The 60,948-nt window shown below is 37.6% G+C and overlaps 3 protein-coding genes across 20 annotated transcripts in view; 2 read left to right on the top strand and 1 right to left on the bottom strand.

Annotated features, from left to right (window-relative positions):
• Window positions 1-201: 201 nt before the first annotated feature.
• On the top strand, window positions 202-45,082 carry LOC109066892 (SRSF protein kinase 1-like). Of its 6 annotated transcripts, XM_042766026.1 has the most exons (17): window positions 272-331; window positions 872-905; window positions 3,315-3,369; window positions 30,605-30,720; window positions 32,571-32,679; window positions 32,777-32,864; window positions 33,128-33,215; window positions 33,447-33,553; window positions 33,624-33,789; window positions 35,617-35,642; window positions 35,754-35,961; window positions 38,966-39,373; window positions 39,582-39,682; window positions 40,965-41,072; window positions 42,416-42,485; window positions 43,370-43,462; window positions 43,743-45,082. In XM_042766026.1, exons 2-17 carry the CDS (start codon window positions 893-895, stop codon window positions 43,925-43,927), a joined length of 1,941 nt encoding a protein of 646 aa, XP_042621960.1. In that variant the 5' UTR covers window positions 272-331; window positions 872-892; the 3' UTR covers window positions 43,928-45,082. The 6 variants fall into 6 exon arrangements, with proteins under 6 accessions (XP_042621961.1, XP_042621960.1, XP_042621962.1 ...); XM_042766027.1 differs by lacking the exons at window positions 272-331; window positions 872-905 and adding an exon at window positions 202-229; XM_042766028.1 differs by lacking the exons at window positions 272-331; window positions 872-905; window positions 3,315-3,369 and adding an exon at window positions 7,146-7,570.
• A 148-nt stretch (window positions 45,083-45,230) lies between these two features.
• On the bottom strand, window positions 45,231-54,369 carry LOC109053751 (LHFPL tetraspan subfamily member 5 protein-like). Of its 5 annotated transcripts, XR_006161085.1 has the most exons (4): window positions 54,327-54,369; window positions 54,113-54,214; window positions 47,039-47,278; window positions 45,231-45,914 (listed from the first exon to the last, which is right to left on the bottom strand). XR_006161085.1 is itself a non-coding variant. In XM_019071075.2 (3 exons), the coding sequence occupies exons 1-3, from the start codon at window positions 50,866-50,868 to the stop codon at window positions 45,904-45,906; spliced, it is 663 nt and encodes a 220-aa protein (XP_018926620.2). In that variant the 5' UTR covers window positions 50,869-51,020; the 3' UTR covers window positions 45,231-45,903. The 5 variants fall into 5 exon arrangements, 1 of the variants encoding a protein (XP_018926620.2); XR_006161084.1 differs by having other exon boundaries at window positions 54,113-54,347; XR_006161086.1 differs by having other exon boundaries at window positions 47,039-47,260; window positions 54,113-54,347.
• A 6,028-nt stretch (window positions 54,370-60,397) lies between these two features.
• The window catches only part of LOC109053741 (kinesin-like protein KIF21B), a 75,104-nt gene continuing 74,553 nt past the window's right edge, over window positions 60,398-60,948 (top strand). For 4 of the 9 annotated variants that reach the window (XM_042766020.1, XM_042766022.1, XM_042766023.1 and 1 more), the window contains exon 1: window positions 60,807-60,948. This exon is cut by the window's right edge and continues 676 nt beyond it. Coding sequence is in view for 1 of the 9 variants with exons in the window: in XM_042766019.1 (XP_042621953.1) it covers window positions 60,736-60,776 (41 nt within the window). In the remaining 8 variants the exon portion in view is untranslated. Of the gene's footprint in view, window positions 60,777-60,805 lie in introns of those variants that run through there. The other 5 variants (XM_042766017.1, XM_042766015.1, XM_042766016.1 and 2 more) reach the window with 3 other exon arrangements.

Genomic DNA, 60,948 nt, shown 5'->3' with positions numbered 1-60,948 from the left:
CAAGGATGCACCACATCCTGAAATGTTTGTACATATTTAAGTTGGACCCACTGTCATGTGCTCGCTTTAAACACTGCGGAAATAAAAACTGTCTCCGCTCACCCTGCTCTCCCCTATATATACACAAGACTCTTGTCTGGATGGTCCCTTGTTTAGCCAACAGCTATTAAACCGACATCGACTTTTGACTGGAAACCTTGTGACAAAGACAGCTCGATGCGCGACTCGTGTAAGTACACGTGGGTGTGACACACTGTAGCTCTGTTCAGTCGAGTTGTTGTTGGGGAAGTTTCGTGCGCATGCGCAGACCGCTACATGCGAGTGAGTCTGAGCACTTAGCGAGCGGCAACCTCACACCCTCTCTCGTGAAGCCAATAAGGAAGTGACTAAAACTGTAATTCATCGACTGGCCGCTTGAGGCTGGCTGCAAAAGGGAGTCAGTCCCATAGACTCCCCATGTTAAAATGTCCAACTTTACAGCAGAAAAAAACATGTTTGCAGCCTGGTTCAAAAATGATTTTGGTCTATATTGCTAATTTTGCCCTTCATGACAACTGTGAGGGGGGTGAATTTTTTTATAACTCATCCGTTTAAATTATATTAAGCCTTAAAGTTCTGCATAATTAAGGGCGTGGCCACTTGAGTGACAGGTGGATTGCCGCTGCTGACAATGCCGTCGCGCTAGGTGGGCGTGGCTTCAGCAACCAGCTCCCGCCTTTTTGCCCATTTTCGATTATCCGGGAGAGTCGCGCGGTGACGCGCTGCCAAGATGGCAACGGCCCGCTCTGCACACTTTGAGCTTCAAAACCGCTATTGAGGAGTCTATGGGTGACGTCACGGACACTACGTCCATATTTTTTTACAGTCTATGGCACTTAGCCGCCGGTGCAGCATGGAAAGGAAAGGTGAGCATCAAAACGACCGAAGTCCTGTCCTCCTCGACGGTCTGTAGCAGCAGCGCTCGTATAGATAGAGACAAACACGGCATCTCGTGTGAATCACACCGGTGTTGTGACCGTAGGCGCGGTGAGATTCAGCAGTGTGTGCTGAAAGAAACAAAAGCGCATGTGTTTAGCTGCTGCTAATATAACAGAGCCGCTGCTTCACAGGAGCATCTGCTCACATCGCGCTGTAACCCAGAAACGCGGACAGTTGTTGCTTATTTATTCATTTTTATTGATTCTTTTCAGCGTGTTTCTGATTGTAATCGCTGTTTGTCGTAGTCATATTCGTGTGTTTTTCTGCGACTTCGTTCTGGTGAGCTTTTGCTAGCTGAACTTTCTCTTGTTTTTTTTTTTTGTTTCGACTTACGATATCACGACATGTTTCTCGTAGATGTGTTTATTTTAATAAAAGTAAATCACTGCTGGGATGTGGAAACAATTCTGCTTTCACTGTTGTTTGTGTCAACAAAATGCACAAACTGATAAAGCCGCCAAAAACTTATATAATATTAAAAAAATATATATATAATATATAAATATTATATGAATATTATATATGTAAATATAATATTATAAATATATATATATAGCTAACCATGGTTACCGCCTAAATGCCACATTACTGTCTATTGTAAAAGCAGAATCAATTATTAGGTAAAATTTGTCTATATAATGTTTTTTTTTTTTTTTTTTTTTTTTTTTTTTTAAATGAAGTGACCATTGTAGTATTTGTGGTGGTGTGGTATCTTGAAAACTATGATTACCAATTTTTGATTATGGTTTTGTGGTGACATAAAAATAATGTCCTAATACTGGTCTCTTAACATTAGAGAGAATACTTTTTAGGTGCAATATAGAAGACTAAAAGGTGTAGTTGTAGAAGTGTTTACCTTAATCCTGGGACCCAGGCATAGACTTCATTATATTTTAGTGAATTTCTGGGAGACCGTACATGCTTTAAGTCTGGATGTCCTGTACAGAGCACATTCAGGCCTTTTCAGAAATACCAAATGTTGGGCTGTTTAGCCATGACAACACTCTTTTTAAAAAAAATCTGACTAATTTTCAAATTGTGTGTCATAAATGAACATCTCAGGAACTTTAGTGGGGTTTTCGAAGCAGAATGTGACTTTCTGTTTTGTGAAATGCATCAGTTTCGTACATGCCCTCTGTGGTGGACACCAGGACATACTTCATGCTTATCGGACAATTTAGGGAGACATAATAAGTGAATAGGTAATTTTTTTTTAATCAATGTTTCTATGAATAATATGATGTTATATGACAATGTTGCTAAGTTATTACGCTCATTATTATACTTCTTTTGTCATCACATGTTGCCCAAAGAACATTAATATGCAAATTAGAGGCAATGAATAGAGACATTGATTATAATAGGAAAACCCATTTTTTGGCAATATTTACAAACCTATCGTGAAACATAAAATAGTATATCAAATCTTTCTTTAGTATCCTTCAAACCATAGTTGAGAATCTTTGTGCAAAGTTTGGTTCATGTGGAAGTTTCCAATATGACAATTTTTTAATTGTGGACGTTTAAAATGTCTCTACGATCTGCATTTGAAGAAATATCATAGTATCACGCTCCAGCGCACATTCTGTCAGCTGCAGTTCTGGTGCCTCCGTCTTAATATACTGTACAACGTGACAGTTACACTCACGGGACACTGCACTTATTCACAGTCCCAAAAGTACATTATGTGCATGTGCTTTAAAGCCTTGCCAGTTAAACATTTCATTTGCGTGCTTTTTCTTCTTCTACATTACAAAAACCTGTCAAACCGCGCCTGATTACCGGACTTAGTTATCTGATTGTGCTAATACTGTCAAAAACACACAAGGTTTACATATAAACACAGCTGGTTATGTCTAAAGTGAAAGTAAACAGAAAAACAGATGAGTGCCTGTATATTAGATACATGCTGCTGCTGTCAGTAAAGGTTCAGTTCACCCAGAAGTTTAAATTCTAATTCTAATGATAAAGAATCGTGATAAAATCGTGATTTTTTCTGAAAGTAGCGATATGATTTTTTTTGCCTTGTATAAAATTTTTGCCCTATATAAAAGGCTACAAATAACATATTTCAGCAACATTTTATGGCCGAAACTCACATTAGATCGCAATCTGAAGTTATTACAAACACTCAATAGTGGTTTAAAGTGAGTTGATTTAGGCACATCTTTGGTTATAGAGTCTTGTTTTCATTTTCCTATTCACTGAGTCCTAGTGTCTTCTACATAGGAAATGTTTCTTATGATCCAAACAATGTAATGATTTACTAAACCTTTTTCTATGGTTCTATAGTTTATGAGTGCCCAAATAAAACTCTGTTATCTGTTTTCTGACAGTACTTGCACTTCAGGCGAGGAAGAAAAGGACCAAAACCAAGAAACCTGGCAAGAAGTGAGTAGATTTGAGTGTGGATCCCAGTTATTTTGTGAAGCTGTGAAAGGAGGTTTGAAGATGATTCAGAAATATACGTGATTAGGGAGGGCTACAATGGTGGAAACGGTTATAATAGTGTGCTCTATGGAGAGATAATTGCTTATCTCCAAAAAAAAAAAAAAAAAACACTATCTTTATGGAACCTTATTAAGATATCAAATCATGCCTGGAATATCAAAAATGCTCAATTCAAAGCGCTCACTCTTTGCTCAAAAAAACAGAATGTGTAAAGATCACAACAAGGTGACGAGGCTGTTCTGTTTGAATGGCAGTCAATGGAAAAGTTGCTTCTGTATGCTGAATAAGTTGCTTTTGTGTCAAAACTGGCAGACTTCAATATCTTGAATATCTTGAATTCACGGTCTCTCCCCCAGCCTCTGAAACATCAAAAAACTAATTTTCATTTTTGGGCCAAATGTTTGGAGTGCTGTGATTACTGACTGTGACAGTGACGTTCAATGAGTCCTTCTCAGATGGCACATTTTGACAGTCATGCAAACATAAGGTGGATAAGATACAACACATGTCAGCTGTGTGGACACTGGATTGGCAGTGCTGATTGGAAATACTGATTTCTGATGAACCAATATCAATTCTGAAATCCCAACAATCAATCTTTTAGTCTTTGCTGATTCTTAATCAAACTTCATTAAACCATATTTGTAGTGCACATCCCATCCATTCATTGAAATAGGCTTTGTGTTTTGTTGCTTTTTGATATGAAACTCAGCTCAAATTCTGTCAATTTTATTCTGAAATTCTAACAATAAATGTAGTTTTGACATCCTTTAATTTGGTGTGACAGATTGATCCGAATTAAAAACTGGCTAAATAATTCTTCATTTGAGTGTTTCGTTTGTTAAAGGAATAGTTCACTCGAAAATAAAAATGTGTTGAAAATTTACTCATTCTCAGGTCATTCAAGATGTACAGTGGGGAAAATATATGTTAAAATAAACCTACCATAAAAATGACAGACCCTTCATTTTTTGTAAGTGGACAAACTTACAAAATCAGCAGGTGATCAAATAAATATTTTCTCCACTTTAGATGAGTTTTTCTTCATTGGAACAGATTTGGGGAAATTTAGCATTCCATCACTTGCTCACCAGTCTACATCTTGGATTACCTAAGGATGCATAAATTGAATAACAAAGTTTCACTTTTAAATGAACTGTTCCCTTAAATATATTTGATAAAATAAAAATAAAAATATTAGGGCTGGACCAGAATATTCGATTATTTGACTATTCGTTCGGTGGGTTGGCATACAATTTTTAATTTTGAGATTCGAATATTCTTTTTTTTTTTTTTTGAACACCTGGTATCCCCTGCGAAACGGTTATCATTCACGCTTGAATATGAATCGCCCACAAGTGAACGTTATGAACGTCATGATTCAGTTCATCTGGAAGAGAAGACAAAAATGCCGAAGACTCCAGCTGTGTGGGAGCGCTTTAAATCGAGTGAGACAAAGACAAAGGCAGTGTGCCAAAAACTGTGTGATTTGAAACTGGCCTACCACAACAGCACATCACGTTTGAAGAATTCAGGCTTATAGTATATTCTTGGTGTAAAAAAAAAACGAGCTGCTTTTATCCGCTATGTTAATCAGTCATTTTATACATGATAAAAAAGTGCGCTTAATTTGCTTGGAAAATACTTGCGAATACGGCAGTCATGAAAACGTACAGTAGCCCTGCCTAATAATAATTTGTCTATATTAAAAGTATTGCTCTTAACAGACCTGTGTGTTTTGTATCACTAGTGCAGTGTCCGATAAGCCCTACCTGCGTGAGGCGCGTCGCTTCCAGCTCGCACTGTTCTGTTTATGAAAAGTTTATTGATTTTGAACGTGTTGCGTGTCCATATTGCACCAAAATGCGACAGTGCACTCCCTTGGGTCCGCAGCAACACACCCGCCACGCGTGAAGTCGATTGGATGAACGGTTCTTAACATAATAAAAATGCAAACAGACAGACGCACAGATATTCCTGCCTTTATTAGAGAAGAATATGTTCAGCCCCCTCCCTCCGGAGCTTCCAATATTCGGTGTTGATGAATATGCTCAAAAAATGGTATTTGGACCAGTCCTAAAAAATATTATGTGTATGTTTTTGTCGAACGGTGTGGATTTTGTTATAGCTCGCACGCTGATCATGCTTAAATATATAGACTATAAAGTCACCTCCAGTATTGATTGTTTTTAGTTTAAAATTAAATCATCTTAGTTTGTGTAGATGGAGAAGGATGTGAGAGTGTATTAGACAAAAAGAGTTGGGAAACATGATAATATATTATTTAGAGTGTTCTTTTGTATGCAGCTTCACCGTGGATTCAAAGCTAATTTGTCTATCAGTGCTAGATGGATTCAGTGTAAGCAGTATATGTTTGGATCAGAATGTGATAATGCATATCAGAATTTGACTGTTTAGTGTTTTATTTTGATTAGTTAGGTTAGTTCACCCAAAAAATAGAAAATTGTTGTCATGATTTACTCGCCCTCACATTATTCCAAACTTGTATGACTGTTGTTCTTCTGAAAAACTTAAATGAAGATTTGCATTTTTTGTTGTTGTTGTTGTCTTTACATTGAAGGTCAGTGGGAATTAGTGATGTCCGGTGGGTTGTGCAGGTTTGAGTCTGGCCTGCCAAATATGTTAATCTCATTCTCCCCACCTTTGATTTATTTTATTTTTTATTTATTATCTTCAATATGTCTGTCTCTTAAAGGGATCCTATCACTCTCTTTTACAAGGCCTTGGTTTTGTCTTGAGGGGGGACTAGAACAGGCTCTCATACTGGTTGTTCAAAAAACATATATTTTTCACGTTATGAAATAACGTTGTTCGAAAAACATATATTTTACATTATTACAACACCTCTCTCTCCAGTCTGGCATGAACCGCTGGAATAGTTCTTGCATCAAATGAAGGCCCGCCTTCTGAAATACGAAATGCGCTGTGATTGGTTAGCTGTGCCAGTCTGTGTTGTGATTGACAGCACTCGGTGCCTGGTCGGGAAATGTCATGCTCCTTATCAAAGCCAACGTTTACAATGTAAAACTAAGAGAGATATACAGAGCAGGGGGGCGCGAGGACTGGGATTGGGAACCGCTGTGGTAAGGGGCATAACATTTCCGTCACACACTTGAGGTATTCGGCCAATCGCAACGCACTGGATAGCTGGCCAATCAGGGTACACCTCGCTTTTCAGACCGATGAGCTTTGTAAAAATCGACGTGTTTCAGAAAGGCGAGGCATAGAGGAGAAACAATGATGTACGTTGTGGAAAATAATGTGTTTTTTGAACCTTAAACCGCATAAACACATTGCATTACACCAAATACACAAAATAATGTTCTTTTCAGAAACGTCATATGACCCCTTTAAGAATCAGAGAACCAAATGTAATGTAGATCATCAACATCCTAAAATTCACCCAAAAATTCTGGGACTAGCCTAAATGATGGATCTTGTCAATTATGAAGACCTTCACAGTGTATTTGTGTGTGTGTGTTTCTGTTTGTGTGTGTGTGTGTGTGTCTGTTCCCCTCTTAAATACTGGATGGCCACACGTCTGCCCTGAAGAGAGCGGTTACATAACAGTGCTTTGTGACAGCCATCAAGCCAGATGCGTTTTATTCTCTCTTTCCCTCACACACACACACACACTTTCGTCTACTGAATGCTCAGGTGAAGCACAAACAGAAGGGAACATGGCCTCTGGGGTCTGCTTATGTCCTTGAAATAATGTCAGACCGACAGAACCTTGAGCCCAGCCCTTCTGCAGAAGAGAGGTGGGGTATATGACTATTCAAAGGCTGTCATCGTGCCCTCTCCTCCTGCTGTGCGTTTGCGCCACACCGTGTTAGTTTTCACTCACTTATCACCCTCCTCCTTTGCTCTTCTTTCTCTTGCCCTTCCCCTCCCTCCTGCGCTGCCTTGTTTTCCAGCTTAGTAGTGTCGGATCAGTAGTGTTGAGGCGAGCAGAGAGCAAGCAGGCACACTTTGGGAGATAGAAAGAAAATCTCATCTGCGGTTCAACTGTGGCTCGCACCATACCATCCTGCCCTGCGCTGTCCTCCTCTGCCATGTGGCTCCTGGACTGGATCGTTTCACTCAACACTGCCGTGGTGAAACTTGCCAGCGGTCTGAGGTGCAAGTGAGTGTGTGTGAGAGGAAAGAGCGGAGGCTGAGGTGGCACTGCTGACTTATTGATGCTGGATTCAATTTTAATCAGACAGCTGATGCGATCGTGCAAGGTTCGGGTTAGATCAGTCTTTTGGGACTCTTTGGGGAGTGTCAGGCCATTGTGGGATGCATGTTTGCACAGAGTAATTGGGATGGGTTTGCAGGATCCTTTGTTAGATCCTTGTAGACCTCTCCTTGCCGGTGTGACTGATGCATGCATGCATGAAACTTGCTGACCAACCGGTTCTATAAAGCATCCTGCAAAAGTGGGATTGGACTCTTGTATCTGCACTCTGTGTGTTGAGAAATTGTCTCCCCAGGTGTATACACCCTATCTGTCACTGTGGACAAGTTGTGGTGCAGTGCCGGAAAACTTAATGGGCTGGTATCGCAGTTCTGGCTGCAGTCAACTGTGCTGGGATTTGATGCTCATTATGTAAGCTGTATCATCCACAACTGCAGCACAGGGGGTCTGGAGGACTGCAGATGGCAGAGTATGTGGCTCTCTCAGCACGGACTGCATGAAACCAAATCAGGTCACAGTTTTGGGAAGCTGAGCGCCATGTGGATGCTGCACTGGCCTGTTTAGCGTTACTTGACCGATCAACTCTTGATATTGGCAAATCTGTATTCAAAGATGCCAGGGTACTTCCAAATCATCAGTGGCTTTATTGCTCAGGGTCATGGATTTGAAGGAACCACTAACCTTAAGTATTAAACTTGGGTATGTCACACATTTGTGCACCAGACATGAATCATACCTTAAATCATGCGGCTTGTTGAGCAGAGGTGTGCTAGTAGTTTTCTATGCAATCAGACTTACATTTTTGTCCAGGAGATAAGAAAACAGGAAGGGAAATATTGGAGGAATGAGTGGAGCGCCTTTGGAAAGGGCTGTACTGCTTTTGGAGGGCCACCTTCCTGCAGAGTTTTGCTTTAAATGACACCAACACACCTACCTGGAACTTTCGAGTGATCCTGAAGACCTCGATTAACTGATGCAAGTGTGTTTAAATCGGTTTGGAGCTAAACTCTACAGGATGGTGACCCTCCGGGAGCAGCATTGGACCCTGTCATAGTTCACTCAAAAACAAAAATTTATTCAACAACCTCCTACTACACCTGTGCATTGTAGCAGGGACTTTTGCACAGGCAATATGCATGAGGAGCAAATGTTTTCCATTTGGGTGGGGCTACCTAGTGCAACGCTGCTACGTGTAGTGTCGCTGCTGCAGCTGGTTAGGACACGGTGATAGAGTTCTGAAATGCATGTGCTACTGTAAAACATGCACACTGACTGAATCAGACTGATGTGCTGTCATCATGCCCCATGATAAACTTCCTTTCTCTGTGGTTGGCACAGATTGCATAACACAGCAAGTTTAATCTAGCATGCCCAATGATGCTCAGTTAACTGCAGCTCTTAGACCGCAAGCTAATTCCATCAGTTCTAGTATGACACCCTCTCATTGTCCAATGAAGCTTGAGTGGAAAAAAAAAAACAGCTTGGTTACTAGTTCAGCCCACTACAGAGTGGCATAGATGGGGTACAGACAGTATGATTTTGTGGAACATGTGGTTGGGCGTTGTAATAGCAGTTAATGAATATCATATGGAAAGCTGCAACTACATGTTTAAAATTGTTTGTTAGCCTTAAGTGCTGCATACATGTCTCTGACTGCTGTGCTGTGGAACAAAAATGGAAGATTAATTTCAAATCCACGTGTTTGGTTTTTGCACCAATAAATATCCCTGAAACAGAAGAATAATTGAATTCTGCTGTTATGAAGGCCAGCATGCTGTCTGCTAAACATTGACATGAAGTGGTTATATGTTGACTGGAGATGCAAATGCAAAAACGTTGGCATGGAAGGTTCAGAAATAGAAAACTGCCACAATAAAATTAAGAACTGATATATCTGCTACTATCTAAATGCTAAGATCATCAGAAGATATCCAGTTAATTAAATAGATCATGCAATCAGGAGTTTGGTCAAGCAAATCCATGAAGACGAGGGAACATGAAGGGAACACGATCTTCATCTTTTCAGAGCATTCCAATACGTAAATATTTCCATATGACATGACCGTATGTAACCTAATTAATTGAAGTGAAGGCTAACTGATCCTCGTGGTTCATATTCAGAATGGTGAGCAAGCTCTGCTTTGTCTACAGTTTGTATATTCGCATTCCTACTTCATATTCTCTTTTTTCAATGACAAATGAAGACTACTGTCTTCTGCTGTTGTAGAGAGTGTCATGCAGGTGCAGAAAAAATACGCTAGTTGGCTTTCATTGCTGCTAGTTCTTTGATATCGGTTTGGTGTGTACCTTCCAATCTAAAGCCAGGCTTTGAAATGGGACGTATTTCATGTTTAAGAGGTTAAGGTTAACAGTTAATTGATTGTTCATTTAAAAGATGATCAATTCTGGGAATTTGTGTGAATAACACCTCAGGTATTATTATTAAAAATCAGGTCCTTGCTAGAAATCGGGCTTCCATTAAGACCCCATCCCTTTTGCTCAAATTACTTTTAATAGGCACTCTCTTTAGGACCTGATTACAATTCCTACAAAATCATGTTGATAAATGTTATCATGATCATTAATGTTAGTTTTAGTTGACTTATGTAGCATGGCATAGCATACAGATACCCGATTATCCTTGAAGTTTATACATTACGCATTTGCATTTACTCTACTTGTGTTCACAATAAGCTTTAAAGGGATGATTCACCTAAAAATGAAAATTAAATCATAATTTACTCACCCTTGTGTTGTTCTCATGCCGTATACCCTGCTTTCTTTTTCAGAGATTAAAAAATGCAACATGAGAAAATGCCTAGAAATCCCCAGAAAAGTATCAGTGTACTTCCTTTACTGAGTTGAATATCTCGAGTCCAGACTGGAACTCAAGTTGTCATGACAGTCCGAATGACAGATGAATGCGTTAACCTTATTGTGACGAGCTAGGGCTGAGTGCTATGGAGAAATAAAATAATAAAAATCTGAAATTTTTTTTCAGAACGTATGACCGATTCATGATTTCTAACTAGTCAACTTGAAAATGTTACTACAACATGATTCAAGTAACTTCTTACTTTATTAACCCTCTAGTTAAATTTCTATTTCAAGTGCACCACACATGAAGTTGTCAGATATTTTTGGGGAAAATATCTAATTGCGATTTGAATTTTTTTTTTTTTTTTTTTTTTTTTTTGACAGATATTACGATTTGATTTGATTTTGCAATAAGTCAAGCTTCAGCTTAATATTGTCAATAGTGTGCAGCACAGTATGGGTATCGTTATCGTGCTGAAATAAAAAACAATAGAAACCATCACAGAAATTCTTATGGTTTCCATTTAAACAATTACAAAATTATTTTTTGTAGTGTGTTTTGGGCATTATTCCAATTATGCAATTCTGACTTTATAACTCGCAGCTGTAAGTTTATATCACGCTGTTCTGACTTTATAACTTGGAACTGTAAGTTTATATCACGCAATTCTGACTTTATAATTAAAACTGTAAGTTTATATCACGCAATTCTGACTTTATAACTTAAAACTGTAAGTTTATATCACGCAATTCTGACTTTATAACTCGCAACTGTAAGTTTATATCACGCAATTCTGACTTTATAATTAAAACTGTAAGTTTATATCACGCAATTCTGACTTTATAACTCGCAACTGTAAGTTTATATCACGCAATTCTGACTTTATAATTAAAACTGTAAGTTTATATCACGCAATTCTGACTTTATAACTCGCTACTGTAAGTTTATATCACGCAATTCTGACTTTATAACTTAAAACTGTAAGTTTATATCACGCAATTCTGACTTTATAACTCGCAACTGTAAGTTTATATCACGCAATTCTGACTTTATAATTAAAACTGTAAGTTTATATCACGCAATTCTGACTTTATAACTCGCTACTGTAAGTTTATATCACGCAATTCTGACATTATAACTTAAAACTGTAAGTTTATATCACGCTATTCTGACTTTATAACTCGCAACTGTAAGTTTATATCACGCAATTCTGACTTTATAATTAAAACTGTAAGTTAATATCACACAATTCTGACTTTATAACTCGCAACTGTAAGTTTATATCACGCAATTCTGACTTTATAACTCGCAACTATAAGTTTATATCACGCAATTCTGACTTTATAACTTAAAACTGTAAGTTTATATCACGCAATTCTGACTTTATAACTCGCAACTGTAAGTTTATATCACGCTATTCTGACTTTATAACTTAAAACTGTAAGTTTATATCACGCTATTCTGACTTTATAACTTAAAACTGTAAGTTTATATCACGCTATTCTGACTTTATAACTCGCAACTGTAAGTTTATATCACGCAATTCTGACTTTATAACTTAAAACTGTAAGTTTATATCACGCTATTCTGACTTTATAACTTAAAACTGTAAGTTTATATCACGCAATTCTGACTTTATAACTCGCAACTGTAAGTTTATATCACGCAATTCTGACTTTATAACTTAAAACTGTAAGTTTATATCATGCAATTCTGACTTTATAACTCGCTACTGTAAGTTTATATCACGCAATTCTGACTTTATAACTTAAAACTGTAAGTTTATATCACGCTACTGACTTTATAACTCGCAACTGTAAGTTTATATCACGCAATTCTGACTTTATAACTTAAAACTGTAAGTTTATATCACGCAATTCTGACTTTATAACTCGCAACTGTAAGTTTATATCACGCAATTCTGACTTTATAATTAAAACTGTAAGTTTATATCACGCAATTCTGACTTTATAACTCGCAACTGTAAGTTTATATCACGCAATTCTGACTTTATAACTCGCAACTATAAGTTTATATCACGCAATTCTGACTTTATAACTTAAAACTGTAAGTTTATATCACGCAATTCTGACTTTATAACTCGCAACTGTAAATTTATATCACGCTATTCTGACTTTATAACTCACAACTGTAAGTTTATATCACGCAATTCTGACTTTATAACTTAAAACTGTAAGTTTATATCACGCAATTCTGACTTTATAACTCGCAACTGTAAGTTTATATCACGCAATTCTGACTTTATAACTTAAAACTGTAAGTTTATATCACCAAATTCTGACTTTATAACTTAAAACTGTAAGTTTATATCACGCAATTCTGACTTTATAACTCGCAACTGTGAGATTATATCATGCAATTCTGACTTTATAACTTGCAACTGCGAGAATATATCACGCAATTCTGACTTTATAACTCAAAATTGCGAGTTTATATCACGCTATTCTGACTTTATAACTTAAAACTGTAAGTTTATATCACGCTATTCTGACTTTATAACTTAAAACTGTAAGTTTATATCACGCTATTCTGACTTTATAACTCGCAACTGTAAGTTTATATCACGCAATTCTGACTTTATAACTTAAAACTGTAAGTTTATATCACGCAATTCTGACTTTATAACTCGCAACTGTAAGTTAATATCACACAATTCTGACTTTATAACTTAAAACTGTAAGTTTATATCACGCAATTCTGACTTTATAACTCGCAACTGTAAGTTAATATCACCCAATTCTGACTTTATAACTTGCAACTGTAAGTTTATATCACGCTATTCTGACTTTATAACTCGCAACTGTAAGTTTATATCACGCAATTCTGACTTTATAATTAAAACTGTAAGTTTATATCACGCAATTCTGACTTTATAACTCGCAACTGTAAGTTTATATCACGCAATTCTGACTTTATAACTCGCAACTATAAGTTTATATCACGCAATTCTGACTTTATAACTTAAAACTGTAAGTTTATATCACGCAATTCTGACTTTATAACTCGCAACTGTAAGTTTATATCACGCTATTCTGACTTTATAACTTAAAACTGTAAGTTTATATCACGCTATTCTGACTTTATAACTTAAAACTGTAAGTTTATATCACGCTATTCTGACTTTATAACTCGCAACTGTAAGTTTATATCACGCCAATTCTGACTTTATAACTTAAAACTGTAAGTTTATATCACGCTATTCTGACTTTATAACTTAAAACTGTAAGTTTATATCACGCAATTCTGACTTTATAACCTCGCAACTGTAAGTTTATATCACGCAATTCTGACTTTATAACTTAAAACTGTAAGTTTATGTCATGCAATTCTGACTTTATAACTCGCTACTGTAAGTTTATATCACGCAATTCTGACTTTATAACTTAAAACTGTAAGTTTATATCACGCTACTGACTTTATAACTCGCAACTGTAAGTTTATATCACGCAATTCTGACTTTATAACTTAAAACTGTAAGTTTATATCACGCTATTCTGACTTTATAACTCGCAACTGTAAGTTTATATCACGCAATTCTGACTTTATAATTAAAACTGTAAGTTTATATCACGCAATTCTGACTTTATAACTCGCAACTGTAAGTTTATATCACGCAATTCTGACTTTATAACTCGCAACTATAAGTTTATATCACGCAATTCTGACTTTATAACTTAAAACTGTAAGTTTATATCACGCAATTCTGACTTTATAACTCGCAACTGTAAATTTATATCACGCTATTCTGACTTTATAACTCACAACTGTAAGTTTATATCACGCAATTCTGACTTTATAACTTAAAACTGTAAGTTTATATCACGCTATTCTGACTTTATAACTTAAAACTGTAAGTTTATATCACGCAATTCTGACTTTATAACTCGCAACTGTAAGTTTATATCACGCAATTCTGACTTTATAACTTAAAACTGTAAGTTTATATCACCAAATTCTGACTTTATAACTTAAAACTGTAAGTTTATATCACGCAATTCTGACTTTATAACTTGCAACTGTAAGTTTATATCACGCAATTCTGACTTTATAACTTGCAACTGTAAGTTTATATCACGCAATTCTGACTTTATAACTTAAAACTGTAAGTTTATATCACGCTATTCTGACTTTATAACTTAAAACTGTAAGTTTATATCACGCTATTCTGACTTTATAACTTAAAACTGTAAGTTTATATCACGCTATTCTGACTTTATAACTCGCAACTGTAAGTTTATATCACGCAATTCTGACTTTATAACTTAAAACTGTAAGTTTATATCACCGCAATTCTGACTTTATAACTCGCAACTGTAAGTTAATATCACCCAATTCTGACTTTATAACTTGCAACTGTAAGTTTATATCACACAATTCTGACTTTTTAACTTAAAACTGTAAGTTTATATCACGCAGTTCTGACTTTGTAACTCGCAACTAAGTTTATATCACGCAATTCTGACTTTATAACTCACAACTGTAAGTTTATATCACGCAGTTCTGACTTTGTAACTCGCAACTAAGTTTATATCACGCAATTCTGACCTTCTTACTGACAATTCTGACCTGATGTCAAAAACTGAGAGACTTCCCCCAGGCCATCAGGCTCCTAAATTCAAAATCAGCCTCTTAACATCTTCATGTCTCCACTTAATATTCACTTTATCAGTAAGATATTCATCATTCTCTACCTCACATTGACATACTGAAAGTGTCAACCTGTTTGCACATTTGCCTCTTGTACATTCCTGTGTATCTTAATATTTAAGACTACAGTTTACTTTCATGCACATTATTTTCCACTATATATTTAATTCTACAGTATACATCTCTTTATATATTTTATTCTTAGATTTTTATTGTTTACTTTTATTTCATTCTTTCATAGCTATATTTATGTATATTTTCATCTGTGTTGTATTCTTTAATAATTGCACTGTCCATGGAGCGGACCTGACTCACATTTCACTGCTGGTTATATACGCTCTATATAATTGTGTATGTGACAAATAAAAATCTTGAATCTAACTCGCAACTGTAAGTTTATATCACGCAATTCTGACTTTATTACTCGCAATTAAGTTTATATCACGCAGTTCTGACTTTATAACTTTCATTTGCAAATTTCTCTCTTTAACTTCTCAACTTTTTCCAGGGTGATGGTTATTTCATATTAGGTTGCTAAATATTCAGTTGCATTTACATGCATTACTGTTATGTTTGTTTAATTTCCTACCGTCATGCATGTGAAACAGATTCATCCTCTGGGGTTGCATTTTAGAGGGAGAAACTGAAAACTTGTTGCTTTCAAGAGCCAAATGGATGAAGCCCAAATACAGGCAAATCCTTATGGAGAGCCTCTAACCAAAGCTAACCAAAGATCTGCATTTAGGGACAAGATTTGACCCAAGACACTTGACAGAAAGCTACAAAGAACTATACCCACTATGAAGAAAAATAAATGTTTTCCAGTATTTGGTCTATTGCTGTAGGTAAGAAATGAATATTGATGGGAAATGATAGGGGAATGGGTTCGAAAAAGTGTCACACTTGTGTCGCCCACCATGACTCAGTGTGTCAGTACATGCTGCTAGCCCAGCATGCAAATAATTTTTTGATGCGTAAATATGTTGATGTGCAATTGAGAGAGGAAATGATTGCTTTCTCAAATTGTGTAATTTATTCAGGGCTGTAACAGGAACAAAATGTCAAGAATTCAAAGCAGTGAAGTGCATACTTCCTGAAGTACCGACACACGTAAATGCTTATATAAATGTATTAACACTATGAAAGGCTTGTTAATTGCATAATGGTAAATTATGCAATACACGTGGCAAAGCGTTTTATATCCCTGTCAGTCAGAGAGACCTTACCTTTCTTCTATTGCCAAAGGTTTTGTGGTTGCTAAGAAACTAGTAGACCATTAAATGCATTTTATCTAATGACGTGTCCTACTGTAGGACCAGGGGCAGCTTTTAAGAGTCCTGCATGCTGCACATTTTTCAGCTTTTTAAGCCTGGAACCATCAACGCCGTCTATGAGTTTTTAGGTTGATGATGCCTCTTTACACACTCGGTGGAGTTTTCTAAGGCTTGTGTTCATTTTGTAATCACAGAGAAAAGACTCCCAAAAGCATTTCAAGCCTTAGGTTTATTGTGGAAACCCCTGTATTGCAGCACACAGCATCACACAAGGATATAAAGTTAAGGAAACTAAGCAACCGAGAGCATTATTTCTTTTCCTCAGATGTTTGATCTGTACATCAGCATCGGAGAGAATAACATTTATAATCTCCTTTGCAGTAGAGAAAGCCGCGACATGTAAACTACACGGAGAAAAGAGTAACCGTGAAGGAGTTGAACACAGCTTTAGTGTCTTAATCAGCTGCATATATTCTGACCCCGATAATCATAACTTGTACATACCACTGACTCCATTTCAGCAAATCAGATTTTGTGAATGAATGTTACTTCCATATCAAACCATTGAAATGATAGATTGGGGTCTTTCATTTGAGATTTTCTCAGTCAAGTAGCTCTCATGTAGTTGTGTACGTCTCAGAGGGGTGAGAGACAAGAGTAATTGATTGAGTTGAGTGCCCTCTTACATAGACTCTCTCACTGCCATGACTCACTGCTGCTTACCTGCCATCACTAATAAGGTTATAAAGAGGCTTGTTTAGACTGAGACACAGATCTTATGAGCAAGAGCGTGTCTTATTCAATTCAATTCAATTCAAGTTTATTTGTATAGCGCTTTTTACGATACAAATCATTGCAAAGCAACTTTACAGAAAATTAAGTTTGTACAATATTTAGTAGTAGCTTATCAGTGGTGACTGTCAGTTTATGTGCATACGGCAGAAATGTTCAGAAAAATCAATAAAAGACGTAAACAAACAGACGATTAACACTATTAACAGCAATTATGCAATCAAACTTATAGCAAAGTGTGGTAATAATGCGCATTTGATCAGATATAACTGCAGTCCAATATTATGAGATGCATTATTTGAATGCTTGGCCAAAGAGGTGTGTTTTTAATCTAGATTTAAACAGAGGAAGTGTGTCTGAACCCCGAACATTATCAGGAAGGCTATTCCAGAGTTTGGGAGCCAAATGCGAAAAAGCTCTACCTCCTTTAGTGGACTTTGCTATCCTAGGAACTATCAAAAGTCCAGCGTTTTGTGACCTTAGGGAGCGTGATGGGTTGTAGCGTGGTAGAAGACTAGTTAGGTACGCAGGAGCTAAACCATTAAGGGCCTTATAAGTAAGTAATAATATTTTGTAACTGATACGGAACTTAATAGGTAGCCAGTGCAAAGACTGTAGAATTGGGGTAATATGATCATATTTTCGTAGCCGCTGCATTTTGGACTACCTGTAGCTTGTTTATTGAGGATGCAGGACAACCACCTAGCAGTGCATTACAATAATCCAGTCTAGAGGTCATGAACGCATGAACTAGCTTTTCTGCATCAGAAACAGGTAACATGTTTCGTAGCTTGGCGATGTTTCTAAGATGGAAGAATGCTGTTTTTGTAACATGGGAAATATGATTTTCAAAAGACAAGTCACTGTCTAATATAATACCCAGATTTTTGACTGTAGAGGAAGTAACAGTACATCCGTCTAATTGCAAATTGTAATCTACGAGATTCTGTGTAATGTTTTCTGGTCCAATAAGTAATATCTCTGTCTTATCTGAATTTAATAGGAGAAAATTATTGGTCATCCAATCTTTTACATTTTTAACACACTCTGTTAGCTTAGATAATTTTAAAGTTTCACCTGGTCTTGTTGAGATATATAGTTGAGTATCATCAGCATAACAGTGGAAACTAATCCCGTATTTTCTAATGATATTACCAAGGGGCAACATGTATATTGAAAATAGCAGAGGACCTAGGACAGATCCTTGTGGCACTCCATATTTTACTGGTGATAAATGAGATGACTCCTCATTTAAATAAACAAAGTGGTAGCGATCGGACAGGTAGGATCTAAACCATCTTAAAGCCTGCCCTTGGATACCTGTATAGTTTTGTAATCTATCTATGAGTATGTCGTGATCTATGGTGTCAAACGCAGCACTAAGATCAAGTAAAACTAGCAATGAGATGCAGCCTTGATCTGAAGCAAGAAGCAAGTCATTTGTAATTTGAACAAGTGCAGTTTCTGTGCTATGATGGGGCCTGAAACCCGACTGAAATTCTTCATAGAGATCATTTTTTTTGCTGGTATGAGCACAATTGAGCAGACACAACTTTTTCTAAAATTTTAGACATAAATGGAAGATTTGAAATGGGTCTGTAATTTGCCAGTTCACTAGGATCTAGTTGTGGTTTCTTAATAAACAGCTTGTTAAACTCCAGATTGAATGGTTTTGTTGTGTTTGCTTAATATGATGACGAGTTAATAATATTGAGAAGCGTTTTTTCTGCTACAGGTAACAACTCTTTCAGTAATTTAGTGGGTACAGGATCTAATAAACAACATGTTGTTGGTTTAGATGCAGTGATACGTTTATTTAGCTCTTCTTGTCCTATAGTTGTTAAGCACTGCAGTTTATCTTTGGGTGCGATAGATAAAACTAAAGTATTAGACGCTGTAGAATCTACATTTGTTATTGTATTTCTGATGTTATCTATTTTATCAGTGAAGAAATTCATAAAGTCATTACTATTTAACTGTGAGGGAATATTTAGATCGGGTGGCGTCTGGTTATTTGTTAATCTAGCCACTGTGCTAAATAAGAGCCTTGGATTGTTTTGGTTATTTTCTATGAGTTTGTGGATATGCTCGGCCCTGGCAGTTTTTAGAGCCTGTCTATAGCTGGACATACTGTTTTTCTAAAAACTTCTAAGTTAGTTTTTCTCCATTTGCACACAAGACTACGAGTTTCTTTCTTGAGAGAGTGGGTATTACTGTTGTACCATGGCACAGTACGTTTTTCTCTAACCTTTTTCAATTTGATGGGGGCAACAGCTTCTAATGTATTAGAGAAGATAGTGCCCATGTTGCCAGTCATTTTGTCTAGTTCATGTGTATTTATGGGTACACAGAGCAGTTGAGATAAATCAGGCAGTTTATTTGTGAATCTGTCTTTGGTGGCTGGAACAATAGTTCTGCCCGGACGATAACGCGAAGCTATATAGTTATTATCATCAATACGCAAAATGCACGATACAAAGAAATGGTCAGTAACATCATCACTTTGAGGTACGATATCTATGTCGGTAAGATCAATTCCATGCGATGTTATTAAATCTAGCCTGTCTAACCTGTCTTCTTGAGAGCTGGCTGCCTTTGCTGCTGTATTAAGAGAAAGAGCAGATGGGATGAGTGACGGCAGAATGCCACAAGTTATGAAGGAGAAATGAGCAGGCGGCAGTGCTTTTTACCTGCAATGCAGTGCTAGCTTTCCCCTGCCAATCAGAGCGCATGGCACAGAAGGAAGGGCGGGATCTTGTTGCTGACGGAGGCAGAGAGAGCGGGAGAGGGAGGGATCGAGCGAGTGAGCAGACGGCTCCAGCTCCTCAGCATTCAGCCTCACTGTGCATCTGTGTGCACTGGCCCTCCTCTGCCTCTGGTACATGGCTCTGTCTCTGGCCTGCCAGCCCCTGTTGCCTTCATTAGCACTGTCTCTCATGGGCATCCGCGCATCTTGTAGGTAAGAAGCAAAGTTGCACCTCTGTTTGCATCTGCGGTGGCTCTTAAGCGCGTGTCTGGTCCGCCATGTGTTTGAGAGCTTTGATTTAATTTGTGATTTGACAGATTGGTGAATGTAGTTTAAGATAGTTGCTTGTGTCGAGCTTTCTTCCTTCATGCTCTGAGCTTCAGCAGAAAATAATGGAAGGACTCTGGAAACTGGAAACTGTTTATATAACTGAAATGAACTAATAAGGGTTATTACAAATTAGCAAATATTCGGAACTTACAATTTCTGCACATTTTAAAAATGAGGGCTGAATGAGAACAGTAGTTCTGTTGAAGTATTTGGATAATGAAAACATATAGTCATATGTTATTTGTATGACTAAAAGACAGAAATGTATTGTGTAATATTATAGTATCATAATGTTTAATAATAGATATTTAGCAGCAAAACTGCAATTCAAAAATATATTCATGCAATGTTTTATTGATATAATGAAAAGAAAAAGAATATGTATAAAGGCAGTTTCATTATGCATATATTTAGCAGAAAAACTATTAAAAATATATTCATATAATGTATGTAAATATATTTCTGTGTGTTTAATTAAACAATTATTTGCTGCCAAAACTACTGTTGTAACTCTGATTTTCTTTGTACATATAGTATAATACTGGATAATACCAATACTGATATAAATTATAAGTGTGTACTAATAACAAGTATTAACCAAACTGAATAGAAACAGTTTCCCAAAATGTGAGAAATTTGCATAGTACACCCCTAGTGCAGTGATTCATCATCAAAATTCTGCTGTTGTGGCTCTACATGCATCTTTCTGAGTCGATCAGACTCCTCTCAAAAGACATGCACGTGTGTCCTTGAAAGTGCTCCTTAGAAACACACTCTGTGTGAAGTTTTTAGATTAAATCCAGCGTTCCTAAAGAGTCTGACTGAGATGAATCGTGGCAGAGGGGAGATAAAAGCGAGTGAGACATGTTGAATGCATGCTGTGCTGCAGCCGTGCGATAAACAGCATCAACGGCCCCTCGCTGTTTTGCGCACCTTCACCTTTGTGGAGATTTGTATACAGTCAAGCTGGACCCCAAAGTGCATGTTAATGAAAAAGCCACTGCAATGGTGGGTGAAGTCGCCAAGTTCCTCAACTGACGGCAACATCAGTGCAATCAGGAGATTGTTACCCGAGCAAAACCACAGGTGGGAAAGGCCAAACGAGACAGATTTTGCACTAAATGAAATCGATTTAAAAATCTTCCTTTGCTTTGGGCTCTGATGCTGCAATGCAGCTCGCACGTGAGTGAAAACAATGGAAGCACGGTTTTCAGAGCCGGGCGTTTGTGTTACTGGAAGAGCAGATTGTTTTGATGCATGCATGAGCACTCTGACACAAGACCAGAGAATGCCAGACGTGTTGTGCTTTGTTGTGTGGGCTGGAGAAGTTCTGAAGGCTGAGCTCTGTATTAAGAGTGAATTTAACTCTCTGTGCGCCAAACGTTTCTCCCTCCCACTCATGCACAGACACACACAGCCCCCTTGTTTTTCTCTCGCTGAATGTGTTATGAAGGATGCCATGTATCAAGAGGCTTGGGAGGTGAAGTTTTGGTTCAGATGAATAGTCCAGGCTGGTTGCTATGGCTTGAGGCTTTTAATAGAAGCCTCCTTCGCTGAAAAACAACTTAAAGTAATGGAGGGAATTATGGAAATGTGATTCATAGACGGGATCCGGATGAGGCGAGAAGAATATAGACACTTAGATGCAACCTCTCTGACCTTCCATTACCTGTGATGTAGTCACAATTGAGATTGAAGCCTGGTTTTATAGTAAAGCCAATTTCAAAGCCTCACAAACTTACTCTACACAAGCGACTGGCTCTTCTTCTGAAGTACTCCGTGTACTGAGCTGATACTTAGTAAACATCACTTTGTTTCCAGGTGGTCTGGTAAAAACCTGTGCATCCTAATAGCATAAATGGCAGAATGAACTGTTAAAGAAAAAGAGGGTATATATACCCTATATAAACAAAATCATTGTTCAGTGTTCAGTTGAACACAATTGCATACAGACAGACCCTTTAAACTCTTAACACATTTTTGACTGCAGTGGAAATATCAATTTTACAGAAATATATACTTAATAAATACATGTAATTGTAGTTTCCTCCATTTATAAACGGAAATTCAAGAGCATTTTATTAGATTAGATGTTTGGTATTATAAATGTTATAGGGTATATGGAAAATACAAATGGCACTCTTTTTTCTGCTGTGATTTATTTTATGAATTGAACAACTTTTCTGACTTTAAATTTTAAATTATAACATTTTTACTGTGCATTAACTTTATTTACGTTTAATTTAAAGTTAACATTAATGATTGCATGCAACATTTATTGCTGAATTCTAACAAAATATGTGTTTAAGGCATAGAGAGGGGGTTTATCAAGGGTTTTTCAACAGAGTAACATGCTCCGGGGTCGGTCTTGTATGCTGTCTGTTGAATGTTACACGATAAGGTAAATAGATTAAATTATTAACCATAATTAATCGATGAAAAGTGGAAAATGTCATAAAAATGTCAACCAAATGATGTCATATTAAAAAAAATGATGCTTCGTTTTGCTTTAAGCAAAATCTTATATATTTTTTTCTATTATTTTGGGGTGAAATATGACCGAGGCAGATCTTGACAGTTTGCATTGGATTCATTCTTATGATTTTGAAAGCTCTTGTCATTTTTGTGTGCAGCATGTATCAGACGGTCCGTAGGCGTGCCGTCTGAGGCTAAAAACAATACGCTGTAGACTTGAGATTAAGCAGAATTTAAATGGCGTGTTTAACAGTAGATTACATCCCTCTCTATTGCTTCCTGCCAGCTTAAACAACCAGATGAATGCTTCCTCATCTTAATTTTTATCAATGTTCTTGAAAGGATTAATGGGATTAAGTAAAACAGTGGTTTTGGAATCTAAAACGAGCAGTCTAGGTTACTCCAGGACAACGATTCAGAGCTGAATTAGAGGATTCATTGAACAATCGATGTGTCACACATGCAGGTCCTTTCTGTTCCAGACTTTCTGTATACCATCCAAAAAAGGTTTGTCCTGTCCTCTTAGATATCCATGAATCTGTCTTTTGCATTCCAAGTAGGAGCTGCCACAGACCGAACAAACCTCAGTTGACTTTGACGTCAACCTCAGTGATCATCCCTCATTCAGAGCAACTGAGAATTTTAATCGTCATTTAGAGTTTTCAGTGAAGATAGACTTAAAGTCTTTACAATGTACAGTCCTTCAAAACTGCTTTGTAGAGTTTTTGTCCATTGTTTTGTGTTTTGTTTTTTTCAGCAAGACATTTTATCGACTGAATAATCAGCATGTTTTTAAAGAACAATGCAATCCATTGAACACGCTAAACTTTTATCCCTCAGAGCCTCATTTTCATTCCTTTCAAACATTAAATATGGCGCTACCCTGACTAAGGTCTATCATATGAGAACTTGTTCTGGATTGTTGCAAAGATTGTGCTTTATCACTGTGGGAAGGCACTTAACTCCTCATTGCTCCAGGACGAACTCTTGCTCTTATCCACTCTTTTCCTGAAATGTTCATTGTAGGAGCCACTTATCATTTTCTGGTCAGATTATTTTTATATCTGCTTTACATTCCATTAGCTGATAGCAGTGTAATTGAGTTGCTTTTATAGAAATTTGCATAAGACTCTATATGGCATGTGTTTAAATTTGGCATAAGATGGAAATTCATCCTTTTCAGTTTTCTAAATATATGTTATTGATCTTGTTGTGAAGGATTTATCCATGCATGTTTCTTTTGACCTCATAATTTGTAATTAAAATGATATAACTTGATCTTTCGACAGACTTGTGAAATGTGCAGGACAGGACTTCTCTATTCATTTGGGCCGCATAAATTCTGGCAATGGTGTGAGTTGGGGGCGGGACTATCTGTATGTGCCACCAATGGGAGCGTGTTTGAAAAAACAGTCTTCACACTAATGGCACCTTTGAAGTGGCTCAACATACTCTCCCAAATTAAAACAAACCTGGAAACAAAAATGAAATCAAGCAGCATTGTTTCTCAATAATTCTCAGTCTTGGTTGTGGTGTATATGTATTCTTTGAACGAATAGGCCTTAGGTCATCAATAGACAAAAATAACATAATGACCAATCTCCTATCCACACATTGCTCAAAGAGCAAGCAAATACTTAGTCTGACACTAAAGAAATGCAAGGCATTCTGTTATGTCGCCTGCTTTGTGCTGACAACAGTACAAAACAGGACCGCCCACAATCTTTCCAGACGTCTGGGTTTTACATCTTAGTAGGCAGAGTTTTGTCTTTTTCCCCATCCTTCCCACTACAGAACAATTGGTATCTGAAGACAGTTTCCACAAACAAAACATCATTACAGTAGTTATAAAATATGTATATATATCATTATTAGTATTAACCAAGCGTTTATTTTATTTGTTATTTTTATAGAACTTGGCTGCTCTGCACAAAGCCCAGATGCTCTTGTGTCTGAATGGGAGCAAATCCGTGTTGGAACGTCTAGTGGAAAGCTTTTCCAGAGTAGTGGAAGCTTTTAAGGAGGAAATACTCCCTATTAATGCCCATGAGTTTGAACGCTAAACCCAAATGTGCTTCAACAAGCACACATGGGTGTGGTGTCAATGTATCCCACATACTTTTGGGCATAAAGTGCACCTTCACCCATGACTGCACGTCTCTTGAATTCTATATTACTGCAGTAAGTTGCGACATTGCTTGGCAACTCCAGATAACTAAACCCTGTGTCACGTTATTCCTGAAAACTACTTAAGCTCTTCCCTTTTGACTTGTTGGAGACATGTTCTGCTCTGTTTTTGCATCACTCTCACAAGTACATTTTGTAAAGTCATGCCCACTGATTGCCACTTGAATATATCTAGCATGGTATGAACGATACCATTTAAAAACAAAAGCATAATGATGTGAAGTCTTTAATTTGTGCTTTAATTCAGTGCCTTGTCTCATTACCTGCTGTGCAGAGATGTTATGTCTGCAGTGATCTCTCAGCATTCATTGGCGTCGACTCTCAGATTGCTGCTCTTGTCATTATCTTTTAATGAATGTATTTGTCTTTGAATTGTTTGAACAGTCATGCAGTAGAGCTACTGTAGCTCAATCTGCTGAAGAACTTAATGCTGGCCATGATAGATAACACGCAGTGCATCACAGTTTGTTGAGTATGGGGCTGCATACCAGTCAGAGAGCCCATGATGACCCCTGTCAACCACCAAAAGTGCCAACAATGGGCGTGCGAGTCAGAAATGGACAAAGGAGCAATAAAGAATCATATTTTCTTTTAGATCAGGTGGATGGTCGGCTCATGTGCAACATTTACCTGGGGAAGAGATGGTGGCAGGATGCATTGGGAAACCTTGGGTCCTGGCATTCATGTGGATGTTACTTTGACACATACCACCTATCTAAAGATTGTTGTCAAGGTACCAAAATTTCAGTATTCGGTACCAATACCAATGAAAATCCACGGTTCTTGGTTTTCAAACTGCTTTTCTGACTATGACGACACAAACAATGTTAAACATTTGTACGTTCTCTAACACATATTTTGGATTCACAATTCAGTTAAGAGCCTCTGGTGTGTAAAAAAAGTAAATATCATCATGTCCTCCTGTTTTTTTAACCTAATAAAAGTTATAGGACCATTAAATAGTTAATTAAGAAACTTCATTATAATGGTCATTATATTAGCGTTAGCCGCACTTATGTTAACGATTAACTACTCTAATGACAGCGTTCATTTCAATCCGACATTCAAATTAAAATATTGAATAATATTCATAACAGAAGCGGTGTTTCCCATAGACTTCCACTCTGTTTGTGGTGGCATATGTAGCAAATTCATTCTCTGCCAGCAGGAGGCGCTTGTAGAGCAGGAGAGATAGAGGTTTCTCTGGTAACGGCTGTAATTAAATAAGCGCTCCGCTCACAAACACTGCTTTATTGAGTCATTACAGGCAAGATGAAATGAAAATGACATCCATAATTTTCTGAAGACAGTCGGTTTCCTTCAGAAATAAAGTGATATAAAAACACCCACACCGGGTTTCAACTTTATTAACACGTGCAGTGCTCATGTTTATTCAAAGAAGTCAAAGCCTTTTGGAAAAACTATTTGTGGCACTCAGTTTTTGATATTGTGCCGGGCCGCCACAAATAAATAAATGTATGGGAAACACTAAATTAAAATGACACTTACCTGCTTGAACTCTTTCATTTGATCTGGGTGTCTGTCTTTAGTTTGGTGTGTTTCCTCCTTTTGATGTCACCACGTCTCTGTGCTTTTATAAAGAGAGGGCATCTGCACATTATTTGATCAATTATCATTACACCCCTTGGATTCTTTTATGCACTCTTAAATTTTCACCTTGTGATTGTAGGGGAAAAAGTACGTGCCTGACCAAGATATACAGTGAGATATCACTGCAACCCTGATGTAAAGAGCGCGGCGCATCCATGCATTCCACTCAAATCAACGTCCTCAATGTGTTTCAGCCCTAGATGTGTGCACCAGCACGAGGACTGACGCACACATGAGATCCCAGCTATTAGTAAACGACAACAATCCAATCAATCTGCACGGACAAAGTCAAGTTCCTCCCTCATTCGAGAAGCCTTAGACTTGCTTATACTGTATGTCACAATAGGAGGAAAATACTTAAGTTTCATGCCGACTTTAATGGCCAAATTAAAAGTAAAGTAAAATCACACTTGCTCAATTTGATATTTCCACCAAAAATAATATATAGTGAATAACTGAATATTCGCTATATCGCTTTTCCCCTCACATGAGAGCTCACTGTAAGAGTTAAGATTAGAGCAGTAGTGGATGGCAGGGCTGCTGTGTGTCAACATCTGCTCTACTCTGAGCCATGGGCACATGTGTGTGCGTGTGTGTGTATACATACAGCTTTCCCCCCAGACCAGTGTCACATTCACACACACTTCCACTGATTAACTCCCACTAGCACAGCCTGGGATCTGGCTAAATTAATTATTTTCTGGTATAACACCCACCATAGCACACAATAGTTTCCAATAATAGCTTGTTCATTAGAATATGTGTAGTGTCTGTGCAAACTGCACAGTTTGCTTGTTTCAAGCAAAAGCTAATCAAGTCAAAAGAGCAGAATTAGTAAATCCCCGGGATCTGAAGTAGACGTCTGCAGTCTGTTTGTCGCTGGTGTCGCCTTCATTATTGAAACACTCACTGACGCACGAAGCGCAAAATTGATCCGGTTGGTAAGCAGACAGAGATAACAGCTTCTCAATTAAACTGTTTCATGTTTATAGGAACAATCTGTGAAATGTGATGTTGCCTGGGATTTGTGGGGAAAAGGCTTTTCTCTGCTCCAGTGTCAGGCTGTTCTGTTTAACTGCATTTATTATTCAAAATTCTTGCAGATGCGCATTTTTCATTTCCCTCTTAGTCTGTTTAGTTTGGCCAGATTTTGATGTACAGGTCCTTCTCAAAAAATGAGCATATTGTGAAAATGTTCATTATTTTCCATAATGTAATGATAAAAATTAAACTTTCATATATTTTAGATTCATTGCACACCAACTGAAAATATTTCAGGTATTTTATTGTTTTAATACTGATGATTTTTGGCATACAGCTCATGAAAACCCAAAATTCCTATCTCAAAAAATTAGCATATTTCATCCGACCAATAAAAAGAAAAGTGTTTTTAATACAAAAAAAGTCAACCTTCAAATAATTATGTTCAGTTATGCACTCAATACTTGGTCGGGAATCCTTTTGCAGAAATGACTGCTTCAATGCGGCGTGGCATGGAGGCAATCAGCCTGTGGCACTGCTGAGGTGTTATGGAGGCCCAGGATGCTTCGATAGCGGCCTTAAGCTCATCCAGAGTGTTGGGTCTTGCGTCTCTCAACTTTCTTTTCACAATATCCCACAGATCCTCTATGGGGTTCAGGTCAGGAGAGTTGGCAGGCCAATTGTGCACAGTAATACCATGGTCAGTAAACCATTTACCAGTGGTTTTGGCACTGTGAGCAGGTGCCAGGTCGTGCTGAAAAACGTAATCTTCATCTCCATAAAGCTTTTCAGCAGATGGAAGCATGAAGTGCTCCAAAATCTCCTGATAGCTAGCTGCATTGACCCTGCCCTTGATAAAAAACACAGTGGACCAACACCAGCAGCTGACATGGCACCCCAGACCATCACTGACTGTGGGTACTTGACACTGGACTTCAGGCATTTTGGCATTTCCTTCTCCCCAGTCTTCCTCCAGACTCTGGCACCTTGATTTCCGAATGACATGCAAAATTTGCTTTCATCCGAAAAAAGTACTTTGGACCACTGAGCAACATTCCAGTGCTGCTTCTCTGTAGCCCAGGTCAGGCGCTTCTGCCACTGTTTCTGGTTCAAAAGCACACGCCTGTGCACGGTGGCTCTGGATGTTTCTACTCCAGACTCAGTCCACTGCTTCCGCAGGTCCCCCAAGGTCTGGAATCGGTCCTTCTCCACAATCTTCCTCAGGGTCCGGTCACCTCTTCTCGTTGTGCAGCGTTTTTTGCCACACTTTTTCCTTCCCACAGACTTCCCACTGAGGTGCCTTGATACAGCACTCGGGGAACAGCCTATTCGTTCAGAAATTTCTTTCTGTGTCTTACCCTCTCGCTTGAGGGTGTCAATGATGGCCTTCTGGACAGCAGTCAGGTCGGCAGTCTTACCCATGATTGCGGTTTTTGAGTAATGAACCAGGCTGGGAGTTTTTTAAAAGCCTCAGGAATCTTTTGCAGGTGTTTAGAGTTAACTAGTTGATTCAGATGATTAGGTTAATAGCTCGTTTAGAGAACCTTTTCATGATATGCTAATTTTTTGAGATAGGAATTTTGGGTTTTCATGAGTTGTATGCCAAAATCATCAGTATTAAAACAATAAAAGATCTGAAATATTTCAGTTGGTGTGCAATGAATCTAAAATATATGAAAGTTTAATTTTTATCATTACGTTATGGAAAATAATGAACTTTTTCACAATATGCTAATTTTTTGAGAAGGACCTGTATAGCTTGAAAATGTTAAAATTACACTAAACCAGCAGAAAGAAATACATGTTTAATAACTCACTGCATTTCATCCACTGCTTCAGACATTCGTTGCCTATTGTTCAGAAGCTGTATCTGAGAACGACTAATTCAGAGAGTGTCCTTGTAGAGGCTTATGCTATATTGGACTTGTTTCGAACTTCCAAGCCGCAGTTCAGAGCCCGTTTTAGGATGCAGAAAATTGCCAGTTGCTTCAGAGAGATTACGCTACGCAGCGAGGCAAACTCATCAGCGGGAACGGCACAAAGCTGCATATCTAATCGTATTAATGCCCACTGCTGGTGCAGCCAACCAATAGAAATAACACGGCGAGTAGCATGATATTGAAAAGGTCAAAGAGATATTTAGACATGATGCAGGTAGAATTAATGCGTCACCCATCTATAATTAAAACAGTCAGATTTGTACAGCATGCATCTGGTCTTATTTGAATCACATTCCCCGTTTTATTTTGGCTGAAATCCCTAATTGAACAACATAACATGACTTGTAACAGGATATATAGGACTAAAACGCAGAATGCATTTAATCACATATTCAGATGTATACTTTGTTTTTTTTTATTGCAATTGCAAAATAGCATTATAGTGATTAGGAATTGATGTAGTGTTTTAAAATCATTTTTTTATGTATATAAAATGTTAACCATAAATGTTCTTGCCTGTTAAAGGATAGTTCACTTGATAATTAATCAATGGGGTCCAATGTATGGACAGACTGTTTGTTTGTTTTTGTTTTTTCTTCAAAATATTCTTTTGTGTTTCATATAAGTCATACATTGTTGTTTGGAACAACATGGTGATTAAATAATGGCTGAATTTTCATCTCCTTGTGTGAACTATCGCTTTAAGTATGCTGCAGCGACTTGACTCAAAAAGAGCGAATGTTTTATGATTTCTCTCAGCTTGATGCCACTTAAGATTTCCTTCACGGCTCCTGCTGAGCTACAGTGAACCAGCGAAGACCGTCTCTCTAACTCTGCAATATAGCTGCACTTCCTTCAGTTTAACATTGCACCTGCACTGATTGATAGGTTTCATCAATGTCCGACCCTCACAGTAGAGAAGCCCAGTGGACATTCATAGATTATATGGTTCAATATAATGGTGGTATTAAATTGTAAACGCAGCTAACCCCACAAAGGATTTCCAATAGTTGCAAATAACAGCATTTGATTCTGTTCCTGTAACTATCAGCACATCTAGAATGAGATGTTTGAAGACATTTGGCCAGGGGTTGTGGTTGCTACACGGCTGTTGTTGCATCTGTTTTCTAAAGATAAGCTGTCTTTCTCCAGGCCTGATCCCCACCCGAGGGGAGCCGCACAGCAGCCTGACTCACTGCAGGAGCAAGATGAGGAGATCTTGGGTTCAGATGATGAGGAACAAGAGGATCCTAATGACTACTGCAAGGGTAGGAGTCCCGTGATCCCAGTACGGGGACAGATTCATGTGTACATGCATTGTTAACAGGATCCAGCATTATTTTTTGCCATACTTGGCCATCTGGGCTGAGCAATTATTCAAAATATAATCGAAATCACAATACATGGTATTGTTAAATTACAAAGGCTGTGATTTAATTTAATATATGCACTACACATTTCGGAGTGAAGCGCAGCACTTATCTTTTTGCATGCAAGCAGCTCATGTTTCAGTGTTTTCAGCAGCTCTGTTCGTAGTAAATGTGCTGTGTGCTGCTCCGTGTGAACTCCATCTCTGCATCTGCTGAGTTTGAGTCACATATAACATGCATTTGAGAACATAATGTGAGCCAACGCATTTTAAAAGATTTGTAATGAGAAGCATTAATAAACCTGATGCCAACAAATGAGAAATATGATCCATGAGTTTTTCTGCCAAAAATAAAAGCTTGTTTTGGAAGATATTAAGACATAATATTAGTAATATTTAAAAATCTAGATTGTATTATTTTACAGTGAAATACTTCTGTAATTACAATTTTATTTAATATTTTAATTTAATAATAATCATTGTCATAAGAGTATTACCTTTATTTTATAGTCATGCTGATATATAATCACAATATCATTTCTATTGCCAAGACACACCCATTAAATCACAGCTGCAATTTTTTTCCGCAATTTTTTTTTTTCAATTCAAAAAAGAAATAAGTTAAACTGCAATATACATTTGATACAATCCCAAGTTTAGTTATAATAGATGGTGTGTTTGTTTCGATATACAATGAGTAAGTATAATTAAATTTTTGGGGAGTTCGACCGCATTCCATTTTACGACATGAATATCCAGAGGTGCGCATGAGTTTTCAGTCTGGTTCTCGTGAGAGCGCCTGGAGATTTGGTTTGGTGCTCACACTGTGACCTATTATATATAACTATTAAAAATTAATTAGTAGTAGAAATAGTAATATTATTGCACTTTATTAAAAAAATGATAAAAGTGTGAAAATACTAATATATTTTAAACTAAAATATGAATATTGAATAACAATACAATAATTTTATAGTAAACTTAAAAATACAATGCTGATATTTACAATTTCATTGTTTTCTTTTATACTTTTTCATTTTCTATATGAATTTTCATCATTTTGAAACCTTAAACCGGCAAGCTTTTATTTTGATGGGTTGTCGGCAAGTAAGTTTAGCGTTTCCGTGAAGCACGTCTGTGACTGAAAAGTCACAGTTTTGCGTTTTGCTCTGAAACCGGCAGCACATAGCCTAGATTTATGCTCTCAGTTCAGATGGAAACCTTATACACTATTACAGTTAGTCGATCTAAAACTGTGGTTATGCATTAATAGCTGTCAAGCAGGTTGGTATGCAAATGAGTGGTCTGAATGTATTTACCCAACACATTTGTTTTATTTTGGTTGCACACATGCACCTTATTGTCATTTCATTATTTTTTTTTAGTAATAGTGGTCCTCTTTTCCATGTTTTACTTTTCCCCCCTACGTGTTTCTGCTTGTTGGTTGCACCACATGACTTGGTGGATAAAAAGAATTTTTTTTTTTCAAACATTAAGCACTTTTTTTTTTTGTTTTTAAGAAATAGTAGTTACAGATTATGCCAAACTATTCAATACGGTTTTCTTTTTGAGAATCATTTGACGAGGTGTATTTAAGTCATTATATGTATAAATTTTGTTTTTAATAAATTTTATTTTAGAATAAATTAATACATCTGGACAGTGTTCATTTTGGACCCTGATTTTAAAATAATTCCAGATGTTTTGTTGCTGACAGTGTTTTCTAACAGCCAAAAACTCTTCTTCTAGGTGGTTATCACCATGTGAAAATAGGCGACCTGTTCAACGGAAGGTACCACGTAATACGTAAGCTGGGATGGGGTCATTTCTCCACTGTTTGGCTTGCTTGGGACATACAGTACGTTCCCTTACCTGTCTATTTTTTTCTTCTTCCTGCAATACTGTTTATAAATCAAGCACATGTACTGAGAGGTAATTTATTGTTCTGGTTGCAGAGGGAAGTGTTTTGTGGCCATGAAAGTGGTTAAGAGCGCCGAGCACTACACTGAAACAGCACTCGATGAGATCAAGCTCCTGAGAGCGGTGAGTTACCCCGACACCCGCGCTGCCTTAGAAACCATTACCATGAATTACTCCCGAGATCATTTAGTGTCAGATGAATTTGACAGCATGCCACAATGTGGTGGAAAATTAATGAAAGCCAGGTGTATCCACATGCCCCGAGGGAAAGTAGTTTCATCAAATGAAAACACGGTTTATTTTGTAATAAACCAAAGAAAATGGTGTGTCTCGTCTGTAAAACTGTATGAGGCCTGAGTTATTTTTTCCCCATTTGGTGGAATCAGGTCAGGAACACAGACCAGAATGATCCCAGCAGGGAGAAAGTGGTGCAGTTATTGGACGATTTCAAGATCTCTGGTGTGAACGGAACCCGTATCCTTTCAGTGCGGCTGTTTATTGTACAGATGGCCTTTGATTTAATGAGGGATCCACAGGTGTTTTTCTAGTGCACTCCATGGTTTTCAGCTGCCGCTCAATCTCTCGATCCACAGCTGTGGATTCAGCCCAGCTCGCTCTTTTATTTGTGGAGAACAGCTCGTAATGAGCTGGAGCTCTTGGCTGGACTTTTGTTCTCCATCATTTCCCTTTAACATGCGCTGTCAGATGTGTGTATGGTGTTTGAAGTTCTCGGCCACCATCTGCTGAAGTGCATTATCAAGTCTAACTACCAGGGCCTGCCGCTGCCGTGTGTCAAGAGCATTATTCGACAGGTACTTATTTTCCACTCATTATCATTTGATGTGGTTCACAGCAGGTCAAACTAAACTTTTCTCTGCGTAGGTTTTGCAAGGCCTGGACTACCTGCACACCAAGTGTAAGATCATTCACACTGATATAAAGCCAGAGAACATCCTGATGGACGTGAATGAGGCGTATGTCAAGAGACTGGCCACGGAGGCCACGGAGTGGCAGAAATCTGGAGTTCCTCCCCCTTCTGGATCTGCAGGTGACTGCAAGCACTCCTCTCAGAACATTTAGATCATTTAGGGATTGTTAACAGATGGGATAAACATCTAATATGTCAAAATTAAAGTCTTGAAGCGTCGGTGAAGGCTACAGAGGACTGCAGCTCTCTGTGATGTTGTTGTTGTTGTTATAAAAGGAACAGTTCACTCAAAAATGAAAATTAGCTGGAAATGTACTCATCCTCTTGCTATCCAAAATGTAGATGAGTTTGTTTCTTCGATGGATCAGATTTGGAGAAATATAGCATTACTGTACATCCCTTGTTCACCAATGGATCCTCTGCAGTGAATGGGTGCCGTCAGAATGAGAGTCTAAACAGCTGATAAAAAACATCACAATAATCCAAATGCATAAAAAAAATACTTAAATCACAATACATATCAAATTGGCAGTTAAATATTGTTGTAATGTCGATTCGGGAGGTCTGTGTTATTTCTCAGCCCTAGTAGACAGCTTTATTATCTACAATAGAACGGGCCAGTTATTAAAAATGTTTTCTAGCAGTGTTCATTGGGTTATGATATCTTTTGCATTAAATATTTATAATTAACATTTTTTCAATCAAATTTGACTGAGAAACTACCCCTAAAATAAAAATTTACAGTCATTATTGTGTCAAATGAGAAAAGCATCTAATAGAAATTACAAAAGTTGCTTTAGAAAGAAATATTTGATTTGATTTGCCATTGTATTACACAAAAAATATATGGGCTACCATGATATATATTTTTTCTTTATCTGAATTGGTATTTATATATATTTACAGTCCGTTTATTGCAGCTCATTGGTGGCATGAATGCATTTACACTGCAATTACAATTGCATAAATACTGCCATGAGATTAATGGGTATTAAATGGGTATTAATTCTGTCATCATTTACTCACCCTCATGTCGTTTTAAATATATGACTTTTTCTTCTGTTGAAAATAATAAGAAAAAAGAACCGAATGTATGACAAGTTTAATTAGCAGCTCTAATATTTATAAGTGCTGTCAAACGATTAATCGCAATTAATCACATTCAAATTAAAAGTTTTTGTTTACGTAACGTGTATACTGTGTATATTTATTATGTATATATAAATACACACACATACAGTATATATTTTGAAAATATTTCCATGTATATATTTATATTAATATAATTGATATTATATATAAATATTCTAAATGTATAAACGTAACATTTTTTTTTAAATATATGCATGCATGTTTGTGTTTTTATATATACATAATAAACATACACAGCACACACACGTCTATTATGTAAACAAAAAAACAAAAACTTTTTTTGTATGCGATTATTCATGATTAATCATTAGACAGCACTAATTATAATAGGTTTTATCATATAAAATATTATATGAAAAATATATCTCAATTATTAAATGTAAATTACATTAATTATTGTAAATACTACTTAAATAATTCTTACAAATATGTAATTTGCTGGAAATCACAAATTACTAGGAATTCATTGATTGAAATCCCTGTATTTAGCATTTAAACTGAGTCAGGGTGTTTATGAATGTTCTGTTGTGTACAGTGTCATTAGCTGTAACTTCACATCCATTCACCTCTTCTGACACGTTAGCATAGAACATCTTCATTGATACATTATGCAGAGTGACGTAAAGTCTGCGGGATGTTTCTAAATGGAGAGCAGTGACTCATGTGGTCCTCTGAACAACTGAAAGATGACACATTCTCTGTGCACTGCTTTTGAACTCTGTTTTTCATGATGTTGATAGTGCACAATAAGATGCTCATGCTGTCTTCTCTTTTCATCTTCTTCCTCCATTACAGCGAGTACAGCTCCGGCCCCAAAACAAGTAAGTGTTCCTCAGAGATGAGTTCTGGAGCATCTTCCATGATGGTCATCCGTGGCACATTCACACACAAAAAAAAAGGTTATAGAAAAGCTAAAAGATTCTCCTCTTCAGATGGCCAAAATGTCCAAGAACAAGAAGAAAAAGATGAAGAAGAAACAGAAGCGTCAGGCTGAGCTCTTGGAGAAGAGGATTCTAGAGATAGAGGGACAGGAGAAAGGCCCTGAGGGAGGAGAAGAGGAAGAGGAGGATGAAACAGAGACGCCCGACAGCACACCATCAGTCCCCGCCAGTCATGACATCACAGCCGAGGCCACACCGGGTGAGCGAGCATCAACTCAAACACGGGGTTATTAGTACTGTTAGAGCAAGACATCAGTAAGCTATAGAGCTGATTAGATTCAGTTCACAAGACTTTTATTCACATTGATTCTGAATCATTTGGGTGTATTTCAGAGATTCTGTTAAGTTAATGCTGCAAATTATGTAGGGAACCTTCTATCTTAGTACATTACAAAATTATTTTTTTCTGTTAGAGGCCAACATTTCTCATTTTAAGTTTATTTTTCATCTAATATTTATATACTTTTAAAATTTATTTCAAGAACAAAATTTATATGTGACCCTGAACCACAAAGCCAGTCTGAAGTCGCTGGGGTATATTTGTAACAATTGCCAAAAATACATTGTACGGGTCAAAAAGGATTAATTTTCTTTTATGCCAAAAATCATTAGGATATTAAGTAAAGATCATGTTCCATGAAGATATTTTGTAAATTTCCGACCATAAATATATCAAAACTTAATTTTTGATTAATAATATGCATTGCTACGAATTTCATTTGGACAATTTTAAAGGAGATTTTCTCAATATTTAGATTTTTTTGCACCCTCAGATTCCAGATTTTCAAATGGTTGTATCTCGACCATATATTTTCCTATCCTAACAAACCATACATCAAAGGAGAGCTTATTTATTCAGCGTTCAGGTGATGTTTAAATCTCAATTTTGAAAAATTGACACTTAAGGCTGGTTTTGTGGTCCAGGGTCACATTACAGGTGCATCTCAATAAATTAGAATGTCGTGGAAAAGTTCATTTATTTCAGTAATTCAACTCAAATTGTGAAACTTGTGTATTAAATAAATTCAGTGCACACAGACTGAAGTAGTTTGAGTCTTTGGTTCTTTTAATTGTGATGATTTTGGCTCACATTTAACAAAAACCCACCAATTCACAATCTCAACAAATTACAATATGGTGACATGCCAATCAGCTAATCAACTCAAAACACCTGCAAAGTTTCCTGAGCCTTCAAAACGGTCTCTCAGTTTGGTTCACTAGGCTTCACAATCATGGGGAAGACTGCTGATCTGACAGTTGTCCAGAAGACCATCATTGACACCCTTCACAAGGAGGGTAAGCTACAAACATTCATTGCCAAAGAAGCTGGCTGTTCACAGAGTGCTGTATCCAAGCATGTTAACAGAAAGTTGAGTGGAAGGAAAAAGTGTGGAAGAAAAAGATGCACAACCAACCGAGAGAACCACAGACTTATGTGGATTGTCAAGCAAAATCTATTCAAGAATTTGAATGAACTTCACAAGGAATGGACTGAGGCTGGCGTCAAGGCATCAAGAGCCACCACACACAGACGTGTCAAGGAATTTGGCTACAGTTGTCGTATTCCTCTTGTTAAGCCACTCCTGAACCACAGACAATGTCAGAGGCATCTTACCTGGGCTAAGCAGAAGAAGAACTGGACTGTTGCCAGTGGTCCAAAGTCCTCTTTTCAGATAAGAGCAAGTTTTGTATTTCATTTGGAAACCAAGGTCCTAGAGTCTGGAGGAAGGGTGGAGAAGCTCATAGCCCAAGTTGCTTGAAGTCCAGTGTTAAGTTTCTACAGTGTGATGATTTGGGGTTCAGTGTCATCTGCTGGTGTTGGTCCATTGTGTTTTTCGAAAACCAAAGTCACTGCACCCGTTTTCCAAGACATTTTAGAGCACTTCATGCTTCCTTCTGCTGACCAGCTTTTTGAAGATGCTGATTTCATTCTCCAGCAGGATTTGGCACCTGCCCACACTGCCAAAACACCAAAAGTTGGTTAAATGACCATGGTGTTGGTGTGCTTGACTGGCCAGCAAACTCACCAGACCTGAACCCCATGGAGAATCTATGAGGTATTGTCAAGCGGAAAATTAGAAACAAGAGACCAAAAAATGTAGATGAGCTGAAGGCTACTGTCAAAGAAACCTGGGCTTCCACACCACCTCAGCAGTGCCACAAACTGATCACCTCCATGCCACGCCGAATTGAGGCAGTAATTAAAGCAAAATGAGCCCCTACCAAGTATTGAGTACATGTACAGTAAATGAACATACTTTCCAGAAGGCCAACAACTCAATAAAAATGTTTTTTTATTGGTCTTATGAAGTATTCTAATTTGTTGAGATTGTGAATTGGTGGGTTTTTGTTAAATGTGAGCCAAAATCATCACTGTTAAAAGAACCAAAGACTTGAACTACTTCAGTCTGTGTGCACTGAATTTATTTAATACACAAGTTTCACAATTTGAGTTGAATTACTGAAATAAATGAACTTTTCCATGACATTCTAATTTATTGAGATGCACCTGTACATATTATCTGCAAATATAAAATTTTCCATCCATCTGCTTTGTAATATATGAAATATTCCATCACTGCAGTGCACTGTAAATTCAGTTTGAACACAGGACTAGATGTTGATTTAGTAACCACTAAGATGGATTCAGTCAGTTCATTCAGGGAATGATTTGTCAGACTGAGTCTTTCTTAAAAATTAATAAATAAATACAGAACATATTAAATGGAGTAGCTCAAACATTCGTTTGTTCACTGGTTATATTTTCAACATTTAACCGAACTGGTTCATAAGAGTGATTTCTTGGTAGATATTTGATAAATCTAGTGCTCCATAGCAAGCACATAGCAACGCACCCAGAACACCTTAGCAACCTTATTAACAACATCTTAGCACAGTACCATTAATCATAGGCAAACACCAATTACATTTTCTTATACATTAATTCTAAATCTAAAGCCATTGTTAATGTAGATGACACCCTCTGCTTTTTTTGTGAGATATCTGTAATGTAGCAGAATCTCTGCTGCCCTTCTTTGAGTCTAGCCACGTCCCAGTCATTTAAAAAAAAAAATCATGCTTCCAGCTGCTGTCTTCATCAATTATGACTGGTGCTGCAGCACTTGAGAGTCAGAGTACTGCATCATGACACATCAGTGTTTTTATTCTGAGAATGTGTTGAAATCAACTTTTTTCCACCCCAGGTGGCGTCTCAGATGGTTGGTCTCAGCACAGAGGCGCCATCAACGGTCACAGCCAGGGCCCCGAGGAAGAGCAGACTCTGGATCTCCAGCAGCAGATGAAGGACGAGACCCCCGTGAACCCCTACGACAGCGGCACTGAGGGCTCCGAGCCTACTAACCCTTACCCAGCATGCAATGGCACCGTAGAGAACGAGCCCAGTCCTCCGTCCCCTGTCGCCACAGACGGTAATGGACCTTTGATTTGTGGCATGGTTGAGTCACAGTGCCCTAGGGTGCAGGATCAAGAGAGCCCCACGGCGGAGCTGAACGGCTCCGGTTCTGTTGAGGGCCCCAAAGCGGAGATGGGCCTCACCATGGAGGTGGACCCCAGTGCGCAGGCGCCCACAGAGGAGGAGAACCTGAAGGACGGTCAGTGCGGAGCCCTCGCGGGAGGAACGCCCCTCTGTTTGCTCCTTACTAACTCCCCTCCCTCCTCTCTCTCGCTCTCCGTCTGTGTTTTCCTACAGAGTCTCTAACACTGAACTGAAATCACTAACAGCCTGATTTTGTGGTGTTGAGTGTGTGTCTGTGGTATTGACTCTAAAACCGTCTTTCTCATTTCTCTCTTGTACTGCAGCTAAAATTGCAGAAGGAAACCTGCTAGTCAACCCTCTGGATCCGCTTAACGCTGAGAAGATCCAAGTGAAAATCGCTGACCTGGGCAATGCCTGCTGGGTGGTGAGTCTGGAGTTTTCCTTGCATTTACACCAAAAACAGCTCAGTCAGAGTGTTAAAGGTAAAATCCTGTCCTCATTTACAGCCATCCGTTTATTAATTGAACCGATTATTTGAGGTTCTGATTAGAGCCCGACCGATATATTGTTTTGCAGATATTATCGGCTGATGTGAGCCTGTCGCCGATATATCGGTATTGGCGAATATACCGCTGATAAGAATTTTTTTTTTTTTACAGAAAATTTAACACATATACACAGATAAAATGCTTGAAATTGTGTAATTACATAGTTTGTCCATCAGCGCAAGCTCCATTGCTTGCTACTGGCAACCTGGATGAAACGCTTTAAAGCTTAAGTCTTTGGAAAACCATTGAAACTTTGAATGGCGATATCTCTGTAACGGCGCAGCGAATCCGCACCAAATTTGGTGGATCCCTTTAGCTCGAGGAACCCTCTCGAAAGTGAATCGAGTGTACGTCTAGAGGCCCTCTTTTGAATGAGACCACCCCCGCATCGATAGGGGAGTTACGGTGGTTAAATTCGCAGTCCGGTGCAGAGCAATCTCCAATTTGGTGGAGATCTGCTGGCGCGTTTGCTAGATAGTGACACAAGTCAACACTTTCACTTCAGTAGAGAGGTCTCTTGTTCGCGAGTGCGCGAGACGTGAGTGAATTTATATTGTATTTATTTACAGAGGTATATTATGTCACACTACACACTTCTCTAGTAAGTTTCATCTGTGTGTGAAGACAGTAGTGCATATCCATGAATGAATGTTCCGAAGTGAAATAAACTTCAACAGAATAAAGTTGAATAAACTTCAACTTTACTGTTCAGTGCACTGATGTCAGACTAATTTTGGATAATAAAGTTTATTGTTTAATTGTTAGATGCCCTGCCTCCATTACATATCTCTGTCACGTCATTAGAAGTGTTTGTTCACCACATTTGAGTGATCATTGCAAAAAATGTGTTTATGTATATATATTCTGTTTATGTATATACTGTATTTTTTTTTTTGTATAAGTCAAATGTTTTGACACACAAATGAGAAAGAGTCCAAACTTTTAACTGGTAGTGTACTATAATATACACAAAGAATATCGGCCGATATCTCTATATCCCGATATATTTTTACTCCCTAAAATCGGTATCGGCCCCAAAAAAAACATATCCACTGGGCTCTAGTTCTGATATCCTCATGGGTATTAATGAGTATTAATGCCTCGCCTCTGTGTCAGCGGTTGATTCTTCTTCATGTAACTCTTGTTTTTCATCATCAGCACAAGCATTTCACAGACGACATTCAGACGCGGCAGTATCGCTCTCTGGAGGTGCTGATTGGAGCAGGATACAGCACCCCAGCTGACATCTGGAGCACAGCTTGCATGGTGCGTTTAAAGACCGCTGACTGAGATTTGATACAACTTTCTTTGTATTTGCACAAACTTTTATTTAGAGCCTATATGTATTTTTTTATATATGCAGCGTTTCCGCAGGTCCTTTAAAAGTCTTCAATTCAGTTGTATCAAATTTAAGACCATAAAAAGTCTTAAATGGTACAAGAAGAAAGTCTTATTTATGATTTCCATAGGGGACGAAAAGACTAGAATTGCGATACTGCTTAATGTGACGATTAAACTTCAAAAAGCAATGATTTCATTGAATTAAATATGAGCACTGATTGTTTTGTAAAGTCAGCTGCTGTGCTGCTTCCTGTACTGCCGTTAACTGTGGAAACGTCTATATTTTATGAGAGTGAAATATATTTATATGCTATTTTATATAATGATTGATAATTATTGTTTAAATTAATATAGAAATTGATACTTTTAAAGGCTGAAATGTGAAGTTTGTCATTTTATATATTTATTGTTTTTGTGAAAACCTGTATCTGAACTGTAAATCATGTTTTCTACACTCATTTTACAGTTTAATATGTTACCAAAGACATTTCCCTACCCTGCTTGTATGGTATTCATTTTATTTGTGCAGGTCCTAAAAAAAGTCTTAAATTTGAGCTTAAAAATGCTCAAATGTAATGATTCAATACCCTAATTTGATTCAAGTACAGTTTTATGTTAACATGCTCCTAAAGTAATGACTCAGCACTCAAATTTGATTCCAGTAGAGTTTTGTTAACATGTTGACAAGGTAATGAATGCAAATTTGATTCCAATAGTCTTGCATTAGCATGCTGCTAAGGTAATGACTTAACTCAAAGTTGATCTAAATAGTGCTGAAATAATGTCTTGATACTAAAATGTTATTTTAGCATGTTGCTAAGGGTATGACTGCTTTTTTTTTTCTCATTATTTTGGACACCCACAGTGTCTTGAAATGCTCTGTCTAGGTCAGCAGCTCAACAGTTTTTGCAACAGATCTATTTTCTAGTCAGGCTGGAGTCAGACGTCTTAGAGGAAGGTGACTCTTTGACTGACTTCTGCTCTCTGAGAATTTCATTGAGTGCTGCTGACGCTGGTCCCGTGGTGTTTGTCCTGCTCTGCTTTTTTAAGCAGTAGGTCCAGACCCACCAAGAGAGGTTAAACTCAGTCTGTATCAGCATTTCAAACCCTCTGCGTAACCGAGCTGCACTCACTGTCTGCTGGCTTCAGTTTAGCAGGGCTGAGAAGGTTGGTTTGGCCTTTCAGACATTAGCCTACCACCTACAGAATTTGATACTAGGATTGCTATTCCACACATGCATGCGTTCTCAAAGTGTGTCTCTCCCTAGGCATTTGAGCTGGCAACAGGCGATTACCTGTTCGAGCCTCACTCCGGAGAGGATTATTCCAGAGATGAAGGTAATTATTCTTCCACAGGTCGGGATTCAACATTATGGAGGTGGCACTGGGGAGTGAATGGCCTCTGAGCTGCGTTAGAAAAGCCTTGTTATAGTCTCCTGAAATCTTGAAACATTGCAGTTTTTGTGTTGCTGATTGTCACAGGATTCCTGCAGTGCTGAAATATACAATATAGTAACTAGGGATCCAGAATATATCAATACTACGTCAGCTTTTTTAAAAAATTAACTGTTTTAGTCAATATCATATATTTTTTTGTGCATGTTAAGTTTTATTTTTACATACGGATTACATTTGCCAACTTTATTCCATCTATTCTCGTCTTTGCATGTAATGTACTCGCACAAATAATTCAATTCGCTTTTGGTGTACACACATTAGGGTTAATCTTTAAAAACACTAATAATTTTATCTTTAACATCAAAACAAATAGCCATTTTTCATATAGTACATTAAAATGTACTATTAAAATGATTTGTTTTATTTTTTTAGTATTTTATTTTTTTATTAATTATACAAAATGATATAGAATTTAAATTAGCAATTCAATTTACCAATTCGTTTTAAGAATAAATTAATATCGGCCACAATTTTAATAGTAACAGCTAAATAATCCGTTTTTATCTTATAAAATTAATACTTTTAATACAAATTTTGTATCCTAAATATCCTATAATGTGCTAGTTTTTTGTGAAAAGTCCTGTAATCATCAGTGAATTGCAAAATTATATTTGAGTCTTGTTTGAGAACTGTAAATCAAGGACGAACATGACAAGGAAGGGCAACATTTTTAGCACATCAGTTTAAGTAAATAGTTATAAAATTCTATAACTTGTTGTAAATGTCAGAAGCTTTATCTTAAGGCTTTTTTCTACTGCAAACAGATCACATCGCATTGATTATCGAGCTGCTGGGGAAGATTCCTCGTAAACTCATCACGAACGGCAAATATTCCAAGGAATTTTTCACCAAGAAAGGTACATCTGTCAATAGACACTCGTTACATGAGCGACTGCTTAGCTAATGTGTTTGATTTCTTGATAAACTTGCTGGCAGTGTTCAGTAGCTTTGTGAATGTCATCGTTGGATTGATGGTGTGTGTCTGTACTCCCATTATTAGTATAGCTATTACATTGTTTAGTATGTGTGTTAATGTGTAGTCCATTTAGCCGCTCTTATTTCTGTTTTAAAACTGATAGCTCCAGTTCTAAGTTCTGATTGGATGTGGATGTGACCATGTATTTGTTTGTGTGCTAGGTGACCTAAGGCACATCACCAAGCTGAAGCCGTGGGGTTTGCAGGATGTGCTGGTCGAAAAGTACGAATGGCCCCGAGAGGAAGCCCAGAATTTCTCAGACTTCCTCCTACCAATGTTGGACCTCGTCCCAGAGAAAAGAGCCACGGCTGCCGAGTGCCTCCGTCATTCCTGGATCGCCACCTAGTGGCCCAAAAGCTCCAAAACACGCACACACACACACTTCTCTGAACTCATGAATGCTCCCCACTGGCAGACGCTGTCTTAAGAGCCGTGCCTGGTGTCATGGCAGATATTAGCCGCAAGTGCAAGAAGGTCCGCTCACACAAATCCACTTCTCAAATCGTTGTTACTTTTTTTACGTAATTGGTATAATTTGTGTGCTGTCATCACAGTGGTTTGTGCTCTTGCTGATTTATCTAACAGCCACTTCTCTATGGATTTCCGTCATATCACGGGATGGTTTGACACGTCAAAATTGATTTATCTTAAGAGATCGGATCTTGTTCAACTTCTCTCTGTTTTCTTAAAAGCGTAGTGTTGCAGTAAATCGGACTCAGCAGCTGATTGTAGTGTTTTTTTTTTCACTGTATTAAAAAATAGATTGTTAATCAAACTGGTGTCCATATCTTCACACGGGGTTTTACATCAGCTGTCTGAATGGAGGGAACATGGATGGACATTTTTGAAGTTACGAGTGTGTTTCAGAAGTCTTCTTATTGAATGTGAGCTACTATACAGTGCAAGAGAAACATATATTTTTACCACAAATGGCAAAAATGCTAACCCTTCATGCGTCACAAAAAATCTGTAAAGGACTATCGTGTTTGTTTTTGTGTGTTTATTTCATTGTACAACAGTAATAATGACGTTTAACATGTGAATGCCAGGGAATAGTTTTGGTATCAAGGTCTATTTCTGTTACAAAATCTAAAATCAGTGAAAACATTTGAAATTGTGTACATACTCATACCAAAGAGTTGGTTCTTCACACGATCAGTGCTGTACAGACTTAAGTCCCATCATTGTGTACAGTTTTGCTATGAATGAATGGCTTAAGGAAAATGTGAGAATCACTGATTTAGAGATTGCTTGAAATGAATCTGTGCATTTTTTTTTAGCTTTTTTTCCCCCTACAGCGTTGCAATATCCCAGCTTGACTTTGAAGGGCCTCTTGCTTTCTCTTCTGGATGAGGCGGTTTCATGTGACCTTTTACAGCATCACAAATATCATCATCTGTCTCCTTTTTCATGAATGTCTCTCTGCTTTTGATTGTCCAGCATTGGACTAAAATTGTTTCTGTAGTAACCTCAAATAAAGTTTTTGAAATGGCAAAAGGCATTTGTAGTTTGGATTAACTTTTTGGTTCTGATTCATAATGCAAGCTAAGCTCGTATCTGGTTTCATTTTGGAATTGTTTGCTTCAATTCGTCTACATTGTAAACTAGCAGTGTTTTGAAAGCACCCATCACTAGTGTAAAGTGGAAGACTTTAAGCATGCTAAATTCCTTTGGACACCACAACGGTTGTGAGACGATGTCTTATTCTGTGGCGTCTTTTTTAAAAACAAATTTAAATTAGTAAAAAAAAATATACAATCTACTCTACCTTACTGCAACACTGAAAACCTGCAGCTTTAAAGTTTTTGCATAAGATTATGCAGTGATATGAATTCACGGGTCAGATTTGCTTGAGCTTGTGTATGAATTAAATTGAATGAAACATGAATTGTGGCGTAACCACCTCTTTAATGATGTAACTAGCAGAAAGAGCCACTGAACAAATCAGGTAACAAATCTGAATCTTTAAAGCAAACATTTAAAGTATTCCAGTCCCTGATTGGTATGAATGAAAGGGTGGAGCAGGATTCTGGACCAATGAGATTCACTGTGGGTGGGGCTATTCGATGTGACTTCATATGAATAGAAATCAGTTTAGTTCATTCCTGTTTACTGATATCTTTTTTTTTTTTTTTTTAAACACTGAATTTGGCTTTGGTCTCAAAATATAAAATTGCTGTTTATATATTAGAAATAATGCTTGAATTAACCTCAAAGGTGGCAATTACTCACTATAGACATTAAAAGAATTTTTCTTCAGATAGTCAGAAAGTGGCGTGTAAACCCACAGGATCCATTGAGTCTGAAGATGTGCAGGGGTCTTCATGCTTCCTCTAAGGACAAAAAAAAAATAAAACTATATTAGTTTCTCAATAACTTTCACAGCATTGCATGAGGATTATGAGAACAGGAAGAGCATGATTGATAGTGTTCTTGCAAGTGACTAAGCGCGCTAATGAAAGGCTCACATTAATGCACACAAATCTGTCCCAGCTAATAGAATTCAAAGCTAGCGCTGCATGTTTGAAGTGGGCTCTCTGTGACTGCAGAGCTCTGCCATAGTCATTACTGAGAGCACAAAAGGAATCCTGTCTCTCTTCGCATTGCTATTTTTACACAGCAGAAGATACATGAGCTTTTTCCGTCAAAAAGAAGCAACTTTACACTGCCATGAGAAACCTGCTTCAGTTCGATCAGAGATAAAAAGCTGAAAACTAGAACATGGGTGCTGTAAAAAGAAACTAAATACCCTCTGCCTGTCTCTTCTATATTATTTAGAGGAATAGTTAAACAAACAAAAGAAATCTGTCATTATTTAACCCCACAGATGCTATTTTAAAGCCATATGTCTCTAAAAGTTTATGGTAGCCAGTGCTGGATAGTAATTGATTACATGTAATCTGGATTATGTAATCAGAATTCCATTACATTTTAAAATGCTCATATTAAAGCTGCAGTTTGTAAGTTTAGCATCTTTGTCGCCATCTCTATCTATCTATCTATCTATCTATCTATCTATCTATCTATCTATCTATCTATCTATCTATCTATCTATCTATCTATCTGTCTGTCTGTCTGTCTGTCTGTCTGTCTGTCTATCTATCTATCTATCTATCTATCTATCTATCTATCTGTCTATCTATCTATTTATCTGTCTGTCTGTCTGTCTGTCTGTCTGTCTATCTATCTATCTATCTATCTATCTATCTATCTATCTATCTATCTATCTATCTATCTATCTATCTATCTATCTATCTATCTATCTATCTATCTGTCTATCTATCTGTGAAATACAATCCCATTTAAATGAGATACACAAATAGGCCAGAGGTAATCAAAAAGTAGTCTAAATACATTACCTAAAATGTGTAATCTGATAGATGATGCGACTAATGTAGTTTGTAATCAGTAATGGACTACAAGTCCATTGCAAGTAACTGGCCAGTACTGAAAGTACCTTTTTTCTCCTCCACCTGGAAGTCTTCTGGCAGCAGCTTGTCTTGCCGGTTGCCCAGGACGAAGGCCAGGAAGGATAATGTGAGCGAGTCCATGATGCTGATGATGGCCAGGATGTACGCCCAGCGCACTGTGCAGTTACCCAGCGTGTATTTATCCGTCCGCTGACCACACATCCTCTTCACCTCCTCTGAGTCCCAGCCGTCTGGATAGATCATACAGCCTATGACCATACAAGTTGCTGAAGATGAGAAGGAAAACAAAGTCCGATAAAAATGACATGAAAATGACCTTTTACACTTTATTACAAATTGTTTTATAATTGTGATTAAATTTAGCTGACAATCCATTAAACAGAATTGGCCTAATGTTCATATAACAGTTCTTGAATTTGATTGGCTGAGCTGCATTCAGCACTACTCACTCAAGTCACCTTTATTTCTATAGTGCTTCATACAGTACAGATTGCAGCTTCATAATAATAAACAGAAAAATGTCAGAATGACTAAAATTTAAAATTGAGACAATTCAAATAAATAATAATAAAAAAATAGAGTCATTATTTAGTTCCAGTCAGTTCAGCGTTGGTTCAGTTCAGTTACAGTGTAAAGTGAATCAGTTTTTGATGAGTCACTGTTCGTATCACACTTGTCCGTGTTTGCGTGTTCCAGACAGACTTAAGTTTTCAGTGATTTTTTCTGCAGGTTACATCATTCCAAGTCATTCAATCATTCATTGAATAGATTCATTCAATAACTTTTGTTTCAAGATTTAGTTTTGTTCAGAATCAGAACTACATCACTGTTCAAACTTAAATTTCTTAAAGTGCCCCTATTTTGGGTAATGAAAGGTTCATATTTTGGTTTTGGGAGTCCCAACAACAGGTTGACATGCTTGCAAGGTCAAAAAACACTTTCATTGTCTTATAATATGCATTTATTTGTACCTTACTTGCTCAACGATTCATTTTTCTAACCCCCTCTTTTGCGTGACGCTAATCTGCGGTGATTGGTCGGATTGGTCTCATGTCATCATGCCTGTAATGTGTGATGAAGCAGCGTTGAGTGCTGCTTTGTTTACAGCGTTACCGGGGAAACTGCTATTTTTACCGCTCCAAAAGCACCATCTATTGGCAAAGAATGAATTTGCATTTTCATTCAGACCAAAGCGAAAAGACCAACAAGTGGGCGGGCAGTATGCTAATGTTTTATGTTGACGTCAACATGAAACGTCTTGTGATTCGTTTTAAAAACGACTCGTTTCAATGATTTAGAGTCGACTCTTTCTTTTGAGAGACAATATCTTTATACACGGTGCACTTTCAGATTTAAAACTTTGCAGGATGTTTTCATTCACTTAGAGCTGTGTGTCACACACTGCATGAAAGGTCATTTTAAAAAAAAAATCCATAATAGGGGCATTTTTATTCAACAAAGACAAAATAAACTGGTCAAAAGTGACAATAAAGACTAAAAGCAGATGAATGGTGTTCTTTTGAAGTTTCTTTTCCCTTAAACGAATCGTGAAAAATGTTTCTAGAAAAACAGAATGATTTTTGAGGGATGACACTTAAGGTGTTGAAGATGTCTCAGATTTGCCATCACAGGAATGAATTACATTTCAAAATATATTAAAACAGAAAAGAGTTATTTGAAATAATAATTTCACAATATTGTTGTTCCTTCTGTATTTTGATCAAATAAATGCAGCCTCTGTGAGCGTAAGAGACTTCTTTTAAAAACATTAAAATTCTAGTGTATTTCCATTGGTGGAGCAAAAACAAACAACATTAACTGCCAACACTGTGCTTAAAAGTTAGTACAGTTTCTGTAACTATACAAGCAATATCCCTCACAATCATGTGGTCAAAATATCAGCTGCGATTACCTGCAGCACTCGGCTGAATCATAGCCATCATATTCAGAAAACAGGACTCTTGCTTGTGTGATATTGCTTAATAAAATGCATTTATGGTTTTACGTTAGATTTTTCGAAGAGTTATTCTTCCCAAATAGTTTCAATAAACGCAGCTTTCCCCCCAGTTCAAATAGTGAGATAAAATTCAAATTTGTCTTTATCATTTGGCAAGGGCAATATGATGTAAGTATTCCGTTTTTTTTTTTAGACTTTTATCTTTAAGTATATACAGAAAGCAACTTAAAAAAAAATGAATGCCACAATGACTGAAAATAAAAGAAAAAATGATAAATTTGTATTATTGTCTTGAATTGTATTGTGAATTGTTTGAATTTTAGTGCTAAAAAAAAAAAAAAAAACTCTTGGCTACCAGAAATACTTTGCACTGGGACTGTTGCCTGGCAACTTCATCCAACACTTAACTCATCATTTATTATTCATATGACAATATACTCTGTGCAGGGCAGCTGGTGCTGCTGTGGGTATTGCTTTACACACACTCCGTCTCTCTCACTCTCATTATCACTCTCACTTTTGTTTAATGAATATGAATTGCAAATGCATTGTTATGTAACATGATGTGATGAGAGGGTTATCTGTGTCCTCATTGATCAAATCATTAGATAGAATGAGACACAGCACATTTTGCAACGTATTCAACTGATATACTGTAAAGCAGCATTGGCTGTCAATGAGATGTGGAACTATCCAGGGTGCTGAAGTCCTGAGTAACCTCATGCATTACAGGACTGATATAAAGCTGTTTATTTCTCTATTCAAACTGAACTTCTGAAGCATCTGAAGAGTTAGTCAGTACTTAAGTTTCACAGGCAATTAACTCTCTATATATTAACATTATATTACCTGCATTAATAAAACGAAATCAAAGATTTTTATTTGCATTAATTTAAATAAATCTGTAATAAAATATAAAGTTTTGATGAAAACTTATTTTTTATTTCAATTAGTTGCCAAAGCAACATTTCAAAATTTGTTCAAATTTTAAATACTAAAAAATAAATAATAAATACATAGCTAAAACTATGTAGCTAAAACTAAAATAAAAATAAAACTGAATTTTTTAAAAAGGAAAAACTTTAAAAACTAATATTACTAAAATTTCAACAAAAATTAAAACTAAACATATAGAATAAAAGCTAATGATAGTTTATAAATGATACAAAATTAACATGACATAGAAATGACTGAATGCTATTGCATTAGATAATAAGTTTTTCAATGACATCTGCAAACAGATTATGTCACTTTAAATAAAACAAATCAATGAATAAATGCCACTTGGTTTGATATATAATAAATTTAAGATTTTAGATTTTTCAGAAAATACATTTTAAATGGGGTGTTGTATATGAAAATAAATTATAATATAACAATATATATATAATTCTTATTGAACCACCAATGTAAAACATATTATATTATAAGTAATGTTTATGTCATTAATAAAACTGAAGGAATTTCAGGGAAATAGTTCCACTAACCAGCTGCCAGCTGCATCCATGCGCAAATCTTGTGCACGCTGCCTGAGTTGCAGAAGAAAAACAAACTATAGCAGACAGTAGTCCCTACGATCAGCCGCAAAGAGATCCCAACAAAGAACATGGCGGTTTTGAAGGCACCTGAAGGTATAGATCCAAAGTCCAAAGCGCTGCCCTTACACACCAGCTCTCCTGTGATGGGGTTCCCAATGCAGTAGTGAAAAAGCCCGAAGTATCCTGACTGAGGGGTGTCAACACTGTCTCCAATCCAGTAAGGCTGAATGAAGACCACCACACAGATGATGGCGAAGCAGATGGTGAAGATAGTCCACAGCACACCGACGGCCCTTGCGTTTCTCACGTAATTTGTGTGATAGATCTTGGCAGCCTCCTGGGCCGATAACATTTTAGTCATGTTTGCTGGAGATGATGGGCCACCTGAAGGTGTGCGTTAAAGCAATGTTCAGACAGTAGAAAACTAACAACTTGGTATGTGAGAAACGTGGTAAACTTCACGTGTTGTCTAGTAGTTGCTTACAGAATTGATATTCGAACTGCAAAAAGTCTTCCCTGAATCAATCCACTGCTTGAAAAAGATTAAAACTCAAAAATAACAACATTAAAAGTAAAAACTGTCCGAGAACGTCTCCTTTCTGAAGGAAGTGTACAGCTCTGGAACCTGAGAGATGCATTAGATAATGTAACCCAGAATTACTGTAACCTGAGTCTCCACCTGCAGGCCATCAGTGGTTAGATGTGTCCTCTGACTGTGCCCTTTAGATCCGACAGGAGAGAAAGTTTGGAAGCTGATGAAAGTGCTCTCTTCATTCAGACAAGCACTGTGTGGTGCTGTGAGATCACTGGATTATTAATTAATGGAGGTGTAGAGTTGCATTCTGGCTGTGTCTCAAACCTAGAGAACTGACTCACCGGCTCTGACTAAAACAGCTCCCTGTCATAAACTGTGCTAAAGGGTTTCACTAAAAATAGACAGACAGAGTCTACAGTCTGTCCGTCTCTTTAGTACCACAGACAGAGGGAGAGACAGACAGACAGACAGACATATAGATAGATCTATAGACAGACATAAAGATAAAGTTATACAGATATGCAGACAGATGTATAGACAGACAGGCACGTAGATAGATAGACAGAGAGACGGACACACACGTAGGTAGATAGATAGATAGATAGATAGATAGATAGATAGATAGATAGATAGATAGATAGATAGATAGATAGATAGATAGATAGATAGATCCTCCAAAACAACTCAATGAAAATTATAAACAGATCATGGTACACCCCCTTAGTAACTGTTGCTATGTCCGACAAGCCCTGGAACTCTAAATACCGTTGTGTGGCTCTTTAATGTGTCGTGACAGATCACTGTAGTGCCTCAGTTCAAGTAGCTTTACAGTTCAAGTTCTTTACTAGTTACAGCACGAAATAAACATGAATGAACATCAGAAGGTCTCTTTTTCAAGTTCAAGTCCACCAATGTTAATCTACTCTCCTGTCTGGTTTGTTTGTCAGACAAAAAGGCAGATTCATCCAAGTGGATTCTGCACACTGGTGGTGGTTGAGGAGAGACCCCCCCCCCCCCAACATGATGATAAAGCGCTTTGGGTGTACAACAATACACAATAAAGCGCTATATAAATGCATCATTCATTCTTTATTCATTCATTCAGATTCAGTGTTCGGATTGGTAGGATCACCTGTCAGTCAAACTCCCGGTGAAGGGTCAATGTGGACGAGACTCTAGGGGAATTCTGCCAAACCAAAGCAAGAGCAAGAGCAAGAGCAGCCCATCAATGTGCTTCATTTGGGTCAAGGAAGTCGTTGGCAGAGCTGAACAGGACTTGCTCAAGAAGGATTTATCATTTTGTACTTAGACCACAAAATCACTTTCTGGACCTTGACACTGTTATTTATTTGGCAGTCTATGGGACAGTCACAGGCCTCTTGGTTTTCATCCAAAATATCTTAAATTGTGTTCCAAAGATGAACTGAGCTTTTACGAATTTGGAACGACATGGGGGTAAGTGATTAATGACAAAATTTTCATTTTTGGGTGGAGTATCCCTTTAATGCAAAAAGTGGATCCGAACCTGATAACATCCAAAGGGCAATAAACATGTCTCTGGGGAAGTTATTAAGCAGTATTTTAAACAGCAGAGTTGTAAACTTCCTTAACGAACACTGTCCTGAACCTGAGTCAGAATGGCTTTCTTACCAATCATAAAACTACTGACCACATTTACACCCTACACACCCTAATCAATAAACACATAAAACAGACCAAAAACAGAAAAATATTGGCATGCTTTGGTGATTTCAAAAACACATTTAATTCTAATTGGCACAATGGAAAATATGCACAACCCCCCCGCCCCCTCCAAATTCTGGATGTATCTAATATTTAGTGCCACCGAACCACTACATTATAAAGCACTACAAACCCAAGAACTGAACCCTGAAAAAATTTCCTCTTAGTCAGCTGAGTCATACTAACCTGACTAACTCTACTCTCAGACCAGCAGTGCTTCTCACCCATACATCAAAATTAATCAAATTATCAAACAATCCAAAAACACAAATGTGGAACATCTGGAATATCTGGAATATCTCCCGAGTGCAAGGGTGCCGTAACAACTTATTCCAAGGGCCCTGATTTAACAAAGGGTCCAATGAGAGTCCGCAATTTCATTTGTTACCCAGTAGGAGGCGCTGTGATATTGTGAAACCACCTCTGCTAGGCACTGAGGACCAAAAGGGCTTTTAGCTCTGAGTGAGCATCTCATATTCAGTTTTATCACTGATTCAATAACTGCGCCAATTATTCTATTACAGTCAAGTCCTGTGTTCAGAGTTCAGACAGAATTTTATTAATGTTACGGTTTAACGTATACAGATATTGTGTGGTTAAATCAGATTAGCCCTGCTGTCAGTAAAATTATATGTGCAAACTACGACATAATCACCCTGTCCGTTTTAACAATTGGCCCTGGTGCCATTTTTAAAAAGTGACAGAGAGGGACAAACAACATTGACATTTAGAGAGAATAATGTCACCATCCCCATCACCTGTCCCTCCGGTGCATAATTGCACAATAATTCATGATTAAAATATATGAACCAAAGGTGCTGGGACAATAGCATAATACAGTGGCCCCCTGGGTTGAATAAGGAAATCAATGAAGAGCTCATCTGCCCAATTCAACCGTCCCACTGGCTTTGTCATGAATAGCCGCCAGACGCATGTCAAGTGACGGACAGAACGTGCCATCTGCTGCTCTTGATAGCCACCCACAACCACCCCCCCACCACCCCAGCTATTCAACAAAGATTTCCTTAATAATGTTTAACCAAATGATACATGACCAAACTGATCTGTCAGACAGACCCATGATCCACTGTTCTTGTCACGTCACTTTTATCACTTTTTATCACTTATATCCCACAGCAGTGGATTACAACAGCAGACTTTCAGAGCAAAACACTTCATTGTTTGGCCAGTTTGCAATGCTTTAATATTCCATCTTTCTTTTATATTGTAAATGGAAAGTCAAATTTCGAAGTATTTGCTTGCTTAGAGTTTGAACAAACACTAAACACTGAACTCTTGTTGAGAAGTGTTGTGAAGATAAACTTACTTTCATTGAAAGAACGACTCTAGCCACATCTAGAGACCAGAGAGGCTTTTTTGGTCTTCCAAACGTTTGTCCTGGGAGTGTTTGGTGAGTGGGTACGAAATTCTGCAAAAAAGCTTGTGGTTTTAAACACAAAAACGCATTCTGTGAAGAAGTTTTTGCAATCTACTGTGTTGCTTTTTCGTTGTTTTTCCGTGTAAACATGCACTTGACTTACTTGTGCCATTGCTCTTGTGTTTTGCAGCATTTTGGCCTTTAAGCTGTAGGCTTTGAACCTGCGGAATTATATGGAAGGCGGACAGGGCCAAAAGTGTTTTAACCGGAATGCTTGAACTATAACCGTGTCAAAAAATAAATAAATAAATAAATAAAATAATAATATTAATAATATTATAATAATTAATAAAACAATAATATATATATATAACATAATTCCACAAAAATTGAAAGTAATTTTAAATGCCATACTGTAGGTTGCATTTCCTTCCCTTTTTATTTTTATTCAAATGTGAGACAAAACAATACAAAACACAATACAAAATACAAAAGACTGACACAGTGGAAAGACAACAAAGAAAAAAGATTAAAAGAAGACAACAAATTTTAAGGCAGTATAATTTAATTTATGATAAGAAAAGGAATTGCCATAAGCTGACAGGACATACGTGTCAGACTGTGTTCCATGTTTTGTGTGTGTTTTGCTCCATGTGACCTGGGCTGCGTTCAGCCCCGACAAAACGTTGCAAAACGTTTTTTAAACGGAAACGGTGGCGTGTTGAACACCCTGTTGTGATGACGCAAGCGTTGCAACTATGGCAGCTGAGAAGGCCATTCTCTGTGTTCTTTTTGAAGAATTTTCGGAGCCTGATGATATTGATATAAATACTTGTTTAATACTGCAAAGTACCCTCGATGTTACAGTCACTGCCCTTGCCGTCCAGAATGAAAGAGAACATCTTACCAAATTCTGACTGAAAACACATCTATTTTATCTCCTGGTAGCTAATCAATTCTAATTTAAATTATTTTATTTGTAGTTCTTAATTTTTAAATACCTTGTATTAATTATCATTCTCATTTTTTTGTAAAGCACTTCATTACCACTGTGTATGAAATTTGGTATATAAATAAACTTGCCTTGCAATGAAGTTAAAAATATAAACAACTACATCATCATGGTGATATGCTATATTTTACTATAAAACTCTTACGGCAAACATGTCTTCTAATGTCTTCAATTGTTGCATATACCGAGCTGCAGCGGACACATTTGTAAACTACTTTACTAGGACCCATTGTGCGAGGTGTCTCTTTAATACCGCGTGGTTTATATACATGCTGCCGTAGATTGGGCCGACATTTCTGACACACCCACCAAACAAGAGAAAACGCATCTCAAACCCGTTGCACACCGTTGCACACCGTTTCCAGGAAACGTGTCGTTCAACCCGGAAAACGTAGCAAAACGTTGCGCACCGGTGTGAGCTTGAACGTGCCCCAAGTTTCTCCCTCATGTTGATTGTTAATTTGATTCCAGGTGTGTCTCCTTAGTCCCTCGTTATCCTGTGTTTAAAAGCCCCAGTCCTTTCAGTTAGTGTTTGTTGGTTCTTCTTGTTGATGTCTTCCTGATTCCCTTGAAGTCTCCTCGTTCCCTGCTCCCTCACAGTAGCACCGCGACAATAAGCTACATCAGTTAAACAACGGGACACAAAATGTTCCTCATGAGTTTGTCATGATTCATGAATCTACTTCACTTTACTGCAATTCAGCAATCTTGTAGATTTAAAGTTTGCATTATTTTAATTCAGCTAAGATGCTATGTCAATCTTCTGTTGGTCGCATGTCTTCGTAATACAAATTCACAGGGAAGAGTTCACCAAACCTGACATTTGGAATGAAGTAAAATTCACATGATTCTCAATGATATATGTGACTACATGACTTTCTAAAAACATGGTGCTTGGGTTAAAAGTAATTTAGCATTTATAAAAGCCATTTTCTTTTTTCCCCCCAATTGCATTGCCCTGCGTCTCATGTTTTTGCTGTGTAAATATATTTGCATAAATAAAATTCATAGCACACTGCAACACTAGAGACCTACAGTACATCCAATCAGGCATTTGAATATCAACCTCTGGTCATTTACTGTGTGGTCTTTCCACAATGTGGCCAGACAGCTGGTGTCCATGAGTGAGATGTACTTACAGTAATGAGCACTGCACTTCACCAGCAGTATTCTCTAATGATTTGACCCCACTTTTCAGTCTGTCCTTTACTGTAATCCATACTGCTGATGCCTTTTAATTAAATCTTTATTGTTTACAATCAGCATGAGCAGAGATCATAAGAAGAGTTGTGTTCCCCGTGGCTAAAGGCAGATGCTCATCCCGTGATGTGTTTCGCCCTCAGGTGGAAGTGAGGTTTGTCTATTCACACCATTTGTGGACATCCTAAATGATAGACCATACAAAAGCCTCTTTTTGTCGTTGTTGTCAGGGCATGGGCTCTAGTTTTCTTTTTAAAGCCGTTCCCATGGAAACAGGGCACAAAATGCTCTTAAAAATAAACTGTGTCTGTTACAAAACTGATGGAACATCAATAGGCCCTTCCTCAAAAATGCAAGGGATTATTTTGCAATAACGACCAGCAGACTGTGCATTTTCCAATTCATGCACAGTTATGTAAGGAATAAATCACATATCATGACATATTCAGTACTCTTCTGATTTAAAATGTTACACAGACAGTGTTACTAAACTGGGCTTTGTTTCTATCGCTCATTCCATACATGAATGATCTTCCCTGTCATGTGCACTCATGTGCTTTCAAGTGGTCTAGTTTAGACTTGTCTGCTCTTTTTACCCATCCAATACAAAAGAAATCTCTCCCTCTCCGCCGTGACCTCACTGTCATCCCCTCCACACTCCAGGCCTTTCTGTCCATCATGTGGCACGAACAATATCAATAACCATGTCAGTGGGGCAAGTCCCATAGGCTATGCTCAGCCCCACCATCCCGAACCCAAACCAGGTCCAGCGTGAAATTCAGAAACCTTTGGAGGGGGTGAAATAGCACGCGACACAGAATGGAGGCCCCCCGAAGAGACACTCTTTTGACCACCAGACCGCCCCAAACATTGACTTCCTTCTCAGCTAACTGTGCATTCATCACACCATCTTTGCCTTTGTCAACATTCGATGGGGTAATTATTCCCCTCCTTTATGAAAACCAGACGCCGTTTGCTGCAAAGAACAAGCAACTGATTAGCAAGGCAAGCTAATAAAAACACAGCTAATTTCAAACATACTGCTGGGAGAAGCTTCTGCTTGGGCCTAATTTGTTATTTGTTTATTTGTTATTTAACAGCCAAAACTCAAAAATATGTAGATTTTAGCATACTTTTAAAAAGAGTATCAAAATAATATACTTTAAAAGATTACAATAGTGAAAACTGCACATCAATGTATCTAATTACTTTCAGTGTTTTTGAAATATGATTAAGTGTCCTGATTAATATATTTATGGTAAACTAAAATATACTTTAATGTTTTTTTTTCTTTGTCTATTGGATGTCGTGTATTTAAATATATTTGTGATTGCACATCTGTAATAATGCAGTTTAGAACATTTAGTACATTTAAAATATATTAAGTTTACATGTAAAGTCGAATAACACACTTTTATTATTATAATCAAGGACTTGACTTCCTTTAGTGTTATTGACAAAAGATTATTAAAACATAAGGATTTCATTCATATTATCTTGTACATACACTTTTAAGATTTGAAGTAGGCTACACTAAAAAAACACATTCAATACAATTAAGCAGACTTCATTTTCACCAAGGGATAGTTCAACCAAAAATGGGCGCCAAAGCACCCAAGTTGGAGCACAATGTTCACTTGATCTGGTCTAACGTGAAAAGTAAACTTGCAACACGGTGACTGTGTGTAATTCTAGACTGTTAAAGGAATAGTTCACCCAGAAATGAAAATCGGTATGATTTTCATTCTTCTGTGGAACATAAAAGAGGATATTCTGAGAAATGTCTGTTTCTCTGTCCATACAATGTTAATGGGTGCCATAACTGTTCTTCTGTGTACCGTAGAAGAAAGAAAGGCATGCAGGTTTGGAAAGAAGAAGAGTGAGTATCCATCATTACTCTATTTACTGTAGAAATACACACAGTCAGCATGTTGCAAGTTGGCTTTCATTGTTACACCAGATCAAGTGAACACTGGGCGCTTTGGCAAACCCCTTCGCACACAGATGGTGATGTTGCTGGGGGAGGATGGATGAAATTTGGGGATGGATGAGGGAGTCTGTATGTCAACGTGTGTGTGTTGTGTGTGTCGCCCAGGGGCACAGACATACACTGACCTAGATGAAGTCAGAGCTGTCAGCTGAGTCTGTGCCTGACCGTTCCCTTGCTCTCTCTACCCAAATGTGCGGCTGCTGTATTCACCGGATAGAAACAGATATGGACTGTGGCTAATCTGCAACCCCCCCCCCCCACCACACCACACACACACTGAACGAGTCAACCGCACTGCACCGCTCCTCTCCTGGCTGTTGTATGGAAGCTTTTGTCTGGTGTGGGGCGAACATTGAAGTGTGCCATGTCATCAAAAACTCTACTGCATCTTTAATTTGTTCAAATTCATCTGCACAGTGCAGAGTTGAACGAATCAGGATTAGTCCTTTGGTAACCCATGGGCAGATATGAGTTAGCAAAAACCAGATACATAATAATATTCATTTTCAAATAGCAGAAAAGGCTGATTAAAGAATGTGAAATTGAAATTAGCTTATGACCTCAAATATAAATATAGCAAACTGCGCAAAAGAGATTAAAGGAAACATCAAAGAAAAATGAAAATGCGAGTCACGATCCGTGTCATTCTTAATATATTGTACAATATTGTAGAATATAGTATACATATGTGTTTGTATGTACAACTTGCTAATAATAAAACAAAACATAGGCATACACTAACACACATATGTGTGTGTATGTTTTCGATTAGTTATGCAGTTTAGAGACGTTATATCTTATAATCCGATTAAAATGAAGGTCAAAGGTGAAAGACTGTACTCATATTTAAGAAGGCATTTTCAAAAACATCGGCTTACCCAAACCAAGATTAACACCAAAAACAATCCTGTCCTAAGTCTCTAAAATAGCATCATGTGATGCTTAAACTTAACACTTACATAAGGCAATAATCCAGAAGACAGGTTTTCGAGGATATTCTTAAACATTCGCTTCCTTTGAGAGGTCATTTATGATGGGGGCATCTGTTTGAATGGGTTCAGAATGCTTTGGATTGTGGGTGGCTGCCCTGCATTATGCAACATGCATTCATTTATATGAAACAGCTTTATGTTTTACAGGACTGCAGCTGATCCTTCCACAGGCAGAATATAATCCTCATGGGTATCAGCAGTTCTTGTGAAATTATTTGGTGGTTATTTGAACAAAGTGCTATTCTGTATCTTAAAAAAACTGCTACAGTTGCTCCCATTCCAGCTGCTTCATTGCTCTGAGCTCTTCGGCTGATGATACACAGGGCAACTGTTTTTGAGCAATGGATATCTCTACCTGGATACTTTAGATTGGTCGTGGGCTCTGTGTCTCACCTGGTTGCCCGTTGATGGCAACATTGCTCAAAACGTTGCTCCATACGTTACAAGCCCAAGCGATTGCATTTGGTTTCTAAATGAGGAAAATGTGTTTCATATTTATTGTCTTGTTAGAAATTAAAGGATATAAACCATGTTTTTGTTTCTCACAGTTGTCTGGTTCCACTTTTAATGTGGAAGTAAAGTTGTGAAAGTTTCTCTGTTTCCCAACCATTTACAGCCATGCTTGTTATGGTAATGTATATCCAGAACATTTTTTTTGCCCTTGCTCTCTTGTGTATTATCTGTTACTAATGGGGTGTCATAAATCATGCCCCTTGAACCCAGGACAATTCCATGTTTGCAGCCCTTTCAGATGTGAATGTTTCGCGAATGAATCTTGCAATTGACCCGATTCTTTTTAATGACTCAGTGAAGCATCACAGGAGCATTTCCACCACGGTTAAAATTTTGTTTGTTTTGTTGTTAACATTAAAGGCTGGAGATGACACTTTAAACACAATGGATAAAATAACTGACTCGTTTGTCCCTTGAAAAATTCCCAACTCTGAGCCTCTGAGCTCTAATTGGCCAATTACATCCATATGTGGGCGGGGACTGCAGCTATGTGTGGTCGTGAGGCGTGCCAATCATCTGCGTATAGACACGCCCCCGCTGCTCTCTGTGAGCGCTGCACATTGAACGTTCGGGCACACAGACGCACGCTCGAGCACCACTCGCACATATGACAGAATACAAGCTCGAAGGAAGAAAATATGCCAATCTCCGTCATGTTTCATGCGATTTATACACCGCTGTGCTGCTTTCAGCAGTATTATAGAGGTGAGCCGCGATGTCTTGCTGCGTAACACCGATCGACGGACCGGATCGGTGGCGCGCGTGTTAACGCACAACAGTGTTTTCAGTTCGTGCGTAAACTTTGCGAGAACTTTGCGGCATCGCTTCTTATTTTGACAGGCGAGGTGAAACGGCAGCACAAAGCATGGCGACACAAAACGACTGCTGTGTCAAGGTCTCTTTAAGGTAAGCCCGACTATCAAAATCTGCCGACTACAACCATCATTTCCCATTGTTTGTAGTACAGCACACTCTTCGTTGTATTGTAGGCGCTTTATTGATCATGCACTGTTTATTTGCACTGAAAACAAAGAGTTTATAGGACAAACGGGGCTGTTGCAGTTCTCTGGGTGTGCGC

Source organism: Cyprinus carpio, chromosome A11, assembly GCF_018340385.1.
Source record: "Cyprinus carpio isolate SPL01 chromosome A11, ASM1834038v1, whole genome shotgun sequence".
In the NCBI taxonomy this organism is placed as follows: Eukaryota; Metazoa; Chordata; class Actinopteri; order Cypriniformes; family Cyprinidae; genus Cyprinus; species Cyprinus carpio.
The sequence above is the reverse complement of the archived record's forward strand: the minus strand, read 5'-3'. Positions and strand labels throughout refer to the sequence as shown.

Bases quoted from the DNA above. Each gene is read 5' to 3' on its own strand.
- LOC109053751 (XM_019071075.2), bottom strand. From the start codon at position 50,868: ATGACTAAAATGTTATCGGCCCAGGAGGCTGCCAAGATCTATCACACA. The intron at 47,279-50,456 runs GTTAGTGGAACT...TCTCATCTTCAG, and splicing joins ATGGATGCAGCTGGCAGCTG to CAACTTGTATGGTCATAGGC.
- LOC109066892 (XM_042766024.1), top strand. From the start codon at position 20,065: ATGGCTCTGTCTCTGGCCTGCCAGCCCCTGTTGCCTTCATTAGCACTG. The intron at 30,721-32,570 runs GTAGGAGTCCCG...CTCTTCTTCTAG, and splicing joins TCCTAATGACTACTGCAAGG to GTGGTTATCACCATGTGAAA. The intron at 32,680-32,776 runs GTACGTTCCCTT...TTCTGGTTGCAG, and splicing joins TGGCTTGCTTGGGACATACA to AGGGAAGTGTTTTGTGGCCA.